At 41.7% G+C, this 72,089-nt stretch overlaps 2 long non-coding RNA genes across 2 annotated transcripts; both read right to left on the bottom strand.

Annotated features, from left to right (window-relative positions):
• Nucleotides 1-21,550: 21,550 nt before the first annotated feature.
• On the bottom strand, nucleotides 21,551-31,456 carry LOC117530339. The gene is made up of 3 exons (XR_004566328.1): nucleotides 31,328-31,456; nucleotides 29,874-29,875; nucleotides 21,551-21,563 (listed from the first exon to the last, which is right to left on the bottom strand). It is a non-coding gene; the product is annotated as an uncharacterized LOC117530339 (long non-coding RNA).
• An 11,853-nt stretch (nucleotides 31,457-43,309) lies between these two features.
• LOC117530320 lies at nucleotides 43,310-64,502 on the bottom strand. Its single transcript, XR_004566311.1, has 3 exons — nucleotides 64,442-64,502; nucleotides 52,532-52,734; nucleotides 43,310-43,435 (listed from the first exon to the last, which is right to left on the bottom strand). It is a non-coding gene; the product is annotated as an uncharacterized LOC117530320 (long non-coding RNA).
• Between the last annotated feature and the right edge of the window lie 7,587 nt (nucleotides 64,503-72,089).

The raw sequence follows: 72,089 nt of genomic DNA, 5'->3' as shown, positions 1-72,089 counted from the left end.
TTTGTCCATCGTATTATGGATTGAGCGGGCATTTGAGAGAAGGATGGAAGGCAGAGGGGGCCTATTGGGTTAACATTCAGCCTGGCCTGCACACTTCCCCGCTTGCCTCTCGATCGCCGCCACGCGTAGCACCTTCCCCGTCTCACATTGGAGTCTGATGATCTCTGGAGGTATTAACATTGTCCGTGAATGAAAGTGTCCCCGGTGCTGAGTGCGAGTAGATCGGCACGACGTGTTACTGTAGACACTCTGTCAGATCGAAGTAGAAAAGAATGCACAAGAAGTATGAGAGAGCTCAGGGCTGCTGCGTCTATGCGCGCCACCATCTTTCTTTAGTAACTTGTCCAGATTAGATTGGTTAAAATTTTAATCAGATAATGAAAACATTAGCTTTGATGATTAGCAGAACTGTGCCCCACCACTGTGTGGGCCCCCCTTCTTGCTCAATTTTATATTCTGCAGCCAGTAACAGTAACAACAGTAACAGTATGACCTCATGTTGTTTAATCAATTAACCCCCCCACCCCACTTCTTGCTTGATTATATTCTGCTTCTAGCCACAGTACAATGATTTAATCTTTGTGTTATCTATTGTTTACTTATGTGTTCTGAGGAGGGTCAGTATTATCGTACCTCTGGTGGGATCCAGAATCATCCATCTTTGGATTTCTCCAGCTCAGGGACTTGCACCTGGTCAATATCGGCATATTGATAATTCGTTTTCACACCAACTGATGTCCTGCTACCTGCAGAGGATTAGTTCCACTAATTCAACCAAATCTTGATTTCCCCTACGTGTATATCAGTCCGACAGAGAAGTTTTACATGCACAGAAAACACACTCATTGACCTGAAAATCGCCAACATAGTTAAAAATGAATCAATTTTTCTACACTGACGGAAGATATCTTATCCTTCTTCTCTTACTGCCTGGCAACGAAAACCCTAACCCAGGCCCTCGCCCTCACTGAAAATTGACAACCCTGTCATTTCAGAGCCAGATCAGCCCTTGGCATCCTTCATTTCAATGTCAGGGAGTCTACTCCTAAGATTTATCTAGCACGAATCTGGGTACAACAAGTGAAGTCGATATCCTCATATTGTCCAAGACATGGATGAGTAATCAATCTAGAATTCCAACGTTGCTATCAACAGCTACAATGTTTTTCATTGTGATCGTCCCAGGGAAGGCGGAGGTGTCGCCATTTATGTAAAGAACAGGACTAATGTGACTCTCTGCTCCTCTGTTTGATTATCAAACATTTGAAACTTCTGGCATTGAAACATGAACTCCAGCATAGACAGTCCCTCACAGTCATGGGCTGTTTCCAGGCTCCCCTAAGCCTGCTGTGAGGCTCTAAGCTCAGGGCTAAACCCTGGTGAGCTTGTGTAGTGGGGGACCTAAACCTTGACTGGTTGTCTTCAGCCTCAGACTGCCTAAAATCTGTGATTCCTGAATCTAAATCAGTTGGTCGTCAGCTCTGTAACAAAAGCACCTTCCTAATTAAGATGGCTAAATCTGAATGTTTTTTTAATCCAAAATCTTATAAACATTTAAAGACCCCCAAAAACATCTGGAAGGTTGTGAGATCTACTTCTGGTGTCACGTCTTGTGACACCCCCCCCAAATAACACTTCTTTGAGAGTATTGGCAGCTTGCAACCAACATGGCGCACTACCGCCACGAACTGTTTAGGGTGTGGAACTGAATGAATGGATTCTGGCATACATGAAAAAGAACTCAGAAACGTTCACCATGTTAGCTAAAAACCCGGATGTCTGAGAATTTCTAGAAAATTTCATCACTGAGATTTTATATATATATATGTGTGTGTGTGTATATAATAGCTTCCGATATAACTTTTAGACCGCTAACATTTTTCAGGCATAGGGAATAAAAGCTGCAGTTAAAAACTTTGTAAAGTCTGAAATCATAGTGCCTGCCTGTTACATGTTTTGTCGCAGACAAATAGCTGAGTTGGTAGAGTTCAATTTTGACGGTAGTTAGCATTTACAGTTGTAGCGCATGGCCGCGATTCGCCCTAATTAAATAAATACATTAATGCTGTCTCAACAAAAACCTGAGGTTTGAACTGAGGACAGAACTGTGTTTTCACTCTCAATAGGAGAAATTCCTGTTGCCCATCTCGATGATAGCTTTGCGACACCTCCCCCCGAGGGCCCCAACTCTCGCCCCAGCACCGGCCTGTACTCAAATTTCTATCAAAGGCAGCCCCTTGCTTGGTTTCTTGGTTAAATTTCGGGTCACTATGAATTACATGATATTTGAGGGCTACGAGCTTAGGACGGAAGAAATTAGACATGTTAATTTTCTTTGGCATAGAGCGCTGGACACAGTTTGAAGCAGGTCTACACAGCACAGCGTTACTGCATGCAAGTCTGTGCAACCCTGCGCTCCTGTACACAACCAAGAACTGAGTGCGTCAGCTGGAGAACATGAGAACATGATCACACAGCCCACAGCACCTGTGTGTTTCAGAACAGGGGAATCGAACCTCAACTCAGAAATCCAGAAACCACAACGAGTCAGGTCTCTCTCTCTTTCCTGTGTATTTCATACAATTTCATAATTTTTTTGCAATGTTGCTATTTTTCATTTCAGAATACAGTGAATAATCCATTTAAGCAGATAGCGATGCTGCGGACACAGGGAGCACAAGAATTAATGGATTTATTATGGCGGAATTAGGGCGGGATTGTGGGTCAATCAGAGGGGTGGACTTAGCCAGCTTCAGATTTCACAAAACCAGATTCAGATTTCACAAAAACCTTAAGATACCTCTTGCCACAGTCAAACCGGGTGATTGTACAGTTCACAAGCGAAGGCAAAGAGACAACATCATCCTGCCCAGGTCGACCAGGACCTTCTGAGAGGTTGCTTTCGGTCTGTGAAGTTGACTGTTGAAAAAATCCCCATTGCAAAGCTACAGAAAAATACATTTCCTTCCTTCGCCAAGGACATCTAACAATATTTCAAGTCATCAGATGGTAAAGAAAAACACCTTATTTATGCAGGATAGTGCCCCATGCCACACAGCTAAAAAGACCAAGGAGTGGCAGGACAAAAATCACATCAAATGTCTTCCATGGCCGAGTCAGTCCCCCGATATGGATCCCACTGAACACCTTTGGGCCATACTGGACAGAGTTGGTGCGAAAAAAGCCAGGGAAACCAAGGTCAAAGGCAGACTTGTTCACTTGAGTGCTTCCTGGGCTGAAATCCCACAGACGAAGAATCTGTGAACTCATCAGTTCGATGCCAGAACGGTCAAAGCCTTAAAAAGTACAAAGGGCATGAGTATCAAATACTAAACAAAGAATTTAAAATGATAAATTATTTTGTTTACTTGTTACTTGTTAATAAATCTTTCAGAAAATCATGGTGTCTATTTACTTTTCAATCAATCAATCAATCAATTTTTTTATATAGCGCCAAATCACAACAAACAGTTGCCCCAAGGGCTTTATATTGTAAGGCAAGGCCATACAATAATTATGTAAAACCCCAACGGTCAAAACGACCCCATGTGAGCAAGCACTTGGCTACAGTGGGAAGGAAAAACTCCCTTTTAACAGGAAGAAGAAACCTCCAGCAGAACCAGGCTCAGGGAGGGGCAGTCTTCTGCTGGGACTGGTTGGGGCTGAGGGAGAGAACCAGGAAAAAGACATGCTGTGGAGGGGAGCAGAGATCGATCACTAATGATTAAATGCAGAGTGGTGCATACAGAGCAAAAAGAGAAAGAAACAGTGCATCATGGGAACCCCCCAGCAGTCTACGTCTATAGCAGCATAACTAAGGGATGGTTCAGGGTCACCTGATCCAGCCCTAACTATAAGCTTTAGCAAAAAGGAAAGTTTTAAGCCTAATCTTAAAAGTAGAGAGGGTGTCTGTCTCCCTGATCTGAATTGGGAGCTGGTTCCACAGGAGAGGAGCCTGAAAGCTGAAGGCTCTGCCTCCCATTCTACTCTTACAAACCCTAGGAACTACAAGTAAGCCTGCAGTCTGAGAGCGAAGCGCTCTATTGGGGTGATATGGTACTACGAGGTCCCTAAGATAAGATGGGACCTGATTATTCAAAACCTTATAAGTAAGAAGAAGAATTTTAAATTCTATTCTAGAATTAACAGGAAGCCAATGAAGAGAGGCCAATATGGGTGAGATATGCTCTCTCCTTCTAGTCCCCGTCAGTACTCTAGCTGCAGCATTTTGAATTAACTGAAGGCTTTTTAGGGAACTTTTAGGACAACCTGATAATAATGAATTACAATAGTCCAGCCTAGAGGAAATAAATGCATGAATTAGTTTTTCAGCATCACTCTGAGACAAGACCTTTCTGATTTTAGAGATATTGCGTAAATGCAAAAAAGCAGTCCTACATATTTGTTTAATATGCGCTTTGAATGACATATCCTGATCAAAAATGACTCCAAGATTTCTCACAGTATTACTAGAGGTCAGGGTAATGCCATCCACGAGTAAGGATCTGGTTAGACACCATGTTTCTAAGATTTGTGGGGCCAAGTACAATAACTTCAGTTTTATCTGAGTTTAAAAGCAGGAAATTAGAGGTCATCCATGTCTTTATGTCTGTAAGACAATCCTGCAGTTTAGCTAATTGGTGTGTGTCCTCTGGCTTCATGGACAGATAAAGCTGGGTATCATCTGCGTAACCATGAAATTTAAGCAATACCGTCTAATAATACTGCCTAAGGGAAGCATGTATAAAGTGAATAAAATTGGTCCTAGCACAGAACCTTGTGGAACTCCATAATTAACTTTAGTCTGTGAAGAAGATTCCCCATTTACATGAACAAATTGTAATCTATTAGACAAATATGATTCAAACCACCGCAGCGCAGTGCCTTTAATACCTATGGCATGCTCTAATCTCTGTAATAAAATTTTATGGTCAACAGTATCAAAGCAGCACTGAGGTCTAACAGAACAAGCACAGAGATGAGTCCACTGTCCGAGGCCATAAGAAGATCATTTGTAACCTTCACTAATGCTGTTTCTGTACTATGATGAATTCTAAACCTGACTGAAACTCTTCAAATAGACCATTCCTCTGCAGATGATCAGTTAGCTGTTTTACAACTACCCTTTCAAGAATTTTTGAGAGAAAAGGAAGGTTGGAGATTGGCCTATAATTAGCTAAGATAGCTGGGTCAAGTGACGGCTTTTTAAGTAATGGTTTAATTACTGCCACCTTAAAAGCCTGTGGTACATAGCCAACTAACAAAGATAGATTGATCATATTTAAGATCGAAGCATTAAATAATGGTAGGGCTTCCTTGAGCAGCCTGGTAGGAATGGGATCTAATAAACATGTTGATGGTTTGGATGAAGTAACTAATGAAAATAACTCAGACAGAACAATCGGAGAGAAAGAGTCTAACCAAATACCGGCATCACTGAAAGCAGCCAAAGATAACGATACGTCTTTGGGATGGTTATGAGTAATTTTTTCTCTAATAGTTAAATTTTGTTAGCAAAGAAAGTCATGAAGTCATTACTAGTTAAAGTTAATGGAATACTCAGCTCAATAGAGCTCTGACCTCTTTGTCAGCCTGGCTACAGTGCTGAAAAGAACCTGGGGTTGTTCTTATTTTCTTCAATTAGTGATGAGTAGAAAGATGTCCTAGCTTTACGGAGGGCTTTTTATAGAGCAACAGACTCTTTTTCCAGGCTAAGTGAAGATCTTCTAAGTTAGTGAGACGCCATTTCCTCTCCAACTTACGGGTTATCTGCTTTAAGCTACGAGTTTGTGAGTTATACCACGGAGTCAGGCACTTCTGATTTAAAGCTCTCTTTTTAGAGGAGCTACAGCATCCAAAGTTGTCTTCAATGAGGATGTAAAACTATTGACGAGATACTCTATCTCACTTACAGAGTTTAGGTAGCTACTCTGCACTGTGTTGGTATATGGCATTAGAGAACATAAAGAAGGAATCATATCCTTAAACCTAGATACAGCGCTTTCTGAAAGACTTCTAGTGTAATGAAACTTATCCCCACTGCTGGGTAGTCCATCAGAGTAAATGTAAATGTTATTAAGAAATGATCAGACAGAAGGGAGTTTTCAGGGAATACTGTTAAGTCTTCTATTTCCTACCATAAGTCAGAACAAGATCTAAGATATGATTAAAGTGGTGGGTGGACTCATTTACTTTTTGAGCAAAGCCAATAGAGTCTAATAATAGATTAAATGCAGTGTTGAGGCTGTCATTCTCAGCATCTGTGTGGATGTTAAAATCGCCCACTATAATTATCTTATCTGAGCTAAGCACTAAGTCAGACAAAAGGTCTGAAAATTCACAGAGAAACTCACAGTAACGACCAGGTGGACGATAGATAATAACCAAATAAAAACTGGTTTTTGGGGACTTCCAATTTGGATGGACAAGACTAAGAGTCAAGCTTTCAAATGAATTAAGCTCTGTCTGGGTTTTTGATTAATTAATAAGCTGGAATTGGAAGATCTGCTGCTAATCCTCCGCCCCGGCCCGTGCTACGAGCATTCTGACAGTTAGTGTGACTCGGGGGGTGTTGACTCATTTAAACTAACCTATTCATCCTGCTGTAACCAGGTTTCTGTAAGGCAGAATAAATCAATATGTTGATCAATTATATATCATTTACCAACAGGGACTTAGAAGAAGAGACCTAATGTTTAATAGACCATTTAACTGTTTTAGTCTGTGGTGCAGTTGAAGGTGCTATATTATTTTTTCTTTTTGAATTTTTATGCTTAAATAGATTTTTGCTGGTTATTGGTGGTCTGGGAGCAGGCACCGTCTCTACGGGGATGGGGTAATGAGGGGATGGCAGGGGGAGAGAGCTGCAGAGAGGTGTGTAAGACTACAACTCTGCTTCCTGGTCCAACCCTGGATAGTCACGGTTTGGAGGATTTAAGAAAATTGGCCAGATTTCTAGAAATGAGAGCTGCTCCATCCAAAGTGGGATGGATGCCGTCTCTCCTAACAAGACCAGGTTTTCCCCAGAAGCTTGCCAATTATCTATGAAGCCCACCTCATTTTTGGACACCACTCAGACAGCCAGCAATTCAAGGAGAACATGCGGCTAACATGTCACTCCCGGTCTGATTGGGGAGGGGCCCAGAGAAAACTACAGAGTCCGACATTGTTTTTGCAAAGTTACACACCGATTTAATGTTAATTTTAGTGACCTCCGATTGGCGTAACCGGGTGTCATTACTGCCGACGTGAATTACAATCTTACCAAATTTACGCTTAGCCTTAGCCAGCAGTTTCAAATTTCCTTCAATGTCGCCTGCTCTGGCCCCCGGAAGACAATTGACTATGGTTGCTGGTGTCGCTAACTTCACATTTCGCAAAACAGAGTCGCCAATAACCAGAGTTTGATCCTCGGCGGGTGTGTCGCCGAGTGGGGAAAAACGGTTAGAAATGTGAACGGGTTGGCGGTGTACACGGGGCTTCTGTTTAGGGCTACGCTTCCTCCTCACAGTCACCCAGTCGGCCTGCTTTCCCGGCTGCTCGGGATCTGCCAGGGGGAACTAACGGCGGCTAAGCTACCTTGGTCCGCACCGACTACAGGGGCCTGGCTAGCTGTAGAATTTTCCACGGTGCAGAGCCGAGTCTCCAATTCGCCCAGCCTGGCCTCCAAAGCTACAAATAAGCTACACTTATTACAAGTACCGTTACTGCTAAAGGAGGCCGAGGAATAACTAAACATTTCACACCCAGCAGAAAAGTGCGGGAGAGACAGGAGAAGCCGCCATGCTAAATCGGCTAAGAGCTAGTAGCTACGCTAAGCTAGCGGATTCCTAAAAACACGCAAAGTGAATAATGTGTAAATAATTTAGAGGTGATTCAGCAGAAGGAGTGCTTTAGTTAAGGCACGTAAAGATTACACTGGGAAACAATCGTAATCTAGATAACTAGATCAATCTAACTGCGCAGATTAAACAGCTAACAGATACAGAAAACACCGCTGTGCTCCGGAACAGGAAGTGATACAATACCGCAGTGAGAGCCAACCACCAGTAGAGGCCTTTTGACATGTGTCTGTATTTTCTTTTATTCACTTCATTTATAATAACTTCTAATGTTGTCTGTGTTGCTTATCCAAGCAAATGCTTTGCATATAATCACTTCATTTAAATGACATGTGTTCCTTGTAACTGAAGTATGTGAAATGTGATGTTTCTGACATCCATATTTTGATAATGAAATATTCTGCTAACCAAGTGGTGTGTGTAGTATGTGTTTAAGCCTTTAATAATGCTATATTCATCCTAAAAATGTCATCGAACAAATAGTATACCAAAATGGTGAATGTGTTTAATTGAATCATTTGTGTCTGCCTTTCTGAGCACATGAAGTTTTCAGTGAAATTACACACCCTAAATATTCTTTATTCTTTGACAAACATAAAGTAACAGCTTGACACTTTTAAGGTTCATCAAGTCTTTTGAATTTTTAAGAGAACGTCTGATCTGAACTTTTCAGAATAATAGTGAATTGAAAGAAAAGAGATTTTCCTTTTCTGTAATTTTCCAACACTCTTAAAGTTTTAACTTTTTCCCTAAATTCACAAAGACTTTTAATCTGGCTCCAACAAACTTTTTAAAAGCTACCAGAAACCATTTTCAACAAACGCCTTTCACCTCTGGGGTTGAGCAAGCTGACGACCTGACTGCAAGCAGCCATCCTGTCAGTAAAGCCAGCTGACACAAGCCTTTGTGATCACCGGGGAACCAATGAGTTAACCCTTGACCCAAGAGAGCACGCTGCAAAGAACGTAACCCATCGATGACGGACGAATGGGTCCACCCGAACCATCTCTTCAACGGATCAGCTAAGTGACCCAGTTAAATGTTCCAGAAAAAGGGTTTTGTTGTCAAGGGATGCAAAGTGGCTTCTTTTTAAACATATTCATATGTTTGTTTAATAATTTTCTTAAAAATAACTGGCCTCAAATTTCATCACTAAATTCTAATTAGATTTATTTACTTAAAGTTTTTAAAGTGGATATGACATGTAAACAATTAGGTAAAACTGATATAAACATCAAAAATATACATACAGTATAGTAAGTTGAAAGTGGTTTTAATCATTATCACTGAGAAATAAAGTTTGTACAGCTTCTCAAGTGTGTTTCTTGGAAAGTGTGCTGGCAGCGTTCCATCAGCAGTCATGTGATGCCGTGATGTCACAGCGCGTAGAGTCCCGTCTTTGTCTGTTAGACTGACAACAAGAACAGATAGACCTCAGCAAGGACAGTGACGAGATCAAGAACTTTTCTGACTCCTCTTCAAGTGTGGAATATTTCTGTGAGGAAATCGAGACTGACTCGGATCCTGAGGATGTCGCAGCAGTGATTAGACCCTACAGACTCGAGCTGTATCTTTCGGATGAACATTCAAACCAGGAGCATTCTGGCAGCGACAATAATGCCGACGGTGCTTAAAGCGGAGCTGAAGCAGAGGCAAGAGATGTGCCAATTCCGATGGATTTTGAAAGGCTGCAGAATACGGAATGGTAAGGGAGGCTTTGATTTTTGTTGCTGCTGTTTATAACACTATAATTATACCATTTTCGATTCTAGCGTCTGTTTACTGCCTTTATTATTTTTACGGACCCGCGATAGTGTAGCTACTACTTGCGGCCCACTGTCATTACCTTCGGGTTTTTGCCGTTTTCGAATGCCAGACATTACATTCATCTGTGTTTAGTTACATTTTTTCAGGAAAGAATAGGAACAAATAGAAAAGTTTCGAAAAATTGCTGAAAACAACAGTGAACATGGCGCCGCCGTGTTTAGTCCGTATTGCACTGATATTTTAAGTTCCTGCCCATTTCAAGATTATGTGAACATATTATTGGGTTGACATTTTAGGTGTTCCTGTGAGCGGTGCAGAACATGGAGACGGTAGAGGAAGTGTCTGGAGCAAATGCGGGTGTGCGAGCGGAGGGAGCGGCAGCCTGACATTTCGTGCATCACACAACACCGTGGCTTTCGATCAATCTGCCTGGACTTGAAAAGGCTAAATCCTTTCGCCCTTGTGTTTGTGCAATACGCTGCGACACACTGGTCAGGCATATGACAAGCGCGCAAGCCGATATGGTCCACAGGCAGTGACGATTTCAGGTTTGGTGCTTAGTGGGAAGCTGGTCATGGGGCGTGCACATTTTTCAGTGGTGGGACGTTCAAATGTTGTATACACGGAGAACCGCATCGATTTTCCCAAAATGCTTAGGTTGACCAAATTATATAACCTTGTTACATGTAATAAGACTATGTTGTCTTTAAGTGTCATATCCACTTTAAGCTTTATCTCTCTTTCAACGTCTCATGAGTAAGCAAACTGTGTCCATAATGAACTTATTTAATCACTGTCCACAAAAATGCCAGTAAAACTGTTCATTTCTTGTATAATTGTAAATAAAATGTAAATATTTCTGCTGTGGTTCATTTTGTGTTCAGAAGGAAACCTTTGGTCAATCGTATCTGCAGAATTCAGACTTTCAGATCCGAGACTGATTAATTAATATGAGACTGATTTGATTAATTTGAGACTGATAAATTAATGAATGCTTAAATAAAGTACCTATGCTTCAAATGGATGGTGCACCTCTAATATAAAATAACTAAATAATTGTTAAACTCAAATTGTTAATTACCTTGGTGACCCATTAAATGAGGTCTAGGCCAATCTAATTCAATTTGGGAGTTTAACATCTGTGTTTAGCAACATAATTTTGGTGCTCTTCGTGAGACCAATAAGTGCAAGGCTTAATTACTTATTCACTACACTGGTGCCTGCGTGTGAGGTGCCATTCATTCCAAATAAGTAAATTAATGAAATTTGTTACATTTTTTTTGGTCCCTCCGTGTGAGATTTAGCAATTTGCTACCCACATTTTTGGTGTGCCCGTGTGAGGCCTAGCAAATTCATTACACTACAACAGACACACATGCTGCAATGCATTATGGGAATTAGTTTCCGGTCATCAGTGGTTAGTCGGTATAACACAGAAGTTACTGTTTTGTATGTTGGTTTTTACAAATAAATCTTGTAAATATGTCTTTTTTTATATGTTAAAAAAGGCAATTTGAAAACTGAAATTTCTGTTAAGTGATTCAGCACTTTTAGTGAATGTGTGACAATTGCTATTCACACTGCCACCTACTGGATGGCAATTGTCCAATAATGCATTGCAGCATGTGCTCTGTAAATGCTAAATCCTTCAAAATTTGTGCATTACTTTAAAACAAAAACATATCGCTGATATTTTCACTTTGTAAAATGACAGAGGTGATGTTAATTTCAATAATTTGAATTAGTTCATTAAAATTTTAACCATAAGTCAAAACTGTCTGCCTGTGCATGACTCCTGTGTGATACGCCTGCAAGTCTGTATGGTGAAAATAAATGATTTTTCTTTCTTCCTTTTCTCTCTGGTCACCGGGTCTCTTTTGCTTAGAGAAGGTGATCTGAGACAGAATCACTGACTCGTTGTGTCAGTAGCTACGAGTGTACTGGAGTCAAGACTGAAAATGATCTGTTTAGCTTTTTGCTGTAACTTCTCAGTTTAGTTTTATAAAAGTTTACTTTTCAGTTAGCGGATTAACGGTTATTGAAGCTAACTTCTTGGTTAGCTGTATTCACCACTGTGTCCCCACAAATAACACAAAGAGTGGAAATGCTGATTTTAGAAACTAAAGCTGCAGTTGATGGGGGTAAATGAAGCTGGATAGTGGGAAAAATATGAAGGGCAGCTTATCATATGACACATTCAGGTTGCCGTCTTGCACCGCAGCCGCTGAAATGTACATATATTTGTGGTAGACAGGTCGGATTACTGCAGTCAACTGGACAAAGTAATAAACAAATCAGTCTAATTGATTAAAAGCACCTGCAACATCTGGACACTCACTGCAAGTTTTACTTGCACTTCATCTCAGTTTCAAGGTCAGTAAACGTTTATCTGTCTGAAACATTTGAGGTGTTTTGCATTGACTATTTGGCTGAATTTGGTCGTTTAGAGGGTGGAATATGTGGCTGATCAGGTGTGCACAATTCTATAGTGTGATTCATAAAGAACATTGTTTGCAGGTGTGTGTCTGCATGTTTTTTATAAAACTGATTTTTTTTTTTGCACACTTTCAGCTTTTATGCGCATGAGTCCTTGGCTCTGTTTTATAAAGGAGACTCTTGTTCTTCAGTGTATTCTAACAGCAAATGAGAGCCTTTACATAATGAAATTTTTACAATTGTTTTAATTTTTTCATAAAAACATTCTCACCTACTGCACAAGTATTCGCTTAATTACAGATCGAATACCTGATTAGGAAAATATTTGACAGTCATAACAGCCTGTTATGGGCTAAAAGTAATAGAATATTTAGTGAACAAACCTGCTTTGTACAAGCGAACTCGAGGATTAAAAGCAGCTTCCAGAACTTTCCGTCCTTTGTTCTCTTCTTTTAAACAATGAATTTCTTCTTCATAGTTTGCGATCAATCCTGCTAACAATTCAAATACTTCTTCATCAGCAGCTGTTGGCAGTTGTTTCAGCCTGTCCTCAGCTGTTGGCTTTAGACATGCTTGTAGAAAACCTTTAAAAAGACACAAAAACAGTTACTGACCAAGTGAATTGATGAATCAGGGAATTATCAGGGTGGGAAGTGAAGAGATTGAGTGACAATTGTAATTCCTCCGGTTCTTTATGCAATATAATGACCCTTACAAAAAAAAACAAATCATATATTCCTCAGTTTGATTTTATTGAAAGTCGCGTTGAAACCAGACCCGGGTCCCCAAAAACAGAGCCCACAGACGGACTCCATTTTGTGAAAAGACCATGAACATGGCTGACACAATATCTTTATACAAGACAATGTGGGCATTACAGTGGGTGGGTTTTAGTCTCACAAACCTAATCTTACTGGTTCCCCGCAGACTGAGGGAAGCTCCACCCCTTGTCATCAACCAAGTTGTCATCAACCAAGTTCCTTTGTTTCTGATCAGAAAAAAACAGTTCAGACTAGTGACATACATACTCAAGCAGATGACCATAACTCACCAAAAGCACAACCATTTAAGCAGAGCAAATACTTGATATCCAACATGAAATCATAGAATAAGGAATAACACAGATATTATCTAACACAGAACAACGGCCTTGCGCCATTATGCTGCCATCTAATGCCACTATATTGAGTGGCATCATCTCGTGATGTTTTAGCACGAAACCTGGTGGGAATCTGACGGCACACAAACCCATTTTTGTGTGGGAAATTTCACATAACAACTTCAGCTCTTGATTTTATCCAGTTTACATCCAGATGACACAAACCATGACAAAATGCAAATGATACACAAAGACCGATGATCAGAAAATGATCTCTGCATTTTTGTTTCATCTTGGTGATGACCACAGTCTGTGTGGGTCGTTAAGTCGACTCGACTTCTTGGCATTGTTAGAGATGATAAACGTGGATGGCGTGAACGTACTGATCAGTGTCAAAAGAAGATTAGAAGTGGCATATATGCGCTTAACATGAGTAAGAATTCTCTTTCCATTTTAAACAGGAAAATGTTATAGTTTAATTAATTCATATCTGCTCTATGGCAGTGTGCTTTCGGGAATGGTGCATAAAAATACTTAAAGGCTGTACTTTAAGAACACGACTGTGTTCTTGCTCTGGGGGTTGATAAGGTTAGAACTTACTTGTATGAAGCACCTTGAGGCAACTTGTTATAAATGAAATATATGAAATTGAAGAACATGCACCAGTGTGACATAGTGGTGCAGCTTAGTTAAAATTTCCATAACAATCATTCAGCTTGTGATAAAAGCATAACATCTGGCACACATATTTTAAATTAAACTTATATTTATTTTCAGATACGGAGACATCCTGGAGCTGACCTCTCATGTAAATAATTAAATAATAATCAGTAAATAATTACACAGGGTCAAATTTAAAAATGCTCCAATCAGTTGAAAACACACATTATTTGTCTGATCATAAAGATTCTGAAAAGGTATAGTTTGGACTATCTATGACTGAATGTGATGGAGTTAAGGAGTAAAAACAGCAAAAAGATGACAAAGGTCAGTTCAGTTGTACAGGGTCAAAAGCTAAAGTTGCTCCAATTTCAGTAAACAATGCAAATTATTGCTTGGGTTGATAGGGTTCTCATAAGGAATAGTTTGCACCATCTGTCATGTTTAGTTTCATGTTACGGAGTATCATGTCATGTCATAGAATCCAATGGACGTCAACCTTTTTTGACCTTACTTTGGAGACCAAACATTCAACACAGTCAAAACTGTTCCATTTATTAATCCTGTTCGCCAAGTGATAATTGTGATTGTTTTTGTATTACTGTTCGTAGTCTGATAGAAATGTTTTAATATTGAAACGGTTATAAACGGTTTGGACATTTAAAACGCCAGATAGCTTCAGCCTTGACCTTTTTCACTCAGCCACTAGGAGTGTCGGGGAAAAAAAAAAAAAAAAAAAAAAAAAAAAAAAAAAAAAAAAAAAAAAAAATCGATTCACGTCTGAATCGCGATTCTTATTTATTACAATTCTGAATCGATCCAAAATGTCCAAAAAAGATTTTTAATAAGCATTTTTTAAAACATTTTGCTTACTCGCTGTGTGTACTCTTTGCAGGCAACGGCTTCTGTACTACAGCATCCCCGAGGGAGGGTCCGGCGTGCTTCAAACATTCGTGAGCTGCAGCTTAGCATGGCGGACGAAGAACTAATTCAGCCAGCAACATCTTTGCTGAAGGAAAATATTTGGGCACACTTTGGATTTTATTTCTTGCTGTGTAAGAAGGAGCTTGACATGACTTATGCAGTGTGCAAAATCTGCAAAATGAAAGTCAGGTACTTCGGAAACACTTCAAATCCGCAAGCCCACATGCTACGCCATTACCGGAGCTAAAAGAGGGGAGCAGCGGTATGCTGACTACTGACCAGCGCTTTGCTAAACTGCCAGCCAACTCCGAACAAGCAAATCAGAAAGTAAATTTACACTAAATCACTTGATTAACCTGTAAAGATGCATTTTCTTAAATATAAACATTTTTAAGTAATATAACTATTTCTCAGAGCTCTTCGAATCGAAAATCAATTCTGGATCGAATAGTCGCCCCAAGAATCGGAATTGAATTGAATTGTGAGTTGTTGTACGATCACATCCCTATCAGCCACATGTGTTTTTTTCTGTATTTTCTGTATTTTCCTTTTTTTGTTGAATTTATCGATTCATTCATTTATTTTCTGTTATTGCATCAGTTTGCTGATTGAAATAAATAAACTAAATCAAATCAATTTGACCTTGTTGACATACAGTGATTTAGGCGGTATTGTATCACTTCCTGTTCCGGAGCACAGCGGTGTTTTTCTGTATCTGTTAGCTGTTTAATCTGTGCAGTTAGATTGATCTAGTTATCGATTATGATTTGTTTCCCAGTGTAATCTTTACGTGCCTTAACTAAAGCACTCCTTCTGCTGAATCACCTCTAAATTATTTACACATTATTCACTTTGCGTGTTTTAGGAATCCGCTAGCTTAGCGTAGCTACTAGCTCTTGCCGATTTAGCATGGCGGCTTCTCCTGTCTCTCCCGCACTTTTCTCTGGGTGTGAAATGTTTAGTATTCCTCGGCCTCCTTTAGCAGTAACGGTACTTGTAATAAGTGTAGCTTTCGTAGCTTTGGAGGCCAGGCTGGGCGAATGGAGACTCGGCTCCGACCGTGGAAAATTCTACAGCTAGCCAGGCCCCTGTAGTCGGTGCGGACCAAGGTAGCTTAGCCGCCGTTAGTTACCCCCTGGCAGATCCGAGCAGCCGGGAAAGCAGGCCGACTGGGTGACTGTGAGGAGGAAGCGTAGCCCTAAACAGAAGCCCCGTGTACACCGCCAACCCGTTCACATCTCTAACCGTTTTCCCCACTCGCGACACACCCGCGAGGATCAAACTCTGGTTATTGGCGACTGTTTGCGAAATGTGAAGTTAGCGACACCAGCAAACCATAGTCAATTGTCTTCCGGGGGCCAGAGCAGGCGACATTGAAGGAAATTTGGAACTGCTGGCTAAGGCTAAGCGTAAATTTGGTAAGATTGTAATTCACGTCGGCAGTAATGACACCCGGTTACGCCAATCGGAGGTCACTAAAATTAACATTAAATCGGTGTGTAACTTTGCAAAAACAATGTCGGACTCTGTAGTTTTCTCTGGGCCCCTCCCCAATCAGACCGGAGTGACATGTTTAGCCGCATGTTCTCCTTGAATTGCTGGCTGTCTGAGTGGTGTCCAAAAAATGAGGTGGGCTTCATAGATAATTAGGAAAAGCTTCTGGGGAAACCTGGTCTTGTTAGGAGAGACGGCATCCATCCACTTTGGATGGAGCAGCTCTCATTTCTAGAAATCTGGCCAATTTTCTTAAATCCTCCAAACTGTGACTATCCAGGGTTGGGACCAGGACGCAGGTTTTAGTCTTACACACCTCTCTGCAGCTTCTGTCCCCCTGCCATCCCCTCATTACCCATCCCGTAGAGACGGTGCCTGCTCCCAGACTACCAATAACCAGCAAAACTCTATTTAAGCATAAAATTCAAAAAGAAAACATAATATAGCACCTTCAACTGCACCACAGACTAAAACAGTTAAATGTGGTCTATTAAACATTAGGTCTCTCTCTTCTAAGTCCCTGTTGGTAAATGATATAATAATTGATCACATATTGATTTATTCTGCCTTACAGAAACCTGGTACAGCAGGATGAATATGTTAGTTTAAATGAGTCACAACCCCCGAGTCACTAACTGTCAGAATGCTCGTAGCACGGGCCGGGGCGGAGGATTAGCAGCAATCTTCCATTCCAGCTTATTAATTAATCAAAAACCCAGACAGAGCTTAATTCATTTGAAAGCTTGACTCTTAGTCTTGTCCATCCAAATTGGAAGTCCCAAAAACCAGTTTTATTTGTTATTATCTATCGTCCACCTGGTCGTTACTGTGAGTTTCTCTGTGAATTTCAGACCTTTTGTCTGACTTAGTGCTTAGCTCAGATAAGATAATTATAGTGGGCGATTTTAACATCCACAGATGCTGAGAATGACAGCTCAACACTGCATTTAATCTATTATTAGACTCTATGGCTTGCTCAAAAAGTAAATGAGTCCACCCACCACTTTAATCATATCTTAGATCTTGTTCTGACTTATGGTATGGAAATAGAAGACTTAACAGTATTCCCTGAAAACTCCTTCTGTCTGATCATTTCTTAATAACATTACATTTACTCTGATGGACTACCCAGCAGTGGGGAATAGTTTCATTACACTAGAAGTCTTTCAGAAAGCGCTGTAACTAGGTTTAAGGATATGATCCTTCTTTATGTTCTCTAATGCCATATACCAACACAGTGCAGAGTAGCTACCTAAACTCTGTAAGTGAGATAGAGTATCTCGTCAATAGTTTTACATCCTCATTGAAGACAACTTTGGATGCTGTAGCTCCTCTAAAAAAGAGAGCTTTAAATCAGAAGTGCTGACTCCGTGGTATACTCACAAACTCGTAGCTTAAAGCAGATAACCCTACGTTGGAGAGGAAATGGCGCTCACTAATTAGAAGATCTTCACTTAGCTGGAAAAAGATCTTTGCTCTATAAAAAAGCCCTCTGTAAAGCTAGGACATCTTTCTACTCATACTAATTGAAGAAAATAAGAACAACCCCAGGTTTCTTTTCAGCACTGTAGCCAGGCTGACAAAGAGTCAGAGCTCTATTGAGCTGAGTATTCCATTAACTTTAACTAGTAATGACTTCATGACTTTCTTTGCTAACAAAATTTTAACTATTAGAGAAAAAATTACTCATAACCATCCCAAAGACGTATCGTTCTTTGGCTGCTTTCAGTGATGCCGGTATTTGGTTAGACTCTTTCTCCCCACGATCCGTTGTTCTGTCTGAGTTATTTCATTAGTTACGTCATCCAACCATCAACATGTTTATTAGACCCCATTCCTACCAGCTGCTCAAGGAAGCCCTACCAGTATTTAATGCTTCGATCTTAAATATATCAATCTATCTTGTTAGTTGGCTATGTACCACAGGCTTTGTAAGGTGGCAGTAATTAAACCATTACTTAAAAAGCCGGCACTTGACCCAGCTCTTAGCTAATTAGGCCAATCTCCAACCTTCCTTTTCTCTCAAAAATTCTTGAAAGGGTAGTTGTAAAACAGCTAACTGATCATCTGCAGAGGAATGGTCTATTTGAAGAGTTTCAGTCAAGTTTTAGAATTCATCATAGTACAGAAACAGCATTAGTGAAGGTACAAATGATCTTCTTATGGCCTCGGACAGTGGACTCATCTCTGTGCTTGTTCTGTTAGACCTCAGTGCGCTTTTGATACTGTTGACCATAAAATTTTATACAGAGATTAGAGCATGCCATAGGTATTAAAGGCACTGCGCTGCGGTGGTTTTGAATCATATTTGTCTAATAGATACAATTGTTCATGTAAATGGGATCTTTTTCACAGACTAAAGTTAATTATGGAGTTCCACAAGGTCTGTGCAGGACCAATTTTATTCACTTTAACATGCTTCCCTTAGGCAGTATTATTAGACGGTATTGCTTAAATTTTCATGGTTACGCAGATGATACCCAGCTTTATCTATCCATGAAGCCAGAGGACACACACCAATTAGCTAAACTGCAGGATGTCTACAGTACATAAAGACATGGATGACCTCTAATTTCCTGCTTTTAAACTCAGATAAAACTGAAGTTATTGTACTTGGCCCCACAAATCTTAGAAACATGGTGTCTAACCAGATCCTTACTGTGGGATGGCATTACCCTGACCTCTAGTAATACTGTGAGAAATCTGGAGTCATTTTGATCAGGATATGTCATTCAAGCGCATATTAAACAAATATGTAGGACTGCTTTTTGCATTTACGCAATATCTCTAAAATCAGAAAGGTCTTGTCTCAGAGTGATGCTGAAAACTAATTCATGCATTTATTTCCTCTAGGCTGGACTATTGTAATTCATTATTATCAGGTTGTCCTAAAAGTTCCCTAAAAGCCTTCAGTTAATTCAAAATGCTGGAGCTAGAGTACTGACGGGGACTAGAAGGAGAGAGCATATCTCACCCATATTGGCCTCTTCATTGGCTTCCTGTTAATTCTAGAATAGAATTTAAAATTCTTCTTCTTACTTATAAGGTTTGAATAATCAGGTCCCATCTTATCTTAGGGACCTCGTAGTACCATATCACCCCAATAGAGCGCTTCGCTCTCAGACTGCAGGCTTACTTGTAGTTCCTAGGGTTTGTAAGAGTAGAATGGGAGGCAGAGCCTTCAGCTTTCAATCAATTTCAATCAATCAACTTTTTTTATATAGCGCCAAATCACAACAAACAGTTGCCCCAAGGCGCTCTATATGTAAGGCAAGGCCATACAATAATTATGAAAACCCCAACGGTCAAAACGACCCCTATGAGCAGCACTTGGCTACAGTGGAAGGAAAACTCCCTTTTAAAGGAAGAAACCTCCAGCAGAACCAGGCTCAGGGAGGGGCAGTCTTCTGCTGAGACTGGTTGGGGCTGAGGGGAAAGAACCAGGAATAGACATGCTGTGGAGGGGGGCCAGAGATCGATCACTAATGATTAAATGCAGAGTGATGCATACAGAGCAAAAGAGAAAGAAACAGTGCATCATGGGAACCCCCCACAGTCTACGTCTAAAGCAGCATAACCAAGGGATGGTCCAGGGTCACCTGATCCAGCCCTAACTATAAGCCTTAGCGAAAAGGAAAGTTTTAAGCCTAATCTTAAAAGTAGAGAGGGTATCTGTCTCACTGATCTGAATTGGGAGCTGGTTCCACAGGAGAGGAGCCTGAAAGCTGAAGGATCTGCCTCCCATTCTACTCTTACAAACCCTAGGAACAATAAGCCTGCAGTCTGAGAGCGAAGCGCTCTAATGGGGTAATATGGTACTACGAGGTCCCGATAAGATGGGACTGATATTCAAAACCTTATAAGTAAGAAGAAGAATTTTAAATTCTATTCTAGAATTTCAGGCTCCTCTCCTGTGGAACCAGCTCCCAATTCAGATCAGGGAGACAGACACCTCTACTTTTAAGATTAGGCTTAAACTTTCCTTTTGCTAAAGCTTATAGTTAGGGCTGGATCAGGTGACCCTGAAACCTCCCTTAGTTATGCTGCTATAGACGTAGACGCTGGGGGGTTCCCATGATGCACTGTTTCTTTCTCTTTTGCTCTGTATGCACCACTCTGCATTTAATCATTAGTGATCGATCTCTGCTCCCCTCCACAGCATGTCTTTTCCTGGTTCTCTCCCTCAGCCCAACCAGTCCCAGCAGAAGACTGCCCCTCCCTGAGCCTGGTTCTGCTGGAGGTTTCTTCCTGTTAAAAGGGAGTTTTCCTTCCCACTGTAGCCAAGTGCTTGCTCACAGGGGTCGTTTTGACCGTTGGTTTTACATAATTATTGTATGGCCTTGCCTTACAATATAAAGTGCCTTGGGGCAACTGTTTGTTGTGATTTGGCGCTATATAAAAAAATTGATTGATTGATTGATTGACTTTTGTGCAGATTCTCACAGACGCCGTGACGTCACACGTGACCTAATTTCTAGGCCCCTTTGTTTGGCGGAAACGTTAACACGTCCCCAAAATTAGTTGTTTCTCTACTTCCAATTTGTTTTTCTGATGACGTATCAGTACGAAGAGAATTTGCCACCTGAGCACAGAATCGATACAGAAAGAAGCAGGAGTTGGCAGGAATCCGAAAATACCCGTATAAGATTATTGCAGACGACTGGTTAGATGATCCTAAACAATGGCAGAGATGGATTACAAACACGTCTACACATACTCATCAAGAGTCTTCGTGAGTATTTGTTATATATATGTATACGAGGGTAGGCTGAAAAGTTCTAAGGCTCACCAAGAAGGAGAAATGCTATTTCAATAAAACTTGGCATGCATTAAGTTCAACTCTTCTGATGACTGTGTTTTTTTCTTCCAGGTTGTGAGGTAGTTTGTGGTTCATAGCCAAGTTTGAAAGTTCGTGGTAGAGGGAAACGGCAAAAATGGACAAAATCTGGCATCGCGGTGTGATTAGTACCTCCATAAGAAGGGCTAGCAGATGCTGTGGGAATATCCTGAGAGAATTGAACACATTCTGCATGAAGAACTTGGAATGTCAAAGGTGTCAGCTCGGTGGGTGCCACGTCTTCTGACGCCTGATCAGAAACGCACCAGGCTAGTCATGTCGAAGGCAAACTTGGCGCAATTTGAAGAGGATCCAGCCAATTACATGGAACGTTTTCTTACCCAGGATGAGTGTTGGATTCACCACTTTGAACCAGAGACAAAAAAAAAACATCAATGCAGTGGAACACCCAAGGTCACCACCTCCAAGAAGGCCAAGGTCATTTCGTCTGCGGGGAAGGTCACGTTTCAGTTTTCTGGGATGCCAAGGGCATTGTGTTTGTGGACTATCTTGAAAAGGGACAAACCATAATGGACAGTACTATTCTAACCTACTGAGACAGTTACGCGAGGCTAACAAAAGAAGCAACCAGGAAAACTGACGAAAGGGGTGCTGTTCCATCAAGACAATGCCCCAGCTCACAAGTCAACAGTGGCCACGGCCACTATCCACAAGTGTGGATTTGAACTGGTAGATCACCCACCATATTCTCATGACTTGGCACCCTCGGACTTTCATCTGTTCCCAAACCTGAAAAAAATCTTGGCTGGAAGCACTATCGGAGCAATGATGAGGTGATGGCTGCCGTTGAGGACTATTTGACTCTCAAGATGAAAGCTTCTATGCCAAGGGAATTGAACCACTCAAGCACCGCTGGAAGAAGTGTGTGGAGTTACAGGGAGACTATGTAGAAAAATAACCCTGATTTGTTCAATTTGTCAACTGCATCACAGTCAGCCTTAGAACTTTTCAGCCTACATAAGAATATATTAATAATTGTATCAGTTAGCCCCGGTCATGTGGCACTAACGATGGACACCGAAGCCAAAACAAAACAAGAAATCTGGATTATGTTGACTTTCGGAGACATCGTTCAACCGTCATCCAGCTTCATTTCTGTAGCTGGCGCTTTATCAGAATTTTCAAACTGTTGAAAAATGTGAACGGATCCTGACGACAACCTCAATTCATAAATATTAACACAAAGTACTTACGAGATGAAATGGGCAGAACACAGATAGCAGGACCAGACTTGGGATCCCATCGGTTTTTTTTTGTTGATACTCCTGTCGGTGTTTACAGCGGCCCATTGATTGCAGCGAGCCATTCTCGCGCCTGCATTTCTCCGATGCTATAATATAGAACTGCCGTTCTGGATAACTCTTGGTTGGCTGTACAACCCAGAATACAACAACTTTTGGGCATTTTTGTGCTGCTATCAATGTTGCTGAAGTTGTGCAATTCCCCCAAGCTAAGATGGCGCCTGGCTTCCGGCTAGGAGTTCCCAGATATCCGACTGCGAGAATTCAAGTCACTAACTGTGACTCCTGTCTTGTTGCGACAAAGAAACGAGAATCGTCCTCCATTCTGTTCACACAGCTCCAAACACTGTGCGCTCTCTGCTGAGTCAAGTTAGAACGATAGAGTCCAGCCGGAATTAATAACTTCAAAGCGAAACGCTGTTTAAATCAATTGACACCTCTTTCCAAATGTTGTAATACAAACAAACTGCAATCGATCAAAACGTTTTTCCTCCCAAAATGACATGTCCTGCACTGCCGTGCAGCATCCAAGCTCAGCTCAGAGGTATGGAGAGACATTCACGCCAAAATGTCTGAAAGGAAATGCTTTTGACAAAATCTACATTTTGTTTATTTTATTTATGTTCAGAGATCAAGGATACAGAGACCAATTTCATATTTATTTACTTTAAGACTCAATAATACAACGAAATCCTGTAAAGCCTACTTTTAGTACAAAATTCACAAGAGGTATCGATAAGGGAATTGGATTAATAAGCAGAATCGATAATGGCATCAATATCGATAAATTTTATCAATACCCATCCCTACTCCGGCTATACTAAAATACGAAAAGAACGAAATGGAGACTAATAATCACCAAATGGGGGTAAATGTAATGAAAAGACTGACTCCAAATACGATTAATATGATTCAATTAATTCATTTTATTTACTATTTTTAAGCGAAATGGGACTGATATAACGAAACTGGGGTTAAACGTAGCGAAATGGAGCAGACTGACTTATTGACTGAAGTTATTTGGAGTCAGTCTGGTTCAATCTGCTCCATTTCGTTACTTTTTACCCTCATTTCGCGATTATCAGTATCCAAACACCCTAAATTTGAAAATCTGCATTATGGCGCTGAGAATGTAACAATCTGGTGCAGCGCTAGTGTTGGGCGAAATGATGCGAGGCTCCGAAGGCTGTATCGAGCAAAAGGAGGCGTGTCAAATGAAGCCCTGCTTCGAGGCCTGTATCAAACCACGTGACTACAGCTAAACGAGGCCTCGTTTGCTGAAACCACGTGACTGCTTCGTTGAGCGAATCGATTCGCTGAAAAGCGCTCGAAAAATGCAGGAAACGTTTGGTGCTTGCCCAGTCCAGCGCGTGGAGGAGAGTGATTGACAGGTTCAATGCCTGCAGCTGGGATGCAATTTTATGGATTGTTTTAAATTGTTGATTATGGACTTAGCAGCCCCTCTCTCCCCAAAATAGTCTTTCATTGTTATAAATTATTATTTGAAACCACCCATTTAAAAAAATGACTAATATATGTCTCAAAACTAATATGTCTAGGGCCTTATTTGTTTAATTCACTAAGTTAACGAACAATATTATTCTTGGTTCATTAATTTATTGTTTCAAGTATTTATTTGCACAATTTAAGGTCAAACATCAAATTAGGGGGTCATCAGAGTAAATTCATCCTGTGCATTTCTTTCTCCACTTGATGGCAGTACAGCAAACCAAGCACTGCGTGAGGCCTCGAGACATGTATCGAAACGTTTGGTGAGAAGCCTCGAGTCTTGAATGGGGCTTCATTTGCCCATCACTATGCAGCGCCACGTTTTCATTGTGTAGACAGAAACCTGAATACAAACGTTTAGTGGACAAACCTGCTCTGGATCAGCGAACTTCAGGCTTGAAAACAGCATCCAGCACGTTGACTAGTTTCTTCTCTTCTTTAAATCCACTCGGTTCTTCTTGCTGCTCTGCGATCTGTTTGTTTCTACCAACTCAAATATCTCGGTATTAGCAGCAGTTAGCCGCTTTTTCAACAACCTTCTCAGCTCTTCCACCTTTTCGCGCTAACTTCACCTTTTCTTCTTCTTCCGGTTTAATGTCGACTTTTCTGCTTCTGGAGCTCTTCAAAAACATATTCAAGGATCACTGAGGGAAGTTTGATCTGTTCAGAGAAGAGTTTTCAGCGTCTTCAGCTGACTAGCTTTAGCCTCGAACGACAAAAGGAAATTTCTTCTTCGTTGGATTCTTCTTCTTCTATTAAGTTTTTGGCGGTTTCGAAACCAACATGATGCATTACTGCCACCAACTGTTGGGGTGTGGAGCATTAATGAAGTCTGATGTATGTTATATTAATGAGGAAATGTGGTTGATAAGGGAGGGGGAGAAAAAAGGTGGAGGAAATTACACTGTACTATATTCTGTTGAATAACTCTGTTCCCTTTAAATATGCTAATACGCCTCCAAGCTGGTGGGATGGGTGTAGAAAAAAAAAGTAACCCTTTGAGGGTTATGAGGGTAAAATGAAATGAAATGGAGCATACTGAAGCAGAATGACTCCAAATAATTACTTTTATTTAAGTTTTAGCTTTTGTTTTTATGAGATGAGCTCAGTTCATGTAGTTGGGGCAGGTGCTTAAATTGTTTGAAATTTGTCATTTTTCAGCCACGCGGAGGGATTTTTCTTGCCTCCATTGATTTCCTGTGTAAACTCATAAAGCAGCCATCAGTTTGGGAAAAAACCCACCATTCATAGACACAAAAGCCGATCCTGTCAGATCTCAGAAACTAAGCAGTGCGGGACCTGGTTAGTAATTGGATGGGAGACCTCTTTGGAACACCAGCGGCTGTGTGTGTTTCTCCAGGTAACACTGGAGTTGCGTCAGGAAGGGCATCCTGCATAAAACCTGTGCCAAATATCAATGCAGATCTGGTTGTATCTGCTGTGGCGACCCCAAACACTACATGAAGTAACGAGCTGCGTTTAACATCTCATGACCACCTCCTGATCGCCGATCGTATGGTCGAATGAAAATCAAACCTGTTTGATATTCTTGTGCCTGTGCAAACACCGCAGACCTTGTCTTGTAATTTTTTTTTAAACTTTGATGTTTCCCATGGAGCGTTTTTGTAAATTAAGTTTGAAAAAGCATCTGTTTACGTTTTGCTTCTGGAAACACGAGTCTGACGTGGTTTTTGAACGTACAATGTGTGTGAGAACATAAATCGGGTGCTCTGAACTTTTCCACCGTGCGGTTCTGTGGAACAGTGTCTGCCTAGTTTCAGTCTGAGCACTGCCATGAGCACTACTGGCCAGTAGATGGCAGTAGAGACCTTGAAAACTTGCCAAAACAAAATTCCAGATAATCTGTGTTGCTACTTGCTATGTTTAAGATGCATGGAATTTAATAACAGCAACACAAAACAACGTCTCTAAACCCAGAGATTATATTCATGAGAGTTGTAGGCACTAGAGTTTAATGCTGTTGTCCTGATCAGAGTGTCTCAATTGCATTCTCCTATTGTGAACGTGGGGTTAAAAAGAATGGTTTTTTTTTTTTTGGCCAGTTCTTCTTTGACTGCAGAGGATAAAGCGGTTTCTTCTAGAACCAGCTCTTCTCTGTTTGTATAGGGTAGAAGTACACATCTGTTCACCTTTGTTTACCACGTTAATGGTCTAAAAGTTATTGGACAAAAATTTATCGGAAAATAATTAGTCCGATAAATTCAAAGTTAATTTCAAAGTTATCTGAAAAGATAATCCAATAATAGAAAATTTATCTTTGAGAATTATCGGTTATTGGATTATCGGAAGTGTGCCCACCACTGGATCACTTACAGATCTCTTGTGTCTTTCATTGAATTTCTGAAGTTTTCCATTTTGTACATGATCTATCTGGTTCTTCACCTTCCTGTGAATGGTCTATTTGTGGGTTCAGTGTTCTTGTTATTATGACCTCATTCATATCACACATCTTGCAAAGTTTTCCTCATTGTCATTCAGTAATCCAGCCCATATCTACGCGTTAATATCCCCAGTTTCGACAGTATTCATGTGTGTAAAATTCATTTTTGACTTGTTCACCTGTGTCCTCTTTGGGTGTGTAAATATGTGTAACCATTCGCTTTATGTGCTTGGAAAAGAATCTTGCTTGAATTACTGTCTTGTTTATTGGGGTTCATTCGATTCAAGCTCCTGCTGCTCTTTCTGACATCAGTCACTCTGTCTCTGTGGCTGCTGTTGTCTCTTCCAGAATAAATAAAGGTTTCTCCAGCTGCAAGTTGTACTTCCCCTTTGTCCCGTCCAAAGTGTTCCACTCATGCTCATGATGTCTTTCTCCATCCTGCTACCTTCACTTGTTGCTTGTGCTGTGTTTCCACTTGTGCACGTGTACGTATGTCCCAGTTACTTTCATGATGGTCATTTCATGATGTGCATTAGGTGCTGTCAGGAAAGATGACTTTAAGCTTGCTTTCAGCTTGTTTTCATCTTGGAATATAATACGTGCCATGGAATTAATATACATGCTGTTGGATTAAATTGCACAGTGTTTGGTACCTTCCAGGAGTAAGTGAGGTCATGCCAGACTTTTCCATTGTAAATGGGAGGCCCACGGAATGAACTCGGTGGTGAAGACGAGGGAATATGTCTAAGAATGATTTTAACATGACAAGTATGATCAAATGGAGTATTAATGTGTTAAAATTAAGAGTTGATTAGAAAATGTATTTTACAAATAAGTGAAATGAATGATTATATGAGTTGTTTTTCATAAAGAGTGCAGAGTCAGAGAAAAAGAGGAAGTGAAGAAGATGTCGCAAGTAAGGCAAGAAAAGCTGATGTTAAACACTGATCAAATGATTAAGATGTTGGTAAAAATGAAATGAATAATAAGGAATGAGTGTTTGTATATGATCATATGAATTGTTTTTATGTAAAAGAGTTGAAATGATTGATGTGATTTTGAAGAAATGATTTAAAAGAATGAATTCTCGGAAAAGCTGAAGTGTTAACAGAAAAGAGGAACTTGAGAAATAAGTTACTGGTAGGGGCTGCGGAGATTTCCAGTAAAGCAGAAGGAGAAGGGAGGAGGTTTTGAGTCAACAGCGTCCCCATGGTAACCAAGATCATGTGAGGACGACTGGAGTCAAGAACATATATAACTTGTTGAAACACCAGAAAACGGGGTTATTCTTACAGGGAGAGGTGCTGTTGCCACTACTCCCCTGCTACGAGGAGATCACAAGACTTGACCATCTTGTGAGCAGCAATTGGAATAGTGGAGTGAGAGGACTGGAGCCATAAAAGATCATTTGAGAGAGATTTCAACTCCCACTCAGGCCGTCCAGTCACGGAGTAGCAGAACAATGGAGGATAACCACTGGCCTTAAGTCTGAGTGGGGAATGTTCAACGATTTCTCTCTCAAGGAATATCACAGCATACCAGAATGGATTAGATCAACTTTTGGTTGATTGAAGACGGAATAAATTCTTATGTTAATAGCTGATGAAGAGGAAATCAAGTTCATCGAGCTGGGGACCCTAACCTCAAAAACCTCCTTCCCTCACTCCTAGAAAAAATGGTTAAGAAGTCAATCCAGTCCCAGTCAAAGTAAGATCAGTCAGAATTATTGAATTAAACAAAAATCTCTGCCAATCATTATTCTAATTATACTTGAATTACTGTTGTGAAATTATCACCATATAACCTATTTTGATTATGTTATCGGCACTTGCAAAACCTGGAATAAAATTCCAAGCATGCAGTTAAAGTGTTAAGGCTCGGACATTGCATTATTGATGCTTCTTAAGGTGTAAAAGTTAAGTTTATTGGGTGTACAGCATCAAAAGGCTCTAAAAGGTAGTCTGGTTTTTTTAATGAAAATAACACATCCTGGGGACTCGCTGTACGAGTCACTAAATTTAAAATCTAGCAACATTCCAAGAGCCCTGATCCATAAGAGGAGAGCTGCCGTTAATGGGCGTGGCTGGTTCGTATCCTGGTTCCTGAGAAGGCTATTCGACCGGGGTGCGACATCAGCTTCAGCGGGGTGGACGTCCGGATGGAGGCAGTGAGCAGCTAGATGAAGTTCCTCGCCACCAGCTTGAACAGCCTTTGTGCAGCCCTGCTGGGTAATACCCGTGGAGACACGAAGGTTGGACCCCAGAGACGGAGAGCTGGTTTTACACAAACACTCATCAGAGGGTGAGCGTGTGTCGTGTATCTAAAAAGCGGGATCTGACAGTGCACCACTGATCTTTCTGGAACTATGTGTTTTTCTGTTTTGTTCTTTTTTTGGTACGTTGTTACAACCCCAATTCCAATGAAGTTGGGACGTTGTGTAAAATGTAAATAAAAACAGAATACAATGATTTACAAATCCTCTTCAGCCTATATTCAATTGAATACACCACAAAGACAAGATATTTAATGTTCAAACTGATAAGCTTTATTGTTTATGTGCAAATATTTGCTCATTTTGAAATGAATGCCTGCAACATGTTTCAAAAAAGCTGGGACAGTGGTATGTTTACCGCTGTGTTACATCACCTTTCCTTCGAACGACACCCAATAAGCGTTTGGGAACTGAGGACACTAATTGTTGAAGCTTTGTAGGTGGAATTCTTTCCCATTCTTGCTTGGTGTACCAATTCAGTTGTTCAGTCCGGGGTCTCCGTTGTCATATTTTGTGCTTCATAATGCGCCACACATTTTCAATGGGCGACAGGTCTGGACTGTAGGCAGGTCAGTCTAGTACCTGCATTCTTTTACTACAAAGCCACGCTGTTGTAAGACGTGCAGAATGTGGCTTGGCATTGTCTTGCTGAAATAACCAGGGACGTCCCTGAAAAAGACGTTGCTTGGATGGCAGCATGTGTTGCTCCAAAACCTGGATGTACCTTTCAGCATTGATGGTGCCATCACAGATGTGTAAGTTACCCATGCCATGGGCACTAACACACCCCCATACCATCACAGATGCTGGCTTTTGAACTTTGCACTGATAACAATCTGGATGGTCTTTTCCCTTTTTTGTCCAAAGGACACGACGTCCATGATTTCCAAAAACACTTTGAAATGTGGAGTCATCAGACCACAGCACACTTTTCCACTTTGCATCTGTCCATTTCAAATGAGCTTGGGCCCAGAGAAGGCGTTTCTGGATGTTGTTGATGTGTGGCTTTCGCTTTGCATGGTAGAGTTTGATGGTAGATGTAGCGATGAACTGTGCTAACTGACAATGGTTTTCTGAGGTGTTCCTGAGCCCATTAATATCCTTTACATAATGATGTCGATTTTTAATGCAGTGCTGCCTGAGGGATCGAAGGTCACGAGCATTCAATGTTGGTTTCTGGCTTTGCTGCTTACGTGTAGAAAGTTCTCCAGATTCACTGAATCTTCTGATTATATTATGGACTGTAGATGATGGAATCCCTAAATCCCTTGCAATTGAACGTTGAGAAACATTGTTCTTAAACTGCTGGACTATTTTTTTCATGTAGTTGTTCGCAAAGTGGTGATCCTCGCCCCATCTTTGCTTGTGAACGGCTGAGCCTTTTAGGGATGCTCCTTTTATACCCAATCATGACACTCGCCTGTTTCCAATCAGGTGTTCTTTGAGCATTCATCAACTTTCCCAGTCTTTTGTTGCCATGTCCCAGCTTTTTTGAAATGTGTTGTAGGCATCCATTTCAAAATGAGCAAATATTTGCACAAAAACAACAAAGTCTATCAGTTGAACATTAAATATCTTGTCTTTGTGGTTTATTCAATTGAATGTAGGTTGAAGAGGATTTGCAAATCATTGTGTTCTGTTTTTGTTCATATTTTACACAACGTCCCAACTTCATTGGAATTGGGGTTGTATTATTCCTATATAGCTGCTGTCCCAAATCTTTTTGGAATGTGTTACAGGGCCTAAATGCAGGAATGGATGTATGTTCAGGGATGAATGAATCAGAGATGAATGAATTTGTCCACCCAAAACATGAAATATCTTTGGTACATACAGTCTGCAATGCCATAGAAGTCAAAGTAAAAGTAAGAATCACTGCGGGTTGTGTGCGTGTGTTGGGTGGGGTGTGTGTGTGATCATGTGTGGCATGTGAAGGTGTTTGGTTTGACAGGAAGAACTTGCTGAGCTGGTACTGCAGTGTGTCTCCTGTCCCAAACAAACACAGTGCGTTTTGTTGCTCGATTGCTGTTCTTGTGCTGAATTTTTGGACGTTGTGTCTTACTGATTTGACAGGTTTGTCAGGGACGTCATGTTTTTAAATCTGTCTGTCTTTCACACGTTGGGTTACAGGATTATAGAGGAAAAAAATGTGAATTAGCATCTTTTCATTTTTGTGAAAATGTCTCTTTTAATGCTTAAACACTTATTGCCCTGTTTTAAAAAAGACTGTCTGATATCCTCCTGACGACCTTCCTGTTAGTCAGGAGGATATATGGAGCAATTTAAATCTCTGAACAACATAAAAGTTATTAAATGTCTTTCCTCCCTTGAATAAAGTCAGCGTCTGGGTCATGCAGGATGTTCTGTAGTCTTTCCTGAGTGTCTTGTACAAAATAACTCACAAACTGGTGACTAGATTTTCACCAAACTCTGTCACATTATTCATTGTGTCTGAGCAATTTGAATCATTTCGTGATGGGAGCACGAAAGAAAAACATGAGCCTGGGTTTGTGCACAAACACCCGTCACTGACACGAATGTTCAATTTGACAATTGCTGCTAATGTTATTAATATAATTTGTATAACATGGGGATCAGTTCATTCAACAACTTCAAAAAAGGGGTGTGGTTTCTCACTGTATTAATGAAGGTGGCCAGTGCGTACGGGTGTGTGTGTACAAAGCTGCAGAATATTTCATCCCGGTTCAGTTCATCCTGCAGCACCTGTTCTGTTTACCAAAAGTGACCCACGAGGCGGCTCACATTCCACTCTCGGCTCCAAGCCAGTGAGCCGGGCTTCTTACCCATTTAAAGTTTGAAAATACGTTGAGATCATTTCGGCCCCAAGGCCTCTAGTCATTCGCTTTACCAGATAAAACTGTGAGCGGGAAGCGCCGGCTATCTTGAGGGAAACTTCAGAGGGAAGCAGTTACTAGATGGTTTGATTAGTCTTTTGCCCCTATACTGAGGTCGGACGGCTGATTTGCATGTCAGGACCACTGCAGGACTCCACCAGAGTTCCTCTGGCGTTGCCCTGCCCAGGCATAGTTCAACATTTTTTGGGTCCTATCAGGGGCGGTCCTGGAGGCGGGCCGAGGCTGGGGCGGCATGGGGGGGGGGGCACAAGCATGCTAAAAAAAACGGTCAAAAAAAAAAAAAAAAACGGGGTTGGGGGGGGGTTGTCCTGACGGGGGAGTTCATGGTTACGTTACGGCAGAGCCCCCCCATCTCACCTCTCGCGTTAGTTGAGCAATGCTGCACAGTGCAGAGTTTGTGCAGGGGGAGGGGGGAATCATTCAATATTTGGACGAGGAGGTGGTCGAAACGGAGTAAGACATAATCATGGATAGGAAACGATCAAAGCCATCAGGTGCCCAATTTCGAAAGAAAAAGAAAGAAGAAAAGGAGAAATGAGCAAAGGAAAAAGGTATGTATTGATTTACGTATTCCCCAGCTTCACGGTGCTTTAAACAGTGTGGACGCTGAGCGACCACAGAGTTTAATAGCGAAGCAAATACTGCAGCGAAACGAGACGAGTCATTGGAAATGCTGGGCTTTGTCCCGCCCATCGGACGCTCAGTGTCTGGGGGTCTATGGGGCAGTGGCTGGCCTCGGCTGGCCCGGACGCTCAGCTTCTGCATGATGATTGGATGGTCTGTCTGAGGTTGAATCCCTTTTTGATCTTTTAATGTAAACATCCGTGGGAGCATTTTAAATTTTCATTCTGTTCCGAGTTGAACCGGAGACTTTTCAAATCCTCTTAGCGGCATTTTTGCTGATTACAGTAAGTTATTGCACTGATGGAACTGATAAAGTAGAAATGTACATCAGCATTTGTTTTAAATTTCACAAATTGTAATTCACGTCCTTGTCTTCCACAATTGACTATTGCAGTGTTTTTGGATTTTCTGGATTGCTATAAAAGTGTAGGATGTCTACAGATGGTACAGAATTATTGTTCCTCGAGTTTTGATGAAAACCAGGAGGTTTGATCACAGACATTCTGGCTTCCCTTCACTGACTCGAAGACTATATTTCAAGATTTTATTAGACATTTCAGGCTCTAAACGGTCATGAACTCAACTATCTTGCTGAACTTGTTCAGCCTTATGTGCCTCCTCTGCCCTGTGGTCCTTGGATCCAGACTTGCTCTGTGTCTCAAGGGTTAAAAAGAAGTCAGCAGGCTTCAGAGCCTTTTTTGCCGTGGTCGTATCTTGTGGAACAGGCTGCGTGTTGGCATTTGAAATGTGACTTTAAGACTATTTTTAAAACACATTTTCTGTAATTAGTTTGAAAGTTTTTCATCTTTTATTTTTTCTTGTTGCATCTAATTCTTTTCTGTTTTGTTTTAATTTTGGGATATGGGCATCTTTGTTTCATGTTCTTGCAGCTATGTTCAGCACTTTGAGTTTTTTCCTTCAATTAAAATGCTTTACAAATGTATTATATTATTATTTAGGGCAGCACGGTGGATTAGTGCTTCGCACTGTTGCCTCAGCAAGAAGGTCATGGGATCGATTCCCCCCTGTGGCCTTTCTGTGTGGAGTTTGCATGTTCTCCCTGTTTGTGTGGGTTCTCTCCGGGTGCTGCAGCTTCCTCCCACATCCAAAGACCTGCATGTTTGGTGAACTGAAAACTTTAAATTGACCCTTGGTGTGTGTGTGTATGTGAGAATGTGTTTGTCTATATGTGGCCCTGCGACAGATCGTTGTCCTGTCCAGGGTGTACCCTGCCTCACGCTCCATGACAGCTGAAATGGGCTCCGACCCCTTGTGACCCTTAATTGGAGTAAGCGGTACAGAAGATGGATTTACTACTTACATGGCACTCGAACAAGAAGTCAGAAGTCATCAAATATGATATGAACACATCTATAGTGACGTTATGAGAACTACAGTCCACACTCCCAATGCTGCCCATTAAACGTGAACGTCCCTTCATGGACAGCGACATGACGCCTCCTAACCAGGCAAAATATTGACGAAGTTGGCAGATGTTAATCCATTTTCAATGGGGATTCACGACTGAACACACACAGAAAAACACTCGCAAAATATGTGTTAAAATGCCATTCTGACCTGGATATCGAACCAGTAAAATTAACATTAAATCATGTGAGGAAAGTATTAAACTTACTCTGACACCCACACATTCTGAAATATTAGTGTTGAAAGTTACACAGATCTGATCTGTTCCAAGCTGCTGAGCTGCTGCTGTGTGACAGGCACAGCGCGACTCCTAAGACCATTACGATACATTTATCTATATTTTTACACAATTATCCTTTATTGACCGAGTTTCATTCATGAAGTCAGTGGTGGTGTGTGTGTGTGCACAATTCTGTGTGTGGGAGTGACCGTAAGTGGCACAGTCATTATAATCTCCGAGCAGCGTCTCATTATTTTAATGTGTGTAAAAAATAAATAAATAATAAAAAATCGTAGGTCTTGAACAATTTTAATCACTAACTAACTAGACATCTGTCTGGCAGGAGAAAATATCAACTTGACATAAGAAGAGTTAATGGTCCATGTCCACAGACGACACAGGCACGGGCAGGAAACATACACCTGTTTATCAACCAAATGTCACAGACAAAGTGACAAGAAGAACCAAACCATGTACTTATGGAAGGAAATATTGTCTCCCTTCTTCCTCCGTTTGTGGCTTTGCCAACATGTGCAGCTTTCCAGCATATAAGCGAAGTGCACATCTCGGGCAGCATGGTGCATTATGGGTAGGATAAATTTTTGACTACCAATCCACAAGCTATGACGGCGGAAAGCAGTGAGGAGTGCTGTGATTTGGATCATTTCAACTGCTGGAAAGTTGACGATTTAAAGCGTTTTTGTAAGCTCCGCGGACTGCCTGTTACAACCAGGACTACGTACGGCAGTGGACAGAAATGGAAAGAAGAGCTGGCTGCCTTTGCGTACGCTGCATCGGTACAGAAACTACCATTGATGCCGACGAAGGAGGAAGAGCGCGCTGCTGTCGAAAATGACCAGTCCTTGTTGATAGTTGGAGACAAACAAATTTCTAACCCCTTGAAGGCAACTGACAGATGGTTAGACGAAGTCCAGAGTCTGAAACTGTGGATATTGCAGAATATTTGCTAAGCAGGGATGAGCAATTGCTACTCCGTCGGCTTCGTAAGGACTACAGGGAAGGTCTGTCTCATATATAACCTCTTTGGTGTCACGTACAATGGTATGTGCATGCAGTTTGTTTATAGAACATGTCAATATTACAATATTACGCACCACGTCATTCATGGCGTGACATTACAGTCATAAGCCGATGCACGAAAACAGCGGCATCAGCCACATTATAATTCGGCACAGTTTCAGGATACTGACAAAATAAATGTGTGCAAGAAACTTGCAATTTTAGTCCATCTTTTACGTCCGTCTGGATCTTTCTTTTCTGTGGGGAAATTGTGTAGAATGAATGAAGGTTTACGACCACATTTCTTCTTCTTTCCGTCTTTGTGTGGACTCGGTGTAGCTTTGCAATCGTGTTTTCAGCCAACTTTTAAGCCTATAAATTTCGTTCGAGCATTTGAAAACAGCACAATGTGCCCCTGTCATTATTGTATGCGTCGCTTAAGGCTTAAAGTCTTTGAAACAATCCCTGTAAGCCTTAACTTTATAGTCCGCTAATGCTACTGTATACGAAATTCAATGGGAGTGGTGTGAGTTTGGTAGTTGGGATTTTTGCCCCCGTTTGACCCACGCATGCGCAGATGCGTTGCACACTTTGCTTATTCCACCTGTTTCTTGACGAGACTAAGTGAAATTCTATGAGCAGTGCTCAGTAAATTGCTCGTAATTACAAAGGCGACCACACCTCCTTGCCAGGACACGGCTCAGTGCGAGTGCAGACTCTAGTGCTCATATATAACCTCTTTGGCTCCAACATTATGATTTGCTACAATTTACTCTTTGTATAGGGGGAAAATGACACTATTGAAAATGCCAGTTAAAAACAGTCTAAACCCAAATGTTTATTCATCGTCTACAAGCAGACTGAAAAATTTTTCACCTTTGAATGTCTTTTCAATGTAAAAAATACTAACTGGGTAAATGGCCCGGCTCTTTGTTGAATCAATCCTGAACAAAGGGCTCAGAAGCAATGCTTTAAATTCAGAAAAGGCCATTTATTTGAGTCCCATGCAAAGTCAGAACGGATCTCAACTCTTACTGAACGTAGCTCACGTGGGAAATGGTTCAGAAAAAACCACAAACACACAGTGGCACACTGGAACACACAAAAACAGGACTCTGCGGTTGATTGTTTGGCCTATTTTTCAGTATCCAGCCTGTTGACTCACTGCAGTGCCATCCTGTTGTTGTGTCTTCTCATGCAGATGAGAGAAATGTAGACTGGTTGATAGTTAAGGCCCCCTGACACAAGCATGACTTTGACTCACACACTAGCTTGACTTGTGCCGTGTTGGAGAGTAAACTCATCTTTAACACGTGCAGACTAAACGTGAGAGGAGCGTCGGTGCGTGCTATTGCACACAGTGAATTTTGAAATGTTCAAAAAAATCTTTCACGCACCAATGTCGTGCTATGTGGCGTGATCTAATCGCCAACATGACGTGCAGCTCGTCAAGTTGAGCAAAAAAGAACTGAACAGAGTGAGTGGTGATGCCAGACGATCGCATCAGCGCGCAGCTCGTCTGAACGATTATAACAAGAAGTTAAATCTGTTATAAACATGCTTTAACAGCTGCACACAAGAAGGAAAGAACACACAACTGTTTTATCAAGCTATGACAATGTAAACATGGCAATTAATTACCTTTTTAGACAGCTTGCAATGCTTTCTCCAGGCAGTTAGGCGTGTGCATGAACGGCTCCGGCTGCAGCCTCCACTGCGATTCAGTAAACAGTTTTCAGTGGCCAATTTGAAGAAAATAAATGATTAATCCACCACGAAATAATTATTTATATATGCAGCATCCAGCGCAGAGCACGTGGCAGGCGCTAGAAGAAAGAACGGCGTCCAACTGGGAACACAGTAGGTGGGGTCATCACAACAACAGGCGTGCTGATGCGTGAGGTTTTTTTTTTCTTCCCCTGTCTGCATATATAGTAATGGAAAATGCCACACTGGCAGAACCATTTATGAACATTAATACCCATATGAGGTCTGTTAGAAAAGTATCCGACCTTTTTATTTTTTTCAAAAACCATATGGATTTGAATCACGTGTGATTGCATCAGCCAAGCTTGAACCTTCGTGCGCATGCGTGAGTTTTTTCACGCCTGTCGGTTGCGTCATTCGCCTGTGAGCAGGCTTTGTGTGAGCAGTGGTCCACCCCTCTCGTCGGATTTTTATTACGAATAAATGTCTGAACAATTTAGAGCTTTGCTGCATCAATTTTTTCCAGAAACTGTGAGAGACCTCCAGGTGGTAACCATTCGGAAAATTCAAATGGCTTTGAGGGACGATTTATGGGGATTACACAGATTAAGGAGTGCTCCAGCCGGTTTAAAGACCGCCCACAGCTGCTGAGAGCGCGCCACGCTCCGAGCGCCGATCGACAGGCTCAAACAATCAGATCATTTCCAACGTGAAGGCTTTGTTGATCCGGGACGTCTGACTTACACAAAAATGGCAGGAGACGTGGACATCAGTACTTTTCGGCACATTACACTGTTACAGGAGTTTTTTTCATGGAAAGAAAAGCGGACGGATGCGCCACCGTGCCGCTCATGGCGCAGCACAAAACCACCTCCGTGTTGGTCTCACAGGACGGCTTTGAGATGGCTTTCAGACGGCTGTCGTTGGGTTCTCAGTCGTGTGACTAACTGAGAAATTGTGGATGAGCCTGGACATGCCAGAACATGTCCTGTGAGGCTTATCACAGCGTTGCTTTGCGCCATGCGGCTCCACCGCGATGCGCGGAATTCCTCCGCACGTCTGTCTCAATGTGCCGAAAAAGTGCTGATGTCCACGTCTTCCGCAATTCCTGCGCTAGTCAGAGGACGTCCCGGATAAACACAGCATCCAGTTTGGAAATGAACGGCACATTCCACTGTTACAGAAGTTTTTGTCATGGAAAGAGGAGCGTGTCACGGCGGTGCGGCATGGCGCAAAGCAACGCCGTGATGAAGCCTCACAGGCATGTTTGGCATGTCCAGGCTCATCCACATTTCTCAGTTAGTCACACGACTGAAAACCCACCGACAGCCGTCTGAAAGCCATCGCAAAGCCGTCCTGTGAGACCAACATGGAGGTGGTTTGTGCCGCCCATGAGCGGCACGGTGGTGCATCCGTCTGCTTTTCTTTCCATGAAAAAAAACTCCTGTAACAGTGGAATGTGCCAAAAAAAGTACTGATGTCCACGCTCCTGCCATTTTTGTGTAAGTCAGACGACGTCCCGGATCAACAAAGCCTTCACGTTGGAAATGATCTGGTTGTTTCAGCCTGTCGATCGGCGCTTGGAGCGTGGCACGCTCTCATTTGCTGTGGGCGGTCATTAAAACCGGCTGGAGCACTCCTTAATCTTGTAATCCCCATAAAATTGTCCCTCAAAGCCAGCTGAATTTTCCGAATGGGTTACCACCTAGAGGTCTCTCACAGTTTCTGGAAAAAATTGATGCAGCAAAGCTCCAAATTTTTCAGACATTTATTCGCAATAAAAATCTGACGAGAGGGGTGGACCACTGCTCCAACAAAGCCTGCTCACAGGCGAATGACGCAACCAACAGGCGTGAAAAAAACTAGCGCATAGCGCACGAAGGTTCAAGCTTGGCTGATGCAATCACACGTGAGTCAAATCCTATGGTTTTTGAAAAAAATAAAAAGGTCGGATACTTTTCTAACAGACCACGTATATGCAATTTATTTCTTGCAAGACAGAGGTATGTAGTGCATAAGTGAATGTGGTGTGTGTGTGACCCCACATCCACCCTTCCCAATCAGCCTATAACTCCTACTCAAAGCCAACCGACAACTTCTATCAGGAAGGGCCGACCACCAAAACAACACAAAGACAGACAAGAACAAGAGACAAGTGTGAAGACAATAACGTGATGTGAGACACCGAGGAGACGGGAACCTAACCATACAACATACCATGACAAACAACCACACATGAACAAACACTGACAGCAACAGTGTGTTGTCTAATTAGTGAGCATTCATACCCTAATTGAGAACACCGTAGCGTTAATCCCCTTAAGAGCATCCAAAAACCGAACTGTGGTGACGGCCACAAACACGCAACCATCCACACACAGAGAACCAGATCACAGCTAAATATCCGATCACTACTGTGGCTGTGGGTTGGGCCAAGACAAGAGTACAGAACCTTACCATATGACACAGACCACTCTGGCACATCAGAAGCCATGCGCCCGACCGCGAGCAATGACGGAAGTGGGTCCAGATGCAGGTCCCCAGGAGAAAAGGGCAGCAGAAGGGCACAGAGGCCAGAAAAGGTAGCCCCCAGAGCCACCGGGCAGCACAGCAAACCAACAGGGGAGCGGCCTGACGGCGCCGGAACGCACCCCTGACACCACCCCTCCCCACGGCACAGGGAGCTGCCCCATACCCAAGGGAAGCACACAGGGCACCGGCCCACCAATAGGGGGAGCCCCAGAACCACGCCACCAGGGCCACGGCCCCCGGGGGCGGGAGCGAGCGGCGGCAAGGACGGGGGGCAAAGGAGCCACCGCAACAGAATCCAAAGCACAAGGTAGGGACCACCGAGCCATACGAAGGCGGGGCCCAGCCCCCAGACAAGAGGCGAGGCCCAACACCGGGGCCAGGAAGAGCACAAGGCCCCCCAGGCAGCCAGCAGGGCCCCCCAAACCCCCCACCTCGGATCCCACCCAAACACCAAAGCCCATGATCAGGAGACCGCCCTAGTGAGAGCGGGGCCCATTCCGCGGAGACCACGGCCCCCATCCCCCCAGAGCCGCCAACCCCCCCAGTGCCAACACCCACCCCACAACAGGCCACGGGACCCACAGGCCCAGAGCAGGGTCACGGGACCACGGCAGAACCGGTGAGGCAGACCCCCTACCCCTGAGCCCCAGACTCCACACAGCCACCCCCAACCCCACATGCCACACTCATCCTACCTACCAACCCCACCATAGTTTTACAATTAATCTCCCTTGCTGTGTACGACCCCCTAAGTGTGCAAAGATAAGTGTTGCATTAAAAGCAGGGCAAGAGACGGCAGGTAGCAGACTGCCGTGGGTGGCCACGGCCACCGCTGTGCCACAGCCGCCTGAAACCCCCACCGCCTAGTGACCCCGACTCTAAATTGGTGAAGGTGTTTACTAAACGTGTAGAAGTAAGGTGTGTGCATTAAAACTGCAAGGCAGGATTACGGATGGAGATCGCAGTGGAAGGCTGCAGTGCACAGCTGCGCCACAGACTGCCCTGCAACCCATCCCCAACACCATACCGCAAATCTAGTGAACCCTTGCTGAGGATGGGTGGGATCCACAGGCCGGTAATCATTCAGTCAGGTGACGTTGGCCTTTTTAGGTACAGGAATAATTGCGGCTGCTAGATAGCAGCATCTGGACTGTTGGAATCCAGCTAGGTTTCTGTAAATATCCTGCAGCAGCAGCTGGTTTTATCCCTCTGGGCTGCCAGTCGTAGCCTGATTTTGTCCATCGTATTATGGATTGAGCGGGCATTTGAGAGAAGGATGGAAGGCAGAGGGGGCCTATTGGGTTAGCATTCAGCCTGGCCTGCACACTTCCCCGCTTGCCTCTCGATCGCCGCCACGCGTAGCACCTTCCCCGTCTCACATTGGAGTCTGATGCTCTGATGATCTCTGGAGGTATTAACATTGTCCGTGAATGAAAGTGTCCTCGGTGCTGAGTGCGAGTAGATCGGCACGACTGTACTGTAGACACTGTCAGATCGAAGTAGAAAAGAATGCACAAGAAGTATGAGAGAGCTCAGGGCTGCTGCGTCTATGCGCGCCACCATCTTTCTTTAGTAACTTGTCCAGAATTAGATTGGTTAAAATTTTAATCAGATAATGAAAACATTAGCTTTGATGATTAGCAGAACTGTGCCCACCACTGTGTGGGCCCCCCTTCTTGCTCAATTTATATTCTGCAGCCAGTAACAGTAACAACAGTAACAGTAATGACCTCATGTTGTTTAATCAATTAACCCCCCCCACCCCCACTTCTTGCTTGATTTATATTCTGCTTCTAGCCACAGTAACAATGAATTTAATCTTTGTGTTATCTATTGTTTACTTATGTGTTCTGAGGAGGTCAGTATTATCGTACCTCTGGTGGGATCCAGAAGCATCCATCTTTGGATTTCTCCAGCTCAGGGACTTGCACCTGGTCAATATCGGCTATTGATAATTCGTTTTCACACCAACTGATGTCCTGCTACCTGCAGGGATTAGTTCCACTAATTCAACCAAATCTTGTTCCCCTAACGTGTATATCAGTCCGACAGAGAAGTTTTACATGCACAGAAAACACACTCATTGACCTGAAAATCTCCAACATAGTTAAAAATGACTCAATTTCTAACACTGAGGAAATATCTTATCCTTCTTCTCTTACTGACTGGCAACGAAAACCCTAACCCAGGCCCCTCGCCCTCCCTGAAAATTGACACCCCTGATCATTTCAGAGCCAGATCAGCCTTGGCATCCTTCATTTCAATGTCAGGAGTCTACTCCCTAAGATTTATCTAGCACGAATCTGGGTACAAACAATGGAAGTCGATATCCTCATATTGTCCAAGACATGGATGAGTAATCAATCTAGAATTCCAACGTTGCTATCAACAGCTACAATGTTTTCATTGTGATCGTCCCAGGGAAGGCGGAGGTGTCGCCATTTATGTAAAGAACAGGACTAATGTGAACTCTCTTCTCCTCTGTTTTGATTATCAAACAATTTGAACTTCTGGCATTGAAACATGAACTCCAGCATAGACAGTCCCTCACAGTCATGGGGCTGTTCCAGGCTCCCCTAAGCCTGCTGTGAGGCTCTAAGCTCAGGGCTAAACCCTGGTGAGCTTGTGTTAGTGGGGGACCTAAACCTTGACTGGTTGTCTTCACCTCAGACTGCCTAAAATCTGTGATTCACTGAATCTAATCAGTTGGTCGTCAGCTCTGTAACAAAAGCACCTTCCTAATTAAGATGGCTAAATCTGAATGTTTTTTTAATCCAAAATCTATAAACATTAAAGACCCCCAAAAACATCTGGAAGGTTGTGAGATCTACTTCTGGTGTCACGTCTTGTGACACCCCCCCCAAATAACACTTCTTTTGAGATTATTGGCAGCTTGCAACCAACATGGCGCACTACCGCCACGACTGTTTGGGTGTGGAACTGAATGAATGGATTCTGGCATACATGAAAAGAACTCAGAAACGTTCACCATGTTAGTAAAAACCCGGATGTCTGAGAATTTCTAGAAAAATTTCATCACTGAGATTTTATATATATATATGTGTGTGTGTGTATATATTAGCTTCCGATAACTTTTAGACCGCTAACATTTTTGCAGGCATAGTGAATAAAGCTGCAGTTAAAAACATTTGTAAAGTCTGAAATCATAGTGCCTGCCTGTTACATGTTTTGTAGCAGACAAATAGCTGAGTGGTAGAGTTCAATTTTGAAGGTTTTAGCATTTACAGTGTAGCGCATGGCCTCGATTCGCCCTAATTAATAAATACATTAATGCTGTCTCAACAAAAACCTGAGGTTTGAACTGAGGACAGAAACTGTGTTTTCCACTCTCAATGGAGAAATTCCTGTTGCCCATCTCGATGATAAGCTTTGGACACCTCCCCCCGAGGGCCCCACTCTCGCCACAGCAACAGGCCTGTAACTCAAATTTCTTCAAAGGAGCCCCTTGCTTGGTTTCTTGGTTAAATTTCGGTCACTATGAATTACATGATATTTGAGGGCTACGAGCTTAGGACGGAAGAAATTAGACATGTTTAATTTTCTTTGGCATAGAGCGCTGGACACAGTTTGAAGCAGGTCTACACAGCACAGCGTTACTGCATGCAAGTCTGTGCAACCCTGCGCTCCTGTACACAACCAAGAACTGAGTGCGTCAGCTGGAGAACATGAGAGACATGATCACACAGCCCACAGCACCTGTGTGTTCAGAACAGGGAATCGAACCTCAACTCAGAAATCCAGAAACACAACAGAGGTCAAGGTCTCTCTCTCTTTCCTGTGTAATTTCATCAATTTCATAATTTTTTTGCAATGTTGTCATTTTTCATTTCAGAATACAGTGAATAATTCCATTTAAGCAGATAGCGATGCTGCGGACACAGGGAGCACAAGAATTAATGGATTTATTATGGCGGAATTAGGGCGGATTGTGGGTCAATCAGAGGGTGGACTTAGCCAGCTTCAGATTTCACAAAACCAGATTCAGATTTCACAAAACCTTAAGATACCTCTTGCCACAGTCAACCGGGTGATTGTACAGTTCACAAGCGAAGGCAAAGAGACACATCATCCTGCCCAGGTCGACCAGGACCTTCTGAGAGGTGCTTTCGGTCTGTGAAGTTGACTGTTGAAAAAAAATCCCCATTGCAAAGCTACAGAAAAATACATTTCCTTCCTTCGCCAAGGACATCTAACAATATTTCAGTCATCAGATGGTAAAGAAAAACACCTTATTTATGCAGGATAGTGGCCCCATGCCACACAGCTAAAAAGACCAAGGAGTGGCATGGACAAAAATCACATCAAATGTCCTTCCATGGCCGAGTCAGTCCCCCGATTGGATCCCACTGAACACCTTTGGGCCATACTGGACAGAGTTGTGCGAAAAAAAGCCAGGGAAACCAAGGTCAAAGGCAGACTTGTTCAACTTGAGTGCTTCCTTGGGCTGAAATCCCACAGACGAAGATCTGTGAACTCATCAGTTCGATGCCAGAACGGGTCAAAGCCTTAAAAAGTACAAAGGGCATGAGTATCAAATACTAAACAAAGAATTTAAAATGATAAAATTATTTTGTTTACTTGTTACTTGTTAATAAATCTTTCAGAAAATCATGGTGTCTATTTACTTTTCAATCAATCAATCAATCAATTTTTTTTATATAGCGCCAAATCACAACAAACAGTTGCCCCAAGGTGCTTTATATTGTAAGGCAAGGCCATACAATAATTATGTAAAACCCCAACGGTCAAAAACGACCCCATGTGAGCAAGCACTTGGCTACAGTGGGAAGGAAAAACTCCCTTTTAACAGGAAGAAACCTCCAGCAGAACCAGGCCCAGGGAGGGGCAGTCCTCTGCTGGGACTGGTTGGGGCTGAGGGAGAACCAGGAAAAAGACATGCTGTGGAGGGGAGCAGAGATCGATCACTAATGATTAAATGCAGAGTGGTGCATACAGAGCAAAAAGAGAAAGAAACAGTGCATCATGGGAACCCCCCAGCAGTCTACGTCTATAGCAGCATAACTAAGGGATGGTTCAGGGTCACCTGATCCAGCCCTAACTATAAGCTTTAGCAAAAAGGAAGTTTTAAGCCTAATCTTAAAATCAGAGAGGGTGTCTGTCTCCCTGATCTGAATTGGGAGCTGGTTCCACAGGAGAGGAGCCTGAAAGCTGAAGGCTCTGCCTCCCATTCTACTCTTACAAACCCTAGGAACTACAAGTAAGCCTGCAGTCTGAGAGCGAAGCGCTCTATTGGGGTGATATGGTACTACGAGGTCCCTAAGATAAGATGGGACCTGATTATTCAAAACCTTATAAGTAAGAAAGAATTTTAAATTCTATTCTAGAATTAACAGGAAGCCATGAAGAGAGGCCAATATGGGTGAGATATGCTCTCTCCTTCTAGTCCCCGTCAGTACTCTAGCTGCAGCATTTTGAATTAACTGAAGGCTTTTAGGGAACTTTTAGGACAACCTGATAATAATGAATTACAATAGTCCAGCCTAGAGGAAATAAATGCATGAATTAGTTTTTCAGCATCACTCTGAGACAAGACCTTTCTGATTTTAGAGATATTGCGTAAATGCAAAAAAGCAGTCCTACATATTTGTTTAATATGCGCTTTGAATGACATATCCTGATCAAAAATGACTCCAAGATTTCTCACAGTATTACTAGAGGTCAGGGTAATGCCATCCACAGTAAGGATCTGGTTAGACACCATGTTTCTAAGATTTGTGGGGCCAAGTACAATAACTTCAGTTTTATCTGAGTTTAAAAGCAGGAAATTAGAGGTCATCCATGTCTTTATGTCTGTAAGACAATCCTGCAGTTTAGCTAATTGGTGTGTCCTCTGGCTTCATGGACAGATAAAGCTGGGTATCATCTGCGTAACCATGAAAATTTAAGCAATACCGTCTAATAATACTGCCTAAGGGAAGCATGTATAAAGTGAATAAAATTGGTCCTAGCACAGAACCTTGTGGAACTCCATAATTAACTTTAGTCTGTGAAGAAGATTCCCCATTTACATGAACAAATTGTAATCTATTAGACAAATATGATTCAAACCACCGCAGCGCAGTGCCTTTAATACCTATGGCATGCTCTAATCTCTGTAATAAAATTTTATGGTCAACAGTATCAAAAGCAGCACTGAGGTCTAACAGAACAAGCAGAGATGAGTCCACTGTCCGAGGCCATAAGAAGATCATTTGTAACCTTCACTAATGCTGTTCTTACTATGATGAATTCTAAAACCTGACTGAAACTCTTCAAATAGACCATTCCTCTGCAGATGATCAGTTAGCTGTTTTACAACTACCCTTTCAAGAATTTTTGAGAGAAAAGGAAGGTTGGAGATTGGCCTATAATTAGCTAAGATAGCTGGGTCAAGTGACGGCTTTTTAAGTAATGGTTTAATTACTGCCACCTTAAAAGCCTGTGGTACATAGCCAACTAACAAGATAGATTGATCATATTTAAGATCGAAGCATTAAATAATGGTAGGGCTTCCTTGAGCAGCCTGGTAGGAATGGGATCTAATAAACATGTTGATGGTTTGGATGAAGTAACTAATGAAAATAACTCAGACAGAACAATCGGAGAGAAAGAGTCTAACCAAATACCGGCATCACTGAAAGCAGCCAAAGATAACGATACGTCTTTGGGATGGTTATGAGTAATTTTTTTCTAATAGTTAAAATTTTGTTAGCAAAGAAAGTCATGAAGTCATTACTAGTTAAAGTTATGGAATACTCAGCTCAATAGAGCTCTGACTCTTTGTCAGCCTGGCTACAGTGCTGAAAAGAAACCTGGGGTTGTTCTTATTTTCTTCAATTAGTGATGAGTAGAAAGATGTCCTAGCTTTACGGAGGGCTTTTTTATAGAGCACAGACTCTTTTTCCAGGCTAAGTGAAGATCTTCTAAGTTAGTGAGACGCCATTTCCTCTCCAACTTACGGGTTATCTGCTTTAAGCTACGAGTTTGTGAGTTATACCACGGAGTCAGGCACTTCTGATTTAAAGCTCTCTTTTTTAGAGGAGCTACAGCATCCAAAGTTGTCTTCAATGAGGATGTAAAACTACTGACAAGATACTCTATCTCACTTACAGAGTTTAGGTAGCTACTCTGCACTGTGTTGGTATATGGCATTAGAGAACATAAAGAAGGAATCATATCCTTAAACCTAGATACAGCGCTTTCTGAAAGACTTCTAGTGTAATGAAACTTATTCCCCACTGCTGGGTAGTCCATCAGAGTAAATGTAAATGTTATTAAGAAATGATCAGACAGAAGGGAGTTTTCAGGGAATACTGTTAAGTCTTCTATTTCCATACCACAAGTCAGAACAAGCTCTAAGATATGATTAAAGTGGTGGGTGGACTCATTTACTTTTTGAGCAAAGCCAATAGAGTCTAATAATAGATTAAATGCAGTGTTGAGGCTGTCATTCTCAGCATCTGTGTGGATGTTAAAATCGCCCACTATAATTATCTTATCTGAGCTAAGCACTAAGTCAGACAAAAGGTCTGAAAATTCACAGAGAACTCACAGTAACGACCAGGTGGACGATAGATAATAACAAATAAAACTGGTTTTTTGGGACTTCCAATTTGGATGGACAAGACTAAGAGTCAAGCTTTCAAATGAATTAAAGCTCTGTCTGGGTTTTGATTAATTAATAAGCTGGAATGGAAGACTGCTGCTAATCTCCGCCCGGCCCGTGCTACGAGCATTCTGACAGTTTGTGACTCGGGGGTGTTGACTCATTTAAACTAACATATTCATCCTGCTGTAACCAGGTTTCTGTAAGGCAGAATAAATCATATATTTGATCAATTATTATATCATTTACCACAGGGACTTAGAAGAGAGAGACCTAATGTTTAATAGACCACATTTAACTGTTTTAGTCTGTGGTGCAGTTGAAGGTGCTATATATTTTTTCTTTTTGAATTTTTATGCTTAAATAGATTTTTGCTGGTTATTGGTGGTCTGGGAGCAGGCACCGTCTCTACGGGGATGGGGTAATGATGGCAGGGGGAGAGAAGCTGCAGAGAGTGTGTAAGACTACAACTCTGCTTCCTGGTCCCAACCCTGGAAGTCACGGTTTGGAGGATTTAAGAAAATTGGCCAGATTTCTAGAAATGAGAGCTGCTCCATCCAAAGTGGGATGGATGCCGTCTCTCCTAACAAGACCAGGTTTTCCCCAGAAGCTTTGCCAATTATCTATGAAGCCCACCTCATTTTTTGGACACCACTCAGACAGCCAGCAATTCAAGGAGAACATGCGGCTAAACATGTCACTCCCGGTCTGATTGGGGAGGGGCCCAGAGAAAACTACAGAGTCCGACATTGTTTTTGCAAAGTTACACACCGATTTAATGTTAATTTTAGTGACCTCCGATTGGCGTAACCGGTGTCATTACTGCCGACGTGAATTACAATCTTACCAAATTTACGCTTAGCCTTAGCCAGCAGTTTCAAATTTCCTTCAATGTCGCCTGCTCTGGCCCCCGGAAGACAATTGACTATGGTTGCTGGTGTCGCTAACTTCACATTTCGCAAAACAGAATCGCCAATAACCAGAGTTTGATCCTCGGCGGGTGTGTCGCCGAGTGGGGAAAAACGGTTAGAAATGTGAACGGGTTGGCGGTGTACACGGGGCTTCTGTTTAGGGCTACGCTTCCTCCTCACAGTCACCCAGTCGGCCTGCTTTCCCGGCTGCTCGGGATCTGCCAGGGGGGAACTAACGGCGGCTAAGCTACCTTGGTCCGCACCGACTACAGGGGCCTGGCTAGCTGTAGAATTTTCCACGGTGCAGAGCCGAGTCTCCAATTCGCCCAGCCTGGCCTCCAAAGCTACAAATAAGCTACACTTATTAAGTACCGTTACTGCTAAAGGAGGCCGAGGAATAACTAAACATTTCACACCCAAGCAGAAAAGTGCGGGAGAGACAGGAGAAGCCGCCATGCTAAATCGGCTAAGAGCTAGTAGCTACGCTAAGCTAGCGGATTCCTAAAAACACGCAAAGTGAATAATGTGTAAATAATTTGAGGGTGATTCAGCAGAAGGAGTGCTTTAGTTAAGGCACGTAAGATTACACTGGGAAACAAATCGTAATCTAGATAACTCAATCTAACTGCGCAGATTAACAGCTAACAGATACAGAAAAACACCGCTGTGCTCCGGAACAGGAAGTGATACAATACCGCAGTGAGAGCCAACCACCAGTAGAGGCCTTTTGACATGTGTCTGTATTTTCTTTTATTCACTTCATTTATAATAACTTCTAATGTTGTCTGTGTTGCTTATCAAGCAAATGCTTTGCATATAATCACTTCATTTAAATGACATGTGTTCCTTGTAACTGAAGTATGTGAAATGTGATGTTTCTGACATCCATATTTTGATAATGAAATATTCTGCTACCAAGTGGTGTGTGTAGTATGTGTTTAAGCCTTTAATAATGCTATATTCATCCTAAAAATGTCATCGAACAAATAGTATACCAAAATGGTGAATGTGTTTAATTGAATCATTTGTGTCTGCCTTTCTGAGCACATGAAGTTTCAGTGAAATTACACACCCTAAATATTCTTTATTCTTTGACAAACATAAAGTAACAGCTTGACACTTTAAGGTTCATCAAGTCTTTTGAATTTTTAAGAGAACGTCTGATCTGAACTTTTCAGAATAATAGGATTGAAAGAAAAGAGATTTTCCTTTTCTGTAATTTTCCAACACTCTTAAAGTTTTAACTTTTTCCCTAAATTCACAAAGACTTTTAATCTGGCTCCAACAAACTTTTAAAAGCTACCAGAAACCATTTTCAACAAACGCCTTTCACCTCTGGGGTTGAGCAAGCTGACGACCTGACTGCAAGCAGCCATCCTGTCAGTAAAGCCAGCTGACACAAGCCTTTGTGATCACCGGGAGACCAATGAGTTAACCCTTGACCCAAGAGAGCACGCTGCAAAGAACGTACCCATCGATGACGGACGAATGGGTCCACCCGAACCATCTCTTCAACGGATCAGCTAAGTGACCCAGTTAAATGTTCCAGAAAAAGGGTTTTGTTGTCAAGGGATGCAAAGTGGCTTCTTTTTAAACATATTCATATGTTTGTTTAATAATTTTCTTAAAAATAACTGGCCTCAAATTTATCACTAAATTCTAATTAGATTTATTTACTTAAAGTTTTAAAGTGGATATGACATGTAAACAATTAGGTAAAACTGATATAAACATCAAAAATATACATACAGTATAGTAAGTTGAAAGTGGTTTTAATCATTATCACTGAGAAATAAAGTTTGTACAGCTTCTCAAGTGTGTTTCTTGGAAAGTGTGCTGGCAGCGTTCCATCAGCAGTCATGTGATGCCGTGATGTCACAGCGCGTAGAGTCCCGTCTTTGTCTGTTAGACTGACAACAAGAACAGATAGACCTCAGCAAGGACAGTGACGAGATCAAGAACTTTTCTGACTCCTCTTCAAGTGTGGAATATTTCTGTGAGGAAATCGAGACTGACTCGGATCAGGATGTCGCAGCAGTGATTAGACCCTACAGACTCGAGCTGTATCTTTCGGATGAACATTCAAACCAGGAGCTTCTGGCAGGCAGCAATAATGCCGACGGTGCTTAAAGCGGAGCTGAAGCAGAGCAAGAGATGTGCCAATTCCGATGGATTTGAAAGGCTGCAGAATACGGAATGGTAAGGGAGGCTTTGATTTTTGTTGCTGCTGTTTATAACACTATAATTATACCATTTTCGATTCTAGCGTCTGTTTACTGCCTTTATTATTTTTACGGACCCGCGATAGTGTAGCTACTACTTGCGGCCCACTGTCATTACCTTCGGGTTTTTGCCGTTTTCGAATGCCAGACATTACATTCATCTGTGTTTAGTTACATTATTTTCAGGAAAGAATAGGAAACAATAGAGAAAGTTTCGAAAAAGATTGCTGAAACAACAGTGAACATGGCGCCGCCGGTTTAGTCCGTATGCACTGATATTTTAAGTTCCTTGCCCATTCAAGATTATTGTGAACATATTATTTGGGGTTGACATTTTAGGTGTTCCTGTGAGCGGTGCGAGAACATGGGACGGGTAGAGGAAAGTGTGGAGCAAATGCGGTGTGCGAGCGGAGGGAGCGGCAGCCTGACATTTCGTGCATCACCACAACACCGTGGCTTTCGATCAATCTGCCTGGACTTGAAAAGGCTAAATCCTTTCGCCCTTGTGTTTGTGCAAACGCTGCGACACACTGGTCAGGCATATTGACAAGCGCGCAAGCCGATATGGTCCACAGGCAGTGAGTATTTCAGGTTTGGTGCTTAGTGGGAAGCTGGTCATGGGGCGTGCACATTTTCAGTGGTGGGACGTTCAAATGTTGTATACAACGGGAGAACCGCATCGATTTTCCCAAAATGCTTAGGTTGACCGAATTATAACCTTGTTACATGTAATAAGACTATGTTGTCTTTAAGTGTCATATCCACTTTAAGCTTTATCTCTCTTTCAACGTCTCATGAGTAAGCAAACTGTGTCCATAAATGAACTTATTTAATCACTGTCCACAAAAATGCCAGTAAAACTGTTCATTTGTATAATTGTAAATAAATGTAAATATTTCTGCTGTGGTTCATTTTGTGTTCAGAAGGAAACCTTTGGTCAATCGTATCGCAGAATTCAGACTTTCAGATCCGAGACTGATTAATATGAGACTGATTTGATTAATTTGAGACTGATAAATTAATGAATGCTTAAATTAAAGTACCTATGCTTCAAATGGATGGTGCACCTCATAATATAATAACTAAATAATTGTTAAACTCAAATTGTTAATTACCTTGGTGACCCATTAAATGAGGTCTAGGCCAATCTAATTCAATTTGGGAGTTTAACATCTGTGTTTAGCAACATAATTTTGGTGCTCTTCGTGAGACCAATAAGTGCAAGGCTTAATTACTTATTCACTACACTGGTGCCTGCGTGTGAGGTGCCATTCATTCCAAATAAGTAAATTAATGAAATTTGTTACATTTTATTTTGGTCCCTCCGTGTGAGATTTAGCAAATTTGCTACACCACATTTTTGGTGTGCCCGTGTGAGGCCTAGCAAATTCATTACACTACAACAGACACACATGCTGCAATGCATTATGGGAATTAGTTTCCGGTCATCAGTGGTTAGTCGGTATAACACAGAAGTTACTGTTTTGTATGTTGGTTTTTACAAATAAATCTTGTAAATGTCTTTTTTATATGTTAAAAAGGCAATTTGAAAACTGAAATTTCTGTTAAGTGATTCAGCACTTTTAGTGAATGTGTGACAATTGCTATTCACACTGCCACCTACTGGATGGCAATTGTCCAATAATGCATTGCAGCATGTGCGTCTGTAAATGCTAAATCCTTCAAAATTTGTGCATTACTTTAAAACAAAAACATATCGCTGATATTTTCACTTTGTAAAATGACAGAGGTGATGTTAATTTCAATAATTTGAATTAGTTCATTTAAAATTTTAACCATAAGTCAAAACTGTCTGCCTGTGCATGACTCCTGTGTGATACGCCTGCAAGTCTGTATGGTGTGAAAATAAATGATTTTTCTTTCTTCCTTTTCTCTGGTCACCGGGTCTCTTTTGCTTAGAGAAGGTTGATCTGAGACAGAATCACTGACTCGTTGTGTCAGTAGCTACGAGTGTACTGGAGTCAAGACTGAAAATGATCTGTTTAGCTTTTTGCTGTAACTTCTCAGTTTAGTTTTATAAAAGTTTACTTTTCAGTTAGCGGATTAACGGTTATTGAAGCTAACTTCTTGGTTAGCTGTATTCACCACTGTGTCCCCACAAATAACACAAAGAGTGGAAATGCTGATTTTAGAAACTAAAGCTGCAGTTGATGGGGGTAAATTGAAGCTGGATAGTGGGAAAAATATGAAGGGCAGCTTTATACATATGACACATTCAGGTTGCCGTCTTGCACCGCAGCCGCTGAAATGTACATATATTTGTGGTAGACAGGTCTGGATTACTGCAGTCAACTGGACAAAGTAATAAACAAATCAGTCTAATTGATTAAAAGCACCTGCAACATCTGGACACTCACTGCAAGTTTTACTTGCACTTCATCTCAGTTGTCAAGGTCAGTAAACGTTTATCTGTCTGAAACATTTGAGGTGTTTTGCATTGACTATTTATGGCTGAATTTGGTCGTTTAGAGGGTGGAATATGTGGCTGATCCAGGTGTGCACAATTCTAGAGTGTGATTCATAAAGAACATTGTTTGCAGGTGTGTGTCTGCATGTTTTTTATAAAACTGATTTTTTTTTTTGCACACTTTCAGCTTTTATGCGCATGAGTCCTTGGCTCTGTTTATAAAGGAGACTCTTGTTCTTCAGTGTATTCTAACAGCAAATGAGCCTTTACATAATGAAATTTTTACAATTGTTTTAATTTTTTCATAAAAATCATTCTCACCCTACTGCACAAGTATTCGCTTAATTACAGATCGAATACCTGATTAGGAAAATATTTGACAGTCATAACAGCCTGTTATGGGCTAAAAGTAATAGAATATTTAGTGAACAAACCTGCTTTGTACAAGCGAACTCGAGGATTAAAAGCAGCTTCCAGAACTTTCCGTCCTTTGTTCTCTTCTTTTAAACAATGAATTTCTTCTTCATAGTTTGCGATCAATCCTGCTAACAATTCAAATACTTCTTCATCAGCAGCTGTTGGCAGTTGTTTCAGCCTGTCCCTCAGCTGTTGGGCTTTAGACATGCTTGTAGAAAACCTTTAAAAAGACACAAAAACAGTTACTGACCAAGTGAATTGATGAATCAGGGAATTATCAGGGTGGGAAGAAGTGAAGAGATTGAGTGACAATTGTAATTCCTCCCGGTTCTTTATGCAATATAATGACCCTTACAAAAAAAACAAATCAATATATTCCTCAGTTTGATTTTATTGAAAGTCGCGTTGAAACCAGACCCGGGTCCCCAAAAACAGAGCCCACAGACGGACTCCATTTTGTGAAAAGACCATGAACATGGCTGACACAATATCTTTATACAAGACAATGTGGGCATTACAGTGGGTGGGTTTTAGTCTCACAAACCTAATCTTACTGGTTCCCCGCAGACTGAGGGGAAGCTCCACCCCTTGTCATCAACCAAGTTGTCATCAACCAAGTTCCTTTGTTTCTGATCAAAAAAAACAGTTCAGACTAGTTGACATACATACTCAAGCAGATGACCATAACTCACCAAAAGCACAACCATTTAAGCAGAGCAAATACTTGATATCCAACATGAAATCATAGAATAAGGAATTAACACAGATATTATCTAACACAGAACAACGGCCTTGCGCCATTATGCTGCCATCTAATGCCACTATATTGAGTGGCATCATCTCGTGATGTTTTAGCACGAAACCTGGTGGGAATCTGACGGCACACAAACCCATTTTTGTGGGGAAATTTCACATAAGCAACTTCAGCTCTTGATTTTATCCAGTTTACATCCAGATGACACAAACCATGACAAAATGCAAATGATACACAAAGACCGATGATCAGAAGATGATCTCTGCGTTTTTTGTTTCATCTTGGTGATGACCACAGTCTGTGTGGGGTCGTTAAGTCGACTCGACTTCTTGGCATTGTTATAGATGATAAACGTGGATGGCGTGAACGTACTGATCAGTGTCAAAAGAAGATTAGAAGTGGCATATATGCGCTTAACATGAGTAAGAATTCTCTTTCCATTTTAAACAGGAAAATGTTATAGTTTAATTAATTCATATCTGCTCTATGGCAGTGTGCTTTCGGGAATGGTGCATAAAAAATACTTAAAGGCTGTACTTTAAGAACACGACTGTGTTCTTGCTCTGGGGGTTGATAAGGTTAGAACTTACTTGTATGAAGCACCTTGAGGCAACTTTGTTATAAATGAAAATATATTGAAATTGAAGAACATGCACCAGTGTGACATAGTGGTGCAGCTTAGTTAAAATTTCCATAACAATCATTCAGCTTGTGATAAAAGCATAACATCTGGCACACATATTTTAAATTAAACTTATATTTATTTTCAGATACGGAGACATCCTGGAGCTGACCTCTCATGTAAATAATTAAATAATAATCAGTAAATAATTACACAGGGTCAAAATTTAAAAATGCTCCAATCATGTTGAAAACTACACCACATTATTTGTCTGATCATAAAGATTCTGAAAAGGTATAGTTTGGACTATCTATGACTGAATGTGATGGAGTTAAGGAGTAAAAACAGCAAAAATGATGACAAAGGTCAGTTTCAGTTTGTACAGGGGTCAAAAGCTAAAGTTGCTCCAATTTCAGTAAACAATGCAAATTATTGCTTGGGTTGATAGGGTTCTCATAAGGAATAGTTTGCACCATCTGTCATGTTTAGTTATCATGTTACGGAGTATCATGTCACATGTCATAGAATCCAATGGACGTCAACCTTTTTTGACCTTTACTTTGGAGACCAAACATTCAACACAGTCAAAACTGTTCCATTTATTAATCCTGTTCGCCAAGTGATAAATTGTGATTGTTTTTGTATTACTGTTCGTAGTCTGATAGAAATGTTTTAATATTGAAACGGTATAAACGGTTTGGACATTTAAACGCCAGATAGCTTCAGCCTTGACCTTTTTCACTCAGCCACTAGGAGTGTCGGGGAAAAAAAAAAAAAAAAAAAAAAAAAAAAAAAAAAAAAAAATCGATTCACGTCTGAATCGCGATTCTTATTTATTACAATTCTGAATCGATCCAAAATGTCCAAAAAAGATTTTTAATAAGCATTTTTTAAAACATTTTCTTGCTTACTCGCTGTGTGTACTCTTTGTCAGGCAACGGCTTCTGTACTACAGCATCCCCGCGAGGGGAGGGTCCGGCGTGCTTCAAACATTCGTGAGCTGCAGCTTAGCATGGCGGACGAAGAACTAATTCAGCCAGCAACATCTTTGCTGAAGGAAAATATTTGGGCACACTTTGGATTTTATTTCTTGCTGTGTAAGAAGGAGCTTGACATGACTTATGCAGTGTGCAAAATCTGCAAAATGAAAGTCAGGTACTTCGGAAACACTTCAAATCCGCAAGCCCACATGCTACGCCATTACCCGGAGCTAAAAGGGGGGAGCAGCGGTATCTGCTGACTACTGACCAGCGCTTTGCTAAACTGCCAGCCAACTCCGAACAAGCAAATCAGATAAGTAAATTTACATCTAGAATCACTTGATTAACCTTGTAAAGCTGCATTTTCTTAAATATAAACATTTTTTAAGTAATATAACTATTTCTCAGAGCTCTTCGAATCGAAAATCAATTCTGGATCGAATAGTCGCCCCAAGAATCGGAATTGAATTGAATTGTGAGTTGTTGTACGATTCACATCCCTATCAGCCACATGTTTTTTTCTGTATTTTCTGTATTTCCTTTTTTTGTTTGAATTTATCGATTCATTCATTTATTTTCTGTTATTGCATCAGTTTGCTGATTGAAATAAATAAACTAAATCAAATCAAATTTGACCTTGTTTGACATACAGTGATTTAGGCGGTATTGTATCACTTCCTGTTCCGGAGCACAGCGGTGTTTTTCTGTATCTGTTAGCTGTTTAATCTGTGCAGTTAGATTGATCTAGTTATCTAGATTATGATTTGTTTCCCAGTGTAATCTTTACGTGCCTTAACTAAAGCACTCCTTCTGCTGAATCACCTCTAAATTATTTACACATTATTCACTTTGCGTGTTTTTAGGAATCCGCTAGCTTAGCGTAGCTACTAGCTCTTAGCCGATTTAGCATGGCGGCTTCTCTGTCTCTCCCGCACTTTTCTGCTCTGGGTGTGAAATGTTTAGTTATTCCTCGGCCTCCTTTAGCAGTAACGGTACTTGTAATAAGTGTAGCTTATTCGTAGCTTTGGAGGCCAGGCTGGGCGAATTGGAGACTCGGCTCCGCACCGTGGAAAATTCTACAGCTAGCCAGGCCCCTGTAGTCGGTGCGGACCAAGGTAGCTTAGCCGCCGTTAGTTACCCCCTGGCAGATCCCGAGCAGCCGGGAAAGCAGGCCGACTGGGTGACTGTGAGGAGGAAGCGTAGCCCTAAACAGAAGCCCCGTGTACACCGCCAACCCGTTCACATCTCTAACCGTTTTTCCCCACTCGGCGACACACCCGCCGAGGATCAAACTCTGGTTATTGGCGACTCTGTTTTGCGAAATGTGAAGTTAGCGACACCAGCAACCATAGTCAATTGTCTTCCGGGGGCCAGAGCAGGCGACATTGAAGGAAATTTGGAACTGCTGGCTAAGGCTAAGCGTAAATTTGGTAAGATTGTAATTCACGTCGGCAGTAATGACACCCGGTTACGCCAATCGGAGGTCACTAAAATTAACATTAAATCGGTGTGTAACTTTGCAAAAACAATGTCGGACTCTGTAGTTTTCTCTGGGCCCCTCCCCAATCAGACCCGGAGTGACATGTTTAGCCGCATGTTCTCCTTGAATTGCTGGCTGTCTGAGTGGTGTCCAAAAAATGAGGTGGGCTTCATAGATAATAGGAAAAGCTTCTGGGGAAAACCTGGTCTTGTTAGGAGAGACGGCATCCATCCCACTTTGGATGGAGCAGCTCTCATTTCTAGAAATCTGGCCAATTTTCTTAAATCCTCCAAACTGTGACTATCCAGGGTTGGGACCAGGACGCAGAGTTGTAGTCTTACACACCTCTCTGCAGCTTCTGTCCCCCTGCCATCCCCTCATTACCCCATCCCCGTAGAGACGGTGCCTGCTCCCAGACTACCAATAACCAGCAAAACTCTATTTAAGCATAAAAATTCAAAAAGAAAACATAATATAGCACCTTCAACTGCACCACAGACTAAAACAGTTAAATGTGGTCTATTAAACATTAGGTCTCTCTCTTCTAAGTCCCTGTTGGTAAATGATATAATAATTGATCAACATATTGATTTATTCTGCCTTACAGAAACCTGGTACAGCAGGATGAATATGTTAGTTTAAATGAGTCAACACCCCCGAGTCACACTAACTGTCAGAATGCTCGTAGCACGGGCCGGGGCGGAGGATTAGCAGCAATCTTCCATTCCAGCTTATTAATTAATCAAAAACCCAGACAGAGCTTTAATTCATTTGAAAGCTTGACTCTTAGTCTTGTCCATCCAAATTGGAAGTCCCAAAAACCAGTTTTATTTGTTATTATCTATCGTCCACCTGGTCGTTACTGTGAGTTTCTCTGTGAATTTTCAGACCTTTTGTCTGACTTAGTGCTTAGCTCAGATAAGATAATTATAGTGGGCGATTTTAACATCCACACAGATGCTGAGAATGACAGCCTCAACACTGCATTTAATCTATTATTAGACTCTATTGGCTTTGCTCAAAAAGTAAATGAGTCCACCCACCACTTTAATCATATCTTAGATCTTGTTCTGACTTATGGTATGGAAATAGAAGACTTAACAGTATTCCCTGAAAACTCCCTTCTGTCTGATCATTTCTTAATAACATTTACATTTACTCTGAGGACTACCCAGCAGTGGGGAATAAGTTTCATTACACTAGAAGTCTTTCAGAAAGCGCTGTAACTAGGTTTAAGGATATGATTCCTTCTTTATGTTCTCTAATGCCATATACCAACACAGTGCAGAGTAGCTACCTAAACTCTGTAAGTGAGATAGAGTATCTCGTCAATAGTTTTACATCCTCATTGAAGACAACTTTGGATGCTGTAGCTCCTCTAAAAAAGAGAGCTTTAAATCAGAAGTGCCTGACTCCGTGGTATAACTCACAAACTCGTAGCTTAAAGCAGATAACCCATACGTTGGAGAGGAAATGGCGTCTCACTAATTTAGAAGATCTTCACTTAGCCTGGAAAAAGAGTCTGTTGCTCTATAAAAAAGCCCTCTGTAAAGCTAGGACATCTTTCTACTCATCACTAATTGAAGAAAATAAGAACAACCCCAGGTTTCTTTTCAGCACTGTAGCCAGGCTGACAAAGAGTCAGAGCTCTATTGAGCTGAGTATTCCATTAACTTTAACTAGTAATGACTTCATGACTTTCTTTGCTAACAAATTTTAACTATTAGAGAAAAAATTACTCATAACCATCCCAAAGACGTATCGTTATCTTTGGCTGCTTTCAGTGATGCCGGTATTTGGTTAGACTCTTTCTCTCCGATGTTCTGTCTGAGTTTTTTCATTAGTTACTTCATCCAAACCATCAACATGTTTATTAGACCCCATTCCTACCAGGCTGCTCAAGGAAGCCCTACCATTATTTAATGCTTCGATCTTAAATATGATCAATCTATCTTGTTAGTTGGCTATGTACCACAGGCTTTTAAGGTGGCAGTAATTAAACCATTACTTAAAAAGCCGTCACTTGACCCAGCTTAGCTAATTATAGGCCAATCTCCAACCTTCCTTTTCTCTCAAAATTCTTGAAAGGGTAGTTGTAAAACAGCTAACTGATCATCTGCAGAGGAATGGTCTATTTGAAGAGTTTCAGTCAAGTTTTAGAATTCATCATAGTACAGAAACAGCATTAGTGAAGGTTACAAATGATCTTCTTATGGCCTGGACAGTGGACTCATCTCTGTGCTTGTTCTGTTAGACCTCAGTGGCTTTTGATACTGTTGACCATAAAATTTTATTACAGAGATTAGAGCATGCCATAGGTATTAAAGGCACTGCGCTGCGGTGGTTTGAATCATATTTGTCTAATAGATTACAATTTGTTCATGTAAATGGGGAAATCTTCACAGACTAAAGTTAATTATGGAGTTCCACAAGGTTCTGTGCTAGGACCAATTTATTCACTTTATACAATTCCCTTAGGCAGTATTATTAGACGGTATTGCTTAAATTTTCATTGTTACGCAGATGATACCCAGCTTTATCTATCCATGAAGCCAGAGGACACACACCAATTAGCTAAACTGCAGGATTGTCTTACAGACATAAAGACATGGATGACCTCTAATTTCCTGCTTTTAAACTCAGATAAAACTGAAGTTATTGTACTTGGCCCCACAAATCTTAGAAACATGGTGTCTAACCAGATCCTTACTGTGGATGGCATTACCCTGACCTCTAGTAATACTGTGAGAAATCTTGGAGTCATTTTTGATCAGGATATGTCATTCAAAGCGCATATTAAACAAATATGTAGGACTGCTTTTTTGCATTTACGCAATATCTCTAAAATCAGAAAGGTCTTGTCTCAGAGTGATGCTGAAAAACTAATTCATGCATTTATTTCCTCTAGGCTGGACTATTGTAATTCATTATTATCAGGTTGTCCTAAAAGTTCCCTAAAAAGCCTTCAGTTAATTCAAAATGCTGGAGCTAGAGTACTGACGGGGACTAGAAGGAGAGAGCATATCTCACCCATATTGGCCTCTCTTCATTGGCTTCCTGTTAATTCTAGAATAGAATTTAAAATTCTTCTTCTTACTTATAAGGTTTTGAATAATCAGGTCCCATCTTATCTTAGGGACCTCGTAGTACCATATCACCCCAATAGAGCGCTTCGCTCTCAGACTGCAGGCTTACTTGTAGTTCCTAGGGTTTGTAAGAGTAGAATGGGAGGCAGAGCCTTCAGCTTTCAATCAATTTCAATCAATCAACTTTTTTTATATAGCGCCAAATCACAACAAACAGTTGCCCCAAGGCGCTCTATATTGTAAGGCAAGGCCATACAATAATTATGAAAACCCCAACGGTCAAAACGACCCCAATGAGCAAGCACTTGGCTACAGTGGGAAGGAAAAACTCCCTTTTAACAGGAAGAAACCTCCAGCAGAACCAGGCTCAGGGAGGGGCAGTCTTCTGCTGAGACTGGTTGGGGCTGAGGGAAAGAACCAGGAATAAGACATGCTGTGGAGGGGGGCAGAGATCGATCACTAATGATTAAATGCAGAGTGATGCATACAGAGCAAAAAGAGAAAGAAACAGTGCATCATGGGAACCCCCCCACAGTCTACGTCTAAAGCAGCATAACCAAGGGATGGTCCAGGGTCACCTGATCCAGCCCTAACTATAAGCCTTAGCGAAAAGGAAAGTTTTAAGCCTAATCTTAAAAGTAGAGAGGGTATCTGTCTCACTGATCTGAATTGGGAGCTGGTTCCACAGGAGAGGAGCCTGAAAGCTGAAGGATCTGCCTCCCATTCTACTCTTACAAACCCTAGGAACTACAAGTAAGCCTGCAGTCTGAGAGCGAAGCGCTCTAATGGGGTAATATGGTACTACGAGGTCCCTAAGATAAGATGGGACCTGATTATTCAAAACCTTATAAGTAAGAAGAAGAATTTTAAATTCTATTCTAGAATTTCAGGCTCCTCTCCTGTGGAACCAGCTCCCAATTCAGATCAGGGAGACAGACACCCTCTCTACTTTTAAGATTAGGCTTAAAACTTTCCTTTTTGCTAAAGCTTATAGTTAGGGCTGGATCAGGTGACCCTGAACCATCCCTTAGTTATGCTGCTATAGACGTAGACTGGGGGGTTCCCATGATGCACTGTTTCTTTCTCTTTTTGCTCTGTATGCACCACTCTGCATTTAATCATTAGTGATCGATCTCTGCTCCCCTCCACAGCATGTCTTTTTCCTGGTTCTCTCCCTCAGCCCCAACCAGTCCCAGCAGAAGACTGCCCCTCCCTGAGCCTGGTTCTGCTGGAGGTTTCTTCCTGTTAAAAGGGAGTTTTCCTTCCCACTGTAGCCAAGTGCTTGCTCACGGGGGTCGTTTTGACCGTTGGGGTTTTACATAATTATTGTATGGCCTTGCCTTACAATATAAAGTGCCTTGGGGCAACTGTTTGTTGTGATTTGGCGCTATATAAAAAAATTGATTGATTGATTGATTGACTTTTGTGCAGATTCTCACAGACGCCGTGACGTCACACGTGACCTAATTTCTAGGCCCCATCTTTGTTTGGCGGAAACGTTAACACGTCCCCAAAATTCGTTGTTTCTCTACTTCCAAGTTTGTTTTTCTGATGACGTATCAGTACGAAGAGAATTTGCCACCTGAGGCACAGAATCGATACAGAAAGAAGCAGGAGTTGGCAGGAATCCGAAAATACCCGTATAAGATTATTGCAGACGACTGGTTAGATGATCCTAAACAATGGCCAGAGATGGATTACAAACACGTCTACACATACTTCATCAAGAGTCTTCGTGAGTATTTGTTATATATGTATACGAGGGTAGGCTGAAAAGTTCTAAGGCTCACCAAGAAGGAGAAATGCTATTTCAATAAAACTTGGCATGCATTAAGTTCAACTCTTCTGATGACTGTGTTTTTTTCTTCCAGGTTGTGAGGTAGTTTGTGGTTCATAGCCAAGTTTGAAAGTTCGTGGTAGAGGGAAACGGCAAAAATGGACAAAATCTGGCATCGCGGTGTGATTAAGTACCTCCATAAGAAGGGCTAGCAGATGCTGTGGGAATATCCCGTGAGAGAATTGAACACATTCTGCATGAAGAACTTGGAATGTCAAAGGTGTCAGCTCGGTGGGTGCCACGTCTTCTGACGCCTGATCAGAAACGCACCAGGCTAGTCATGTCGAAGGCAAACTTGGCGCAATTTGAAGAGGATCCAGCCAATTACATGGAACGTTTTCTTACCCAGGATGAGTGTTGGATTCACCACTTTGAACCAGAGACAAAAAAAAAACATCAATGCAGTGGAAACACCCAAGGTCACCACCTCCAAAGAAGGCCAAGGTCATTTCGTCTGCGGGGAAGGTCACGTTTCAGTTTTCTGGGATGCCAAGGGCATTGTGTTTGTGGACTATCTTGAAAAGGGACAAACCATAAATGGACAGTACTATTCTAACCTACTGAGACAGTTACGCGAGGCTAACAAAAGAAGCAACCAGGAAAACTGACGAAAGGGGTGCTGTTCCATCAAGACAATGCCCCAGCTCACAAGTCAACAGTGGCCACGGCCACTATCCACAAGTGTGGATTTGAACTGGTAGATCACCCACCATATTCTCATGACTTGGCACCCTCGGACTTTCATCTGTTCCCAAACCTGAAAAAAATCTTGGCTGGGAAGCACTATCGGAGCAATGATGAGGTGATGGCTGCCGTTGAGGACTATTTTGACTCTCAAGATGAAAGCTTCTATGCCAAGGGAATTGAACCACTCAAGCACCGCTGGAAGAAGTGTGTGGAGTTACAGGGAGACTATGTAGAAAAATAACCCTGAATTTGTTCAATTTGTCAACTGCATCACAGTCAGCCTTAGAACTTTTCAGCCTACCCATAAGAATATATTAATAATTGTATCAGTTAAGCCCCGGTCATGTGGCACTAACGATGGACACCGAAGCCAAAACAAAACAAGAAATCTGGACTTATGTTGACTTTCGGAGACATCGTTCAACCGTCATCCAGCTTCATTTCTGTAGCTGGCGCTTTATCAGAATTTTCAAACTGTTGAAAAATGTGAACGGATCCTGACGACAACCTCAATTCATAAATATGAACACAAAGTACTTACGAGATGAAATGGGCAGAACACAGATAGCAGGACCAGACTTGGGATCCCATCGGTTTTTTTTTTTGTTGATACTCCTGTCGGTGTTTACAGCGGCCCCATTGATTGCAGCGAGCCATTCTCGCGCCTGCATTTCTCCGATGCTATAATATAGAACTGCCGTTCTGGATAACTCTTGGTTGGCTGTACAACCCAGAATACAACAACTTTTGGGCATTTTTGTGCTGCTATCAATGTTGCTGAAGTTGTGCAATTCCCCCAAGCTAAGATGGCGCCTGGCTTCCGGCTAGGAAGTTCCCAGATATCCGACTGCGAGAATTCAAGTCACTAACTGTGACTCCTGTCTTGTTGCGACAAAGAAACGAGAATCGTCCTCCATTCTGTTCACACAGCTCCAAACACTGTGCGCTCTCTGCTGAGTCAAGTTAGAACGATAGAGTCCAGCCGGAATTAATAACTTCAAAGCGAAACGCTGTTTAAATCAATTGACACCTCTTTCCAAATGTTGTAATACAAACAAACTGCAATCGATCAAAACGTTTTTTCCTCCCAAAATGACATGTCCTGCACTGCCGTGCAGCATCCAAGCTCAGCTCAGAGGTATGGAGAGACATTCACGCCAAAATGTCTGAAAGGAAATGCTTTTGACAAAATCTACATTTTGTTTATTTTATTTATGTTCAGAGATCAAGGATACAGAGACCAATTTCATATTTATTTACTTTAAGACTCAATAAAATACAACGAAATCCTGTAAAGCCTACTTTTAGTACAAAATTCACAAGAGGTATCGATAAGGGAATTGGATTAATAAGCAGAATCGATAATGGCATCAATATCGATAAAATTTTATCAATACCCATCCCTACTCCGGCTATACTAAAATACGAAAAGAACGAAATGGAGACTAATAATCACCAAATGGGGGTAAAATGTAATGAAAAGACTGACTCCAAATACGATTAAATATGATTCAATTAATTCATTTTATTTTACTATTTTTAAGCGAAATGGGACTGATAATAACGAAACTGGGGTTAAACGTAGCGAAATGGAGCAGACTGACTTATTGACTGAAGTTATTTGGAGTCAGTCTGGTTCAATCTGCTCCATTTCGTTACTTTTTACCCTCATTTCGCGATTATCAGTATCCAAACACCCTAATTTGAAACATCTGCATTATGGCGCTGAGAATGTAACAATCTGGTGCAGCGCTAGTGTTGGGCGAAATGATGCGAGGCTCGAAGGCTGTATCGAGCAAAAGGAGGCGTGTCAATTAAGCCCTGCTTCGAGGCCTGTATCAAACCACGTGACTACAGCTAAACGAGGCCCCTCGTTGCTGAAACCACCGTGACTGCTTCGTTGAGCGAATCGATTCGCTGAAAAGCTCTCGAAAAATGCAGGAACGTTTGGTGCTTGCCCAGTCCAGCGCGTGGAGGAGAGTGATTGACAGGATTCAATGCCTGCAGCGTGGGATGCAATTTTATGGATTGTTTAAATTGTTGATTATGACTTAGCAGCCCCCTCTCCCCAAAATAGTCCTTTCATTGTTATAAATTATTATTTGAAACCACCCATTTAAAAAAATGACTTAATATATGTCTCAAAACTAATAGATTCTAGGGCCCTTATTTGTTTAATTCACTAAGTTAACGAACAATATTATTCTTGGTTCATTAATTTATTGTTTCAAGTATTATATTTGCACAATTTAAGGTCAAACATCAAATCCAGGGGGTCATCAGAGTAAATTCATCCTGTGCATTTCTTTCTCCACTTGATGGCAGTACAGCAAACCAAGCACTGCGTGAGGCCCTCGAGACATGTATCGAAACGTTTGGTGAGAAGCCTCGAGTCTTGAATGGGCTTCATTTGCCCATCACTATGCGCGCCACGTTTCATTGTGTAGACAGAAACCTGAATACAAACTTTAGTGGACAAACCTGCTCTGGATCAGCGAACTTCAGGCTTGAAAACAGCATCCAGCACGTTGACTAGTTTCTTCTCTTCTTTAAAGACACTCGTTTCTTCTTGCTGCTCTGCGATCTGGTTGTTTCTACAACTCAAATATCTCGGTATTAGCAGCAGTTAGCCGCTATTTTCAACACCTTCTCAGCTCTCCACCTTTTCGCGCTAACTTCACCTTTTCTTCTTCTTCTTCCGGTTTAATGTCGACTTTTCTGCTTCTGGAGCTCTTCAAAAAACATTCAAGGATCACTGAGGGAAGTTTGATCTGTTCAGAGAAGAGTTTCAGGCGTCTTCATCTGACTAGCTTTAGCCTCGAACGACAAAGGAGAATTCTTTCTTCGTTTGGATTCTTCTTCTTCTATGAAGTTTTTGGCGGTTTCGAAACCAACATGAGCATTACTGCCACCAACTGTTTGGGGTGTGGAGCATTAATGAAGTCTGATGGATGTTATATATTAATGAGGAACATGTGGTTGATAAGGGAGGGGGGAGAAAAAAGGTGGAGGAAATTACCACTGTACTATATTCTGTTGAATAACTCTGTGTCCTTTAATATGCTAATACGCCTCCAAGCTGGTGGGATGGGGTGTAGAAAAAAAAAGTAACCCTTTGAGGGTTATGAGGGTAAAATGAACGAATATGGAGCATACTGACGCAGAATGACCCAAATAATTACTTTTATTTAAGTTTAGCTTTTGGTTTATCATGAGAGAGAGCTCAGTTCATGTAGTTGGGGCAGGGTCTTAAATTGTTTGAAATTTGTCATTTTTCAGCCACGCGGAGGGATTTTCTTGCCTCCATTGATTTCCTGTGTAAACTCATAAAGCAGCCATCAGTTTGGGAAAAAAACCCACCATTCATAGACACAAAAGCCGATCCTGTCAGATCTCAAAACTAAGCAGTGCGGGACCTGGTTTAGTAATTGGGATGGGAGACCTCTTTGAACACCAGCGGCTGTGTGTGTTTCTCCAGGTAACACTGGAGTTGCGTCAGGAAGGCATCCTGCATAAACCTGTGCCAAATATCAAGGCAGATCTGGTTGTATTGCTGTGGCGACCCCAAACACTACATTGAAGTACGAGCTGCGTTAACATCTCATGACCACCTCCTGATCGCCGATCGTATGGTCGAATGAAAATCAAACCTGTTTGATATTCTTGTGCCTGTGCAAACACCGCAGACCTTGTCTTGTAATTTTTTTTTAAACTTTGATGTTTCCCATGGAGCGTTTTTGTAAATTAAGTTTGAAAAAAGCATCTGTTTACGTTTTGCTTCTGGAAACACGAGTCTGACGTGGTTTTTGAACGTACAATGTGTGTGAGAACATAAATCGGGCGCTCTGAACTTTTCCACCGTGCGGTTCTGTGGAACAGTGTCTGCCTAGTTTCAGTCTGAGCACTGCCATGAGCACTACTGGCCAGTAGATGGCAGTAGAGACCTTGAAAACTTGCCAAAACAAAATTCCAGATAATCTGTGTTGCTACTTGCTATGTTTAAGATGCATGGAATTTAATAACAGCAAACACAAAAACAACGTCTCTAAACCCAGAGATTATATTCATGAGAGTTGTAGGCACTAGAGTTTAATGCTGTTGTCCTGATCAGAGTGTCTCAATTGCATTCTCCTATTGTGAACGTGGGGTTAAAAGAAATGTTTTTTTTTTTTTGGCCAGTTCTTCTTTGACTGCAGAGGATAAAGCGGTTTCTTCTAGAACCAGCTCTTCTCTGTTTGTATAGGGTAGAAGTACACATCTGTTCACCTTTGTTTACCACGTTAATGGTCTAAAAGTTATTGGACAAAAATTTATCGGAAAATAATTAGTCCGATAAATTCAAAGTTAATTTCAAAGTTATCTGAAAAGATAATCCAATAATAGAAAATTTATCTTTGAGAATTATCGGTTATTGGATTATCGGAAGTGTGCCCACCACTGGATCACTTACAGATCTCTTGTGTCTTTCATTGAATTTCTGAAGTTTTCCATTTTGTACATGATCTATCTGGTTCTTCACCTTCCTGTGAATGGTCTATTTGTGGGTTCAGTGTTCTTGTTATTATGACCTCATTCATATCACACATCTTGCAAAGTTTTCCTCATTGTCATTCAGTAATCCAGCCCATATCTACGCGTTAATATCCCCAGTTTCGACAGTATTCATGTGTGAAAATTCATTTTTGACTTGTTCACCTGTGTCCTCTTGGGTGTGTAAATATGTGTAACCATTCGCTTTATGTGCTTGGAAAAGAATCTTGCTTGAATTACTGTCTTGTTTATTGGGGTTCATTCGATTCAAGCTCCTGCTGCTCTTTCTGACATCAGTCACTCTGTCTCTGTGGCTGCTGTTGTCTCTTCCAGAATAAATAAAGGTTTCTCCAGCTGCAAGTTGTACTTCCCCTTTGTCCCGTCCAAAGTGTTCCACTCATGCTCATGATGTCTTTCTCCATCCTGCTACCTTCACTTGTTGCTTGTGCTGTGTTTCCACTTGTGCACGTGTACGTATGTCCCAGTTACTTTCATGATGGTCATTTCATGATGTGCATTAGGTGCTGTCAGGAAAGATGACTTTAAGCTTGCTTTCAGCTTGTTTTCATCTTGGAATATAATACGTGCCATGGAATTAATATACATGCTGTTGGATTAAATTGCACAGTGTTTGGTACCTTCCAGGAGTAAGTGAGGTCATGCCAGACTTTTCCATTGTAAATGGGAGGCCCACGGAATGAACTCGGTGGTGAAGACGAGGGAATATGTCTAAGAATGATTTTAACATGACAAGTATGATCAAATGGAGTATTAATGTGTTAAAATTAAGAGTTGATTAGAAAATGTATTTTACAAATAAGTGAAATGAATGATTATATGAGTGTTTTTTCATAAAGAGTGCAGAGTCAGAGAAAAAGAGGAAGTGAAGAAGATGTCGCAAGTAAGGCAAGAAAAGCTGATGTTAAACAACTGATCAAATGATTAAGATGTTGGTAAAAATGAATAATAAGGAATGAGTGTTTGTATATGATCATATGAATTGTTTTTATGTAAAAGAGAGTTGAAATGATTGATGTGATTTTGAAGAAATGATTTAAAAGAATGAATTCTCGGAAAAGCTGAAGTGTTAACAGAAAAGAGGAACTTGAGAAATAAGTTACTGGTAGGGGCTGCGGAGATTTCCAGTAAAGCAGAAGGAGAAGGGAGGAGGTTTTGAGTCAACAGCGTCCCCATGGTAACCAAGATCATGTGAGGACGACTGGAGTCAAGAACATATATAACTTGTTGAAACACCAGAAAACGGGGTTATTCTTACAGGGAGAGGTGCTGTTGCCACTACTCCCCTGCTACGAGGAGATCACAAGACTTGACCATCTTGTGAGCAGCAATTGGAATCGTGGAGTGAGAGGACTGGAGCCATAAAAGATCATTTGAGAGAGATTTCAACTCCCACTCAGGCCGTCCAGTCACGGAGTAGCAGAACAATGGAGGATAACCACTGGCCTTAAGTCTGAGTGGGGAATGTTCAACGATTTCTCTCTCAAGGAATATCACAGCATACCAGAATGGATTAGATCAACTTTTGTTGATTGAAGACGGAATAAATTCTTATGTTAATAGCTGATGAAGAGGAAATCAAGTTCATCGAGCTGGGGACCCTAACCTCAAAAACCTCCTTCCCTCACTCCTAGAAAACATGGTTAAGAAGTCAATCCAGTCCCAGTCAAAGTAAGATCAGTCAGAATTATTGAATTAAACAAAAATCTCTGCCAATCATTATTCTAATTATACTTGAATTACTGTTGTGAAATTATCACCATATAACCTATTTTGATTATGTTATCGGCACTTGCAAAACCTGGAATAAAATTCCAAGCATGCAGTTAAAGTGTTAAGGCTCGGACATTGCATTATTGATGCTTCTTAAGGTGTAAAAGTTAAGTTTATTGGGTGTACAGCATCAAAAGGCTCTAAAAGGTAGTCTGGTTTTTTTAATGAAAATAACACATCCTGGGGACTCGCTGTACGAGTCACTAAATTTAAAATCTAGCAACATTCCAAGAGCCCTGATCCATAAGAGGAGAGCTGCCGTTAATGGGCGTGGCTGGTTCGTATCCTGGTTCCTGAGAAGGCTATTCGACCGGGGTGCGACATCAGCTTCAGCGGGGTGGACGTCCGGATGGAGGCAGTGAGCAGCTAGACGAAGTTCCTCGCCACCAGCTTGAACAGCCTTTGTGCAGCCCTGCTGGGTAATACCCGTGGAGACACGAAGGTTGGACCCCAGAGACGGAGAGCTGGTTTTACACAAACACACTCATCAGAGGGTGAGCGTGTGTCGTGTATCTAAAAAGCGGGATCTGACAGTGCACCACTGATCTTTCTGGAACTATGTGTTTTTCTGTTTTGTTCTTTTTTTGGTACGTTGTTACAACCCCAATTCCAATGAAGTTGGGACGTTGTGTAAAATGTAAATAAAAACAGAATACAATGATTTACAAATCCTCTTCAGCCTATATTCAATTGAATACACCACAAAGACAAGATATTTAATGTTCAAACTGATAAGCTTTATTGTTTATGTGCAAATATTTGCTCATTTTGAAATGAATGCCTGCAACATGTTTCAAAAAGCTGGGACAGTGGTATGTTTACCGCTGTGTTACATCACCTTTCCTTCGAACGACACCCAATAAGCGTTTGGGAACTGAGGACACTAATTGTTGAAGCTTTGTAGGTGGAATTCTTTCCATTCTTGCTTGGTGTACCAATTCAGCAGTTGTTCATCCGGGGTCTGCCGTTGTCATATTTTGTGCTTCATATATGCGCCACACAATTTCAATGGGCGACAGGTCTGGACTGTAGGCAGGTCAGTCTAGTACCTGCATTCTTTTACTACAAAGCCACGCTGTTGTAAGACGTGCAGAATGTGGCTTGGCATTGTCTTTGCTGAAAGAACCAGGGACGTCCCTGAAAAAGACGTTGCTTGGATGGCAGCATGTGGTTGCTCCAAAACCTGATGTACCTGGTCAGCATTGATGGTGCCATCACAGATGTGTAAGTTACCCATGCCATGGGCACTAACACACCCCCCATACCATCACAGATGCTGGCTTTGAACTTTGCACTGATAACAATCTGGATGGTCTTTCGCCTTTTTTGTCCAAAGAGGCAACGACGTCCATGATTTCCAAAAACACTTTGAAAATGTGGAGTCATCAGACCACAGCACACTTTTTCCACTTTGGCATCTGTCCATTTGCAAAATGAGCTTGGCCCAGAGAAGCGTTTCTGGATGTTGTTGATGTGTGGGCTTTCGCTTTGGCATGGTAGAGTTTGATGGTAGATGTAGCGATGAACTGTGCTAACTGACAATGGTTTCTGAGGTGTTCCTAGCCCATTAATATCCTTTACATAATGATGTCGATTTTTAATGCAGTGCTGCCTGAGGGATCGAAGGTCACGAGCATTCAATGTTGGTTTCTGGCTTTGCTGCTTACGTGTAGAAAGTTCTCCAGATTCACTGAATCTTCTGATTATATTATGGACTGTAGATGATGGAATCCCTAAATCCCTTGCAATTGAACGTTGAGAAACATTGTTCTTAAACTGCTGGACTATTTTTTTCATGTAGTTGTTCGCAAAGTGGTGATCCTCGCCCCATCTTTGCTTGTGAACGGCTGAGCCTTTTAGGGATGCTCCTTTTATACCCAATCATGACACTCGCCTGTTTCCAATCAGGTGTTCTTTGAGCATTCATCAACTTTCCCAGTCTTTTGTTGCCATGTCCCAGCTTTTTTGAAATGTGTTGTAGGCATCCATTTCAAAATGAGCAAATATTTGCACAAAAACAACAAAGTCTATCAGTTGAACATTAAATATCTTGTCTTTGTGGTTTATTCAATTGAATGTAGGTTGAAGAGGATTTGCAAATCATTGTGTTCTGTTTTTGTTCATATTTTACACAACGTCCCAACTTCATTGGAATTGGGGTTGTATTATTCCTATATAGCTGCTGTCCCAAATCTTTTTGGAATGTGTTACAGGGCCTAAATGCAGGAATGGATGTATGTTCAGGGATGAATGAATCAGAGATGAATGAATTTGTCCACCCAAAACATGAAATATCTTTGGTACATACAGTCTGCAATGCCATAGAAGTCAAAGTAAAAGTAAGAATCACTGCGGGTTGTGTGCGTGTGTTGGGTGGGGTGTGTGTGATCATGTGGTGGCATGTGAAGGTGTTTGGTTTGACAGGAAGAACTTGCTGAGCTGGTACTGCAGTGTGTCTCCTGTCCCAAACAAACACAGTGCGTTTTGTTGCTCGATTGCTGTTCTTGTGCTGAATTTTTGGACGTTGTGTCTTACTGATTTGACAGGTTTGTCAGGGACGTCATGTTTTTAAATCTGTCTGTCTTTCACACGTTGGGTTACAGGATTATAGAGGAAAAAAATGTGAATTAGCATCTTTTCATTTTTGTGAAAATGTCTCTTTTAATGCTTAAACACTTATTGCCCTGTTTTAAAAAAGACTGTCTGATATCCTCCTGACGACCTTCCTGTTAGTCAGGAGGATATATGGAGCAATTTAAATCTCTGAACAACATAAAAGTTATTAAATGTCTTTCCTCCCTTGAATAAAGTCAGCGTCTGGGTCATGCAGGATGTTCTGTAGTCTTTCCTGAGTGTCTTGTACAAAATAACTCACAAACTGGTGACTAGATTTTCACCAAACTCTGTCACATTATTCATTGTGTCTGAGCAATTTGAATCATTTCGTGATGGGAGCACGAAAGAAAAACATGAGCCTGGGTTGTGTGTGCACAAACACCCGTCACTGACACGAATGTTCAATTTGACAATTGCTGCTAATGTTATTAATATAATTTGTATAACATGGGGATCAGTTCATTCAACAACTTCAAAAAAGGGGTGTGGTTTCTCACTGTATTAATGAAGGTGGCCAGTGCGTACGGGTGTGTGTGTGTACAAAGCTGCAGAATATTTCATCCCGGTTCAGTTCATCCTGCAGCACCTGTTCTGTTTACCAAAAGTGACCCGAGGCGGCTCACATTCCACTCTCGGCTCCAAGCCAGTGAGCCGGGCTTCTTACCCATTTAAAGTTTGAAAATACGTTGAGATCATTTCGGCCCCAAGGCCTCTAGTCATTCGCTTTACCAGATAAAACTGTGAGCGGGAAGCGCCGGCTATCTTGAGGGAAACTTCAGAGGGAAGCAGTTACTAGATGGTTTGATTAGTCTTTTGCCCCTATACTGAGGTCGGACGGCTGATTTGCATGTCAGGACCACTGCAGGACTCCACCAGAGTTCCTCTGGCGTTGCCCTGCCCAGGCATAGTTCAACATTTTTTGGGTCCTATCAGGGGCGGTCCTGGAGGCGGGCCGAGGCTGGGGCGGCATCGGGGGGGCACAAGCATGCTAAAAAAAAAACGGTCAAAAAAAAAAAAAAAACGGGGTTGGGGGGGGGTTGTCCTGACGGGGGAGTTCATGGTTACGTTACGGCAGAGCCCCCCCATCTCACCTCTCGCGTTAGTTGAGCAATGCTGCACAGTGCAGAGTTTGTGCAGGGGGAGGGGGGAATCATTCAATATTTGGACGAGGAGGTGGTCGAAACGGAGTAAG

Source organism: Thalassophryne amazonica, chromosome 18, assembly GCF_902500255.1.
Source record: "Thalassophryne amazonica chromosome 18, fThaAma1.1, whole genome shotgun sequence".
Classification (NCBI taxonomy): Eukaryota; Metazoa; Chordata; class Actinopteri; order Batrachoidiformes; family Batrachoididae; genus Thalassophryne; species Thalassophryne amazonica.
This window is presented reverse-complemented; position numbering and strand designations above follow the sequence as displayed.